General features: G+C 47.3%; 1 long non-coding RNA gene across 2 annotated transcripts; it reads left to right on the top strand.

Annotated features, from left to right (window-relative positions):
- Nucleotides 1-38,017: 38,017 nt before the first annotated feature.
- LOC137517587 (uncharacterized) lies at nucleotides 38,018-61,675 on the top strand. Of its 2 annotated transcripts, none has more exons than XR_011020581.1 (3): nucleotides 38,018-38,152; nucleotides 52,739-52,799; nucleotides 61,560-61,675. It is a non-coding gene; the product is annotated as an uncharacterized lncRNA (long non-coding RNA). The 2 variants fall into 2 exon arrangements; XR_011020580.1 differs by lacking the exon at nucleotides 38,018-38,152 and adding an exon at nucleotides 44,050-44,132.
- The last annotated feature ends 10,414 nt before the right edge of the window (nucleotides 61,676-72,089 follow it).

Raw genomic sequence — 72,089 nt, 5'->3', positions numbered from 1 at the left:
GTAGTCTTCCAGTGGGCCGCTTGCCGTTGTAGTCCCTGTTGGGCCTCTTGCCGTGTCAGTCCTCTGATGGGCCTCTTGCCGTTGTAGTCCCCCGATGGTCATCTTGCCGTTGTAGTCTGTCGATGAGCTTCTTGCCGATGTAGTCCCTGTTGGGCCTCTTGCCATTGTAGACCCTGTTGGGCCTCTTGCCGTGTCAGTCCTCTGATGGGCCTCTTGCCATTGTAGTCCCCAGATGGTCATCTTGCCATTGTAGTCCCCCGATGGTCATCTTGCCATTGTAGTCCCTCGATTGGGCCTCTTGCCATTGTAGTCCCCCGATGGTCATCTTGCCATTGTAGTCGCCGATGGTCATCTTACCGTTGCAGTCCCTCGATGGTCATCTTGCCGATGTAGTCCCACGATGGTCATCTTGCCGTTATAGGCTCCCGATGGTCCTCTTACCATTGTAGTCTTCCAGTGGACCCTGTTGCTGTTGTAGTCCCTGTTGGACCTCTTGCTATTGTAGTCCCTGTTTGGCATCTTTCTGTGTCAGTCCTCTAGTAATAGGCCTCTTGCCATTGTAGTCCCCCAATGGTCATCTTGCCGTTGTAGTCCCCCAGTGGTCATGTTGCCGTTGTGTAGTCCCCCAATGGGCCTCTTGTCATTGTAGTCTCTCGATGGGCCTCTTGCCGTTGAAGTCCCTCGATGGTCATCTTGCTGTTGTAGTCCTTCAATGGTAATTTTGCCGTTGTAGTCTCCCGATGGTTATCTTGCCATTGTAGTCCCTCGATGGGCCTCTTGCCATTGTAGTCCCTCGATGGGCCTCTTGCCATTGAAGTCCCCCGATGGTCATCTTCGTTGGGCCCTGTTGTAGTCCTGTTGTAGTCCCTCCATGGTCATCTTACCATTGTAATCCCCGATGGTCATCTTACAGTTATAGTCCCTCAATGGTCATTTTTCCGTTGTAGTCTCCCGATGGTTATCTTGCCGTTGAAGTCTCTCGATGGGCCTCTTGCCGTTGTAGTCCCTCGATGGGCCTCTTGCCGTTGTAGTCCCTCGATGGGCCTCTTGCCATTGTAGTCCCTCGATGGGCCTCTTGCCATTGTAGTCCCCCGATAGTCATCTTGCTATTGTAGTCCCCCAATGATCATCTTGCCGTTGTAGTCCCCCGACGGTCATCTTACCATTGTAGCCCCTCGATAGACCTCTTCCTGTTGTAGTCCCTTGATGGTCATCTTGGCATTATAGTCCCCATTGATCATCTTACGGTTGTAGTCCCCTGATGGTCATCTTGCCGCTGTAGTCCCTTGATGGTCATCTTGCCGTTTTAGACCCCCGATGGTCATCTTGGCATTGTAGTCCCTCGATGGTCATCTTGCCATTGTAGTCTCCCAATAAGCCTCTTGCCGTTGTAGTCCCTCGATGGTCATCTTGCCGTTGTAGCCCCCGATGGTCCTCTTACCATTGTAGTCTTCCAGTGGACCTCTTGCTGTTGTAGTCCCTGTTGGACCTCTTGCCATTGTAATCCCTGTTTGGCATCTTTCCGTGTCAGTCCTCTAATAGGCTTCTTGCCGTTGTAATCCCCCGATAATTATCTTGCCGTTGTAGTCCCCCAGTGGTTATGTTGCCGTTGTAGTCCCCCAATGGGCTTCTTGTCATTGTAGTCCCTCGATGGGCCTCTTGCCATTGTAGTCCCTCGATGGGCCTCTTGCCATTGTAGTCCCCCGATGGTCATCTTCGATGGGCCTCTTCCTGTTGTACTCCCTCGATGGTCATCTTGCCATTGTAATCCCCGATGGTCATCTTACAGTTGTAGTCCTCAATGGTCATCTTGCCATTGTAGTCCCTCGATGGGCCTCTTCCTGTTGTAGTCCCCGATGGTCATCTTACCATTGTAGTCCCCCGGTGGTCATCTTGCCGTTTTCCTCGATGGCCATCTTGCCGTTGTAGTCCCCCGATGGTCATCTTGCCATTGTAGTCTTTCGATGGGCCTCTTGCCGTTGTAGTCCTTCAATGGGCCTCTTGCCATTGTTGTCCCTCGATTGGCCTCTTGCCATTGTAGTCCCCCAATGGTCATCTTGCCGTTGTAGTCCCCCGATGGTCATCTTGCCATTGTAGTCCCTTGATAGGCCTCTTCCTGTTGTAGTCCCTCGATGCTCATCTTGGCATTAGAGTCCCCATTGATCATCTTACAGTTGTAGTCCCTCAAAGGTCATCTTTCCATTGTAGTCCCTTGATGGTCATCTTGCCGTTGTAGACCCCCGATGGTCATCTTGGCATTGTAGTCCCTCGATGGTCCTCTTACCATTGTAGTCTTCCAGTTGGCCTCTTGCTGTTGTAGTCCCTGTTGGGCCTCTTGCCGTGTCAGTCCTCTGATGGGCCTCTTTGCAGTTGTAGTCCCCGATGGTCATCTTACCATTGTAGTCCTCTGATGGCCATCTTGCCATTGTAGTCTCCCAATAAGCCTCTTGCCATTGTAGTCCCTCGATGGTATCTTGCCGTTGTAGTCTCCCGATGGTCATCTTACCATTGTAGTCTTCCAGTGGACCTCTTGCTGTTGTAGTCCCTGTTGGACCTCTTGCCATTGTAGTCCCTGTTTGGCATCTTTCCGTGTCAGTCCTCTAATAGGCTTCTTGCCGTTGTAATCCCCGATAATTATCTTGCCGTTGTAGTCCCCCAGTGGTCATGTTGCCTTTGTAGTCCCCCAATGGGCTTCTTGTCATTGTAGTCTCTCGATGGGCCTCTTGCCGTTGTAGTCCCTCAATGGTCATCTTGCTGTTGTAGTCCCCCGATGGTCTTCTTGGCATTGAAGTCCCCGATGGGCCTCTTGCCATTGTAGTCCCTCGATGGGCCTCTTGCCATTGTAGTCCCTCGATGGGCCTCTTGCCATTGTAGTCCCCCGATGGTCATCTTCGATGGGCCTCTTTCTGTTGTAGTCCCTCGATGGTCATCTTGCCATTGTATCCCCCGATGGTCATCTTACAGTTGTAGTCCCTCAATGGTCATCTTGCCGTTGTAGTCTCCCGATGGTTATCTTACCGTTGTAGTCCCCCGATGGTCATTTTGGCATTGTAGTCCCTCGATGATCATCTTGGCGTTGTAGTCCCTCGATGATCCTCTTGCTGCTGTAGTCAACCCACCCCATGCTAACTGAACAAGAGAAGAATCTTCCAATGTAAAACACAACCTTCTCTAAGGAACCTACCCCCCACCAGTTTTATTGCCTATAATAGTTGAAAGGTCTACTATGACAATACCCTAACTAGTTGAAAGGCATACAAACTCTAGGAAAAATCCACAGTCCTAAGGGAAACCTCCCACCCCACCAGTATGCGATAGATGTGGTCTCAAATTCACTTCTGACTTGGACCCACACAACGCCTTCTACTTCCCCTGACAAACATACCAAGAAGAGTACCACTTCTGGCTACAAATATATCGTGTGACAAATAAAAGGTGCAAGTATCTGCTTCTGTTAAGACCCCAGAAATAGCATAGATCCCTACCCTGCTGAATTGCCAGCTAAAACCCTGCTCCCCGGGAGCCATTTCATCCCACCAATCTAGTACATGTTGGCACAACCCACCCCATGCTAACTGAACAAGAGAAAAATCTTCCAATAAAAAAACCCAATCTTCTCTAAGGAACCTACCCCCACCCCTTTTATTGCCTATAATAGTTGAAAGATCTACAATCACAATACCCTAACTAGTTGGAGTACAAACTCCAGGAAACCACACACTCTTCCCGTCTTAGTCCCCAAATGGTCATCTTGCCATTGTAGTCCCTTGATGGTCCTCTTACCATTGTAGTCTTCCAGTGGGCCTCTTGCCGTTGTAGTCCCTGTTTGGCCTCTTGCCGTTGTAGTCCCCGATGCTCATCTTGCAATTCTACTCTCTCGATGGTCATCCTGACGTTGTAGTCCCCGTTGGTCATCTTACCGTTGTAGTTCCCCAGTAGTCATCTTGCCGTTTTAGTCCCCCGACGGTCATCTTGCCATTGTAGTCCCTCGATAGGCCTCTTCCTGTTGTAGTCCCTCGATGGTCATCTTGCCATTGTAGTCCCCATTGCTCATCTTACGGTTGTAGTCCCTCGATGGTCATCTTGCCGTTGTTGTCCCTTGATGGTCATCTTGCCGTTGTACACCCCCGATGGTCATCTTAAATAGTTACATAGTTATTATGGTTGAAAAAAGACATACGTCCATCGAGTTCAACCAGTACAAAGTACAACTCAGCCTGCTCCCTCACATATCCCTGTTGATCCAGAGGAAGGCGAAAAAACCCTTACAAGGCATGGTCCAATTAGCCCCAAAAGGGAAAAATTCCCTCCTGACTCCAGATGGCAATCAGATAAAAATCCCTGGATCAACATTATTAGGCATTACCTAGTAATTGTAGCCATGGATGTCTTTCAACGCAAGCAAAGCATCTAAGCCCCCTTTAAATGCAGGTATAGAGTTTGCCATAACGACTTCCTGTGGCAATGCATTCCACATCTTAATCACTCTTACTGTAAAAAACCCTTTCCTAAATAAATGGCTAAACTGTTTTTCCTCCATGCGCAGATCATGTCCTCTGATCCTTTGAGAAGGCCTAGGGACAAAAAGCTCATCCGCCAAGCTATTATATTGCCCTCTGATGTATTTATACATGTGTAACGATCGGTGTAGCACAGAGAGGATCTGATTACCGGTGATCTGCAGTATCACTGGAAATACAGATATATACCAGATTATAGATGATCTGCAGTATCACCGATAATCCGATATACAAGCTAACCTCTGGACACCTAAGCAGAGTGTTTGGTGCAAACAGTAGTAATGAGAGGACTGAGCCTCAGAGCAGTAAGGAGTACTGCCCAATTCCTTCTGGACTCTCCCGGCGGGAGGAGTCAGGCTGAGAGAAGGAACGACAGAACGAGAGTGACACTCAAGAGGGAGTGTCACTATCAGGACTGGGAACCGCCTCTAACAGTAAGGTCGGTTCTCGAGGTCAGACAAGCCAGGTCGTAAACACACGGACAGATAAAGTACAGATTCAGAAGGCAGAGGCGAAAGTCTGAAGTACAGGCAGGATTCGGCAACCGGGTATCAGAAATATCGAGGTACGAAATCAGAAGGCAGATGCAGAGTCTAAGGACGAGCCGGGGTTCGGCAACAGAGTATCAGAAAGACAAAGTACAGGATCAGAATTCAGGAGAATGGTCAGGCAGGCAGAAGGTCATAACAGATAATCACAATCAAACTAGTACTTTAAACTATCAACAAATCTAGCTAAGTGTAGGATTACAGCTCCAGCTGGTCCTGGCACACTTTAAGATCTGACTCAGGTCTGCATGCTACCACGTAATGATCGCAACGCCAGACAACCAGCAACTGAACAGCCAGCAGTATATATACACAGCCACTCTCCAGCCCCTCCCTAAGTGCTGGACCAATGAGAGGGCTCAGAATTGTCAGCTGACCTACTTCTGGCTACTATATAAGCTTTGCCTCAGTGCACGCGCGCGTGTCACTCTGAATCTTGGAGGACTATCAGTCCCAGCCACACCAGTACTGCCTTGCAATGTATCCAGTGAAGCGAGCGTGGGAGCCGACTCTAATGCGGATTCCGCCGCTTCCAATGCGGATTCCGCCGCTCTGCCTATGCGGCATGCGGCGGTTTTTCCGCGTTGTGACGTCATGCTGGACGCGGAAACAGCCGCCTCACCCAGAGAGACAGTGGCTTTTCCGCGTTTCCTCACAACATGTTAATTAGATCTCCTCTAAGGCGTTTTTTCTCTAGACTAAATAAACCCAGTTTATCTAGCCTTTCTTGGTAAGCGAGCCCTTCCATCCCACGTATCAATTTTGTTGCTCATCTCTGCACCTGCCCTAAAACTGCAATATCTTTTTTGTAATGTGGTGCCCAGAACTGAATTCCATATTCCAGATGTGGCCTTACTAGAGAGTTAAACAGGGGCAATATTTTGCTAGCATCTCGAGTTTTTATTTCCCTTTTAATGCATTACAAAATTTTGTTAGCTTTAGCTGCAGCGGCTTGGCATTAAATACGATTATTCAACTTGTTGTCGATGAGTACTCCTAAGTCCTTCTCCAAGTTTTATGTTCCCAAATATATCCCATTTATTTTGTATGGTGCTAGACCATTGGTACGACCAAAATGCATGACTTTACATTTTTCAACATTGAATTTCATCTGCCATTTATGTACACATATAATAGCCATCCTATCCAGATCCTGTTGCAATATGACACTATCTTCCTGAGAGTTGATGATTCTGCACAATTTTGTATCATCTGCAAAAATAGCAACATTGCTAACTACTGCATCTACTAGGTCATTAATAAATACATTGAAGAGCACTGGACCCAGTACAGACCCCTGTGGGATCCCACTGCTAACAGTCTCCCATTTTGAGTACAATCCATTGACCACAACTCTTTGTTTTCTGTCCATTAGCCAGTCCCCTATCCATGCACACAGACTCTTCCCCAGTCCTTGCATCCTCATCTTTTGCACCAGACTTTTGTGGGGAACAGTGTCGAAGGCCTTTGCAAAGTCCAAGTATATCACATCTACAGCATTCTCAATATCCATATTAGCATTCACTACCTCATAAAATCTGAGCATGTTAGTCAAACAGGACCTGTCTTTAGTAAACCCATGTTGATGCTGAGAAATAAGATTATTTTCTACTATGAAGTCATGTATAGTATCTCTTAGTAACCCCTCAAATAGTTTGCATACAACTGATGTTAAAGTGAACCTCCGGACTAAAAATCGACTCAGCAGCACTGAAAAGGCTTTGTGTTTCTTTAACAGTTTCACAGCATCAGAACTTTGTTTCTCTTATACAAGCCTCATTTTTAGCTGCACAGAAGAAAACTGCCCGGGCTTTTTTCCCCTGATGCTGTGCAAAGCATGATGGGATTTCTGATTTTTTTGTTCTCGTTCTGCTGTTTTTTTGTGCAATTTTTTTTTTTAACATTTTGAATTTGACATTTGAAGCCTAGTGTGTGCAGCTGGGAGGGGTTATCAGGACACAGGACAGTTGGAACTGTGTCTAGTGCTCCTTGTCACCTCCTTTCAACCAAAAAGATGGCTGCCCCCATGACAAAGATGGCAGCCCCCATGAATCACAAACATTTGCCTGTTCTTTTAAAACAGGGTGGGTAAGAGATTATATTACCTATCTATTCTAATTAACATAACTAATGTAACTTGATGACAGTATCTTTGTTTAGGCTGAAGTTCCCCTTTAAGCTTACAGGTCTATAATTTCCTGGATCTGATTTTTTGCCCTTCTTAAATAATGGGAAAAAGTGGGCTGTACGCCAATCCACTGGGACTCTGCCAGTTGCAAGAGAGTCCCAAAAGATAAGATAAAGGGGTTTATCTATAACTGAACTTAATTCCCTTAGGACTCGAGGATGCATGCCATCCAGGCCAGGTGCCTTGTCTATTTTTAATTTATTTAGTCTTGCCTTCACTTCTTCCTGCGTTAAGTATTTAATATTACAGTTAGAAGATTGAGACTTTTCTGCCTCTGTAATTTGCAACAGTGCTGTTTCCTTTGTGAAGACAGAAGCAAAGAAAGCATTTAATAACTCTGCCTTACCTTGGTCATCCACCATTGAGTTCCCACCCTCATCCTTTAGGAGTCCTATACAGTCAACCTTTCTTTTTTTAGAGTTGATGTACTTGTAAAAAAATTTTGGGTTAGATTTGATATCCCTAGCGATTTGATTTTCAGCTTCGATCTTTGCCAGCCTAATTTCTTTTTTACAATTATTGCACTCCTTATAATTGCTTAGTGCAGCCTCGGTCCCCTCCTGTTTTAGGACCTTATAGGCATTCTTTTTCCTCTTCATTTTATCCCTAACCTTTCTATTCATCCATAGAGGCCTTTTTTTTTATTCCTAGACATTTTGTTACCATATGGGATATACATACTACAATATTGATTGAGAATAAGTTTAAAAGCTTGCCATTTCCCTTCAGTTTATGTTGCAAGAGTTATCAAGCGCTCCACACCGATACAACTAACTGCCAGAGGTAAATTCCAATCCACAGTGGAACCATAAAAGCATGTAATCTGTAATCCTCAGCACTGGAACACCACCCTCTTCTGTTGTTACAGCCTGTAGTCACCCAGTGCTTGTTAGATACACAGTGTCCACCACCAAGGGACAAACAACAAGCCAGGCTCAGTAGTTTTCAACAACAGGGGGTTACAAACTTTATTCAAACAATCTTCATAAAATAAGGTACATTACTTACATTGTGGGTCCATGCAAACTGGACCCAAACTGCATAAAAAAGCATATAAGGTTTTTGCACTGACTGATGTTAAAGTGCACCTTATCACACCATTCAATGGTCGTTCTCTGAGATAGCCCGTCTCTCCTTCCCTACCAGGTTTTGGCGTTATGCCGTCATCAGGGATTTCCTTTCAGTGTCCTCCCCTTGTAGTACATTATCCCAGTTCACCAAACTTAGTGCCTGCCTAATTTGATTGAACTTTGCTTTTCTAAAATTCATAGTTTTAGTGGTCCCGCTGCCCCATGGCCTATCAGTCACCAGATCAAACGTTATCATGTTGTGATCACTATTTCCCAAATGTTCTAGAATCTGCACATTTGATACATTATCTGGTCTATTAAAAATCTTGGCATTGTAGTCCCTCGATGGTCCTCTTACCATTGTAGTCTTCCAGTGGGCCTCTTGCTGTTGTAGTCCCTGTTGGGCCTCTTGCCGTGTCAGTCCTTTGATGGGCCTCTTTGTAGTTGAAGTCCCCAATGGTCATCTTACCATTGTAGTCCTCTGATAGTCATCTTGCCATTGTAGTCTCCCAATAAGCATCTTGCTGTTGTAGTCCCTCGATGGTCATCTTGCCGTTGTAGTCCCCCGATAGTCATCTTACCATTAGAGTCTACCAGTGGTCATCTTGCCATTGTAGTCCCTCGATGGGCCTCTTCCTGTTGTAGTCCCTCGATGGTCATCTTGGCCATTGTATTCCCCGATGGTTATCTTACCGTTGTAGTCCCTCGATGGTCATCTTGCCGTTGTAGTCCCCCGATGGTCATCTTGCCGTTGTAGCCCCCGATGGTCCTCTTACCATTGTAGTCTTCCAGTGGACCTCTTGCTGTTGTAGTCCCTGTTGGGCCTCTTGCCATTGTAGTCCCTGTTGGGCATATTTCCATGTCAGTCCTCTAATAGGCCTCTTGCAATTGTAGTCCCCCGATGGCCATCTTGCCGTTGTAGTCCCCCAGTGGTCATGTTGCCATTGCAGTCCCCCAATGGGCCTCTTGTCATTGTAGTCTCTTGATGGGCCTCTTGTCATTGTAGTCTCTTGATGGGCCTCTTGCCGTTGTAGTCCCTTGATGGTCATCTTGCTGTTGTAGTCCCCCGATGGTCTTCTTGCCATTGTAGTCCCCGATGGGCCTCTTGCCATTGTAGTCCCTCAATGGGCCTCTTGCCATTGTAGTCCTTCGATGGGCCTCTTGCCATTGTAGTCCCCCGATGGTCATCTTCGATGGGCCTCTTCCTGTTGTACTCCCTCGATGGTCATCTTGCCATTGTAATCCCCGATGGTCATCTTACAGTTGTAGTCCCTCAATTGTCATCTTGCCGTTGTAGTCTCCCGATGGCTATCTTGCCGTTGTAGTCCCCCGATGGTCATTTTGGCATTATAGTCCCTCGATGATCACCTTGGCATTGTAGTCCCTCGATGGTCCTCTTGCCGCTGTAGTCAACCCACCCCATGCTAACTGAACAAGAGCAGAATTTTCCAATGTAAAACACAACCTTCTCCAAGGAACCTACCCCCCACCCTTTTTATTGCCTATAATAGTTGAAATGTCTACTATGACAATACCCTAACTAGTTGAAGGGCATACAAACTCTAGGAAAAATCCTCAGTCCTAAGGGAAACCTCCCACTCCACCAGTATGCTATAGATGTGATCTCAATTTCACTTCTGACTTGGACCCAGACAACGCCTTCTACTTCCCCTGACAAACATAACAAGAAGAGTACCACTTCTGGCTACAAATATATTGTGTATTGGTCAAGAGGTAGCGCTCAAAAGTGCGTATCATCTAAGTTAATATCACCAGAACAGTATATTCAGCTCTTGCTAAGGAAACAAGCACAGGCCTCAATAAAATTACAATTTGATACTTGAAAGTCCAGGCAAGCCCATTAATGTGATCTTAGCTAAAAGTCCATGTACACAGGCCTTATAACTATAACTTGGGCTAAACAACTTTTTTCTTCTCCACAAATACACACAGCACACTGTATTACGATTCTTCAAGTTGTGGACCCTCCACCAACACCCTTTGTGGTCCACTCACCGCTGTATTAGACCAACCAATGGTCTATATGCACATTGGGACCGTTCCCGGGTCGTCCCCCACCTCTCGATCAAATGCAGTGTATCCTTGTTCCAAACAGACCTCTTCATATATGATGCAGCCTTCTAGCTAAAGACTTAGTGAAGAAAACTCCACATAGCGTAATACTGCTAAAACTTATTTATTAAATAAAAACAATTGCACTCACATGTTTGTAGGTAAAATAGCGCATAGAGTGATTTATAGACGGGCTCTCCCCCGTTCAGGTGGCCAGGCTGGCAGGCTCCTCCGAGTGGGTTCCCCTCTATTTCCGCCGCGCGGTCGGATAGGTTGTGGACGCCACACGTGCCTCCTCGCCGCCGCTCACCCAGTTAGTGTGTTGCCTAGCTTCCGCATCAGACTCCGCCCTATCGATTTCGTCACGAAGTGACTCATCAGGGGCATGGAGTCTGATGCGTCCCAGGCCTTTTGAGCTAATGGAGCGCTTCCCGCGCATGCTCCCTACATGTGCTATGGACGCCTGCCAGTCTGCCGCCATCTAGTGGATAAAAATAGTACTACGCTAAAAGAACAACATAAGATCCAAAACAGGCCTCACAGATTACATTGTTGCATTTATATATATATAGTCACGTTCTTCGTTGTTATACAATTCCCCTCCTCCATCTCTTAGTTTGCATCCTTAACCCCTAAGCAAGTCATTCTCAATTTACTAAAATTAGCATATCACCACCCCGACCATAGATGTTTACATATTACACCTCTTGTGTGTTCATGCGTTCCTGCCCCCATCCCATACCCCATATCAATGAACCCCTTATCTTACTACATCCCACCACCCCCCCTTTTCCTTTTGTTGGCCACACTTCCATTACCCCCCATCATCCCCTCACATATGTTAGGGATCAGGTTCATGAACACATGCCCACACATTTACATGCCACAAGTATGAAATATATTGTGTGACAAATAAAAGGTGCAGTGTAAGTCTCTGCTTCTGTTAAGACCCCAGAAATAGCATAGATGCATGATCCCTACACTGCTGAATTGTCAGCTAAAACCCCTCTCCCCGGGAGCCATTTCATCCCACCAACGTAGTATATGTTGGCACAACCCACCCCATGCTAACTGAACAAGAGAAGAATCTTCCAATAAAAAAACCCAATCTTCTCTAAGGAACCTACCTTCACCCCTTTTATTGCCTATAATAGTTGAAAGATCTACAATCACAATACCCGATCTAGTTGAAGGGAGTGCAAACTCCAGGAAACCACACACTCTTGCCGTCTTAGTCCCCAAATGGTCATCTTGCCATTGTAGCCCCTTGATGGTCCTCTTACCATTGTAGTCTTCCAGTGGGCCGCTTGCCGTTGTAGTCCCTGTTGGGCCTCTTGCCGTGTCAGTCCTCTGATGGGCCTCTTGCCGTTGTAGTCCCCCGATGGTCATCTTGCCGTTGTAGTCTGTCGATGGGCTTCTTGCCGATGTAGTCCCTGTTGGGCCTCTTGCCATTGTAGACCCTGTTGGGCCTCTTGCCGTGTCAGTCCTCTGATGGGCCTCTTGCCATTGTAGTCCCCCGATGGTCATCTTGCCATTGTAGTCCCTCGATGGGCCTCTTGCCGTTGTAGTCCCTTGATGGGCCTCATGCCATTGTAGTCTCTCAATGGGCCTCTTTCCATTGCAGTCCCTCGATAGTCATCTTGCCATTGTAGTCTCCCGATGGTCATCTTGCCATTGTAGTCCCCGATGGTCATCTTGCCATTGTAGTCGCCGATGGTCATCTTACCGTTGCAGTCCCTCGATGGTCATCTTGCCGATGTAGTCCCACGATGGTCATCTTGCCGTTATAGGCTCCCGATGGTCCTCTTACCATTGTAGTCTTCCAGTGGACCTCTTGCTGTTGTAGTCCCTGTTGGACCTCTTGCTATTGTAGTCCCTGTTTTGCATTTGCATTTTTCTGTGTCAGTCCTCTAGTAATAGGCCTCTTGCCATTGTAGTCCCCCAATGGTCATCTTGCCGTTGCAGTCCCCCAGTGGTCATGTTGCCGTTGTGTAGTCCCCCAATGGGCCTCTTGTCATTGTAGTCTCTCGATGGGCCTCTTGCCGTTGTAGTCCCTCGATGGTCATCTTGCTGTTGTAGTCCTTCAATGGTAATTTTGCCGTTGTAGTCTCCCGATGGTTATCTTGCCATTGTAGTCCCTCGATGGGCCTCTTGCCATTGTAGTCCCTCGATGCGCCTTTGCCATTGAAGTCCCCCGATGGTCATCTTCGTTGGGCCCTGTTGTAGTCCTGTTGTAGTCCCTCCATGGTCATCTTACCATTGTAATCCCCGATGGTCATCTTACAGTTATAGTCCCTCAATGGTCATTTTTCCGTTGTAGTCTCCCGATGGTTATCTTGCCGTTGAAGTCTCTCGATGGGCCTCTTGCCGTTGTAGTCCCTCGATGGGCCTCTTGCCGTTGTAGTCCCTCGATGGGCCTCTTGCCATTGTAGTCCCTCGATGGGCCTCTTGCCATTGTAGTCCCCCGATAGTCATCTTGCTATTGTAGTCCCCCAATGATCATCTTGCCGTTGTAGTCCCCCGACGGTCATCTTGCCATTGTAGCCCCTCGATAGACCTCTTCCTGTTGTAGTCCCTTGATGGTCATCTTGGCATTATAGTCCCCATTGATCATCTTACGGTTGTAGTCCCTTGATGGTCATCTTGCCGTTGTAGTCCCTTGATGGTCATTTTGCCGTTTTAGACCCCCGATGGTCATCTTGGCATTATAGTCCCTCGATGGTCATCTTGCCATTGTAGTCTCCCAATAAGCCTCTTGCCGTTGTAGTCCCTCGATGGTCATCTTGCCGTTGTAGCCCCCGATGGTCCTCTTACCATTGTAGTCTTCCAGTGGACCTCTTGCTGTTGTAGTCCCTGTTGGACCTCTTGCCATTGTAGTCCCTGTTTGGCATCTTTCCGTGTCAGTCCTCTAATAGGCTTCTTGCCGTTGTAATCCCCCGACAATTATCTTGCCGTTGTAGTCCCCCAGTGGTCATGTTGCCGTTGTAGTCCCCCAATGGGCTTCTTGTCATTGTAGTCCCTCGATGGGCCTCTTGCCATTGTAGTCCCTCGATGGGCCTCTTGCCATTGTAGTCCCCCGATGGTAATCTACGTTGGGCCTCTTCCTGTTGTAGTCCCTCCATGGTCATCTTACCATTGTAACTACCGATGGTCATCTTACAGTTGTAGTCCCTCAATGGTTATTTTGCCGTTGTAGTCTCCCGATGGTTATCTTGCCGTTGAAGTCTCTCGATGGGCCTCTTGCCGTTGTAGTCCCTCGATGGGCCTCTTGCCATTGTACTCCCTCGATGGGCCTCTTGCCATTGTAGTCCCCCAATAGTCATCTTGCCATTGTAGTCCCCCAATGGTCATCTTGCCGTTGTAGTCCCCGACGGTCATCTTGGCATTATAGTCCCCATTGATCATATTACGGTTGTAGTCCCTCGATGGTCATCTTGCCGTTGTAGTCCCTTGATGGTCATCTTGCCGTTGTAGTCCCTTGATGGTCATCTTGCCGTTGTAGACCCCCGATGGTCATCTTGGCATTGTAGTCCCTCGATGGTCATTTTGCCATTGTAGTCTCCCAATAAGCCTCTTGCCGTTGTAGTCCCCCGATGGTCATCTTACCATTGCAGTCCCCCGATGGTCATCTTGCCGTTGTAGTCCCCCAGTGGTCATGTTGCCATTGTAGTCCCCCAATGGGCTTCTTGTTATTGTAGTCTCTCGATGGGCCTCTTGCCGTTGTAGTCCCTCGATGGGCCTCTTGCCATTGTAGTCCCTCGATGGGCCTCTTGCCATTGTAGTCCTCCGATGGTCATCTTCGATGGGCCTCTTCCTGTTGTACTCCCTCGATGGTCATCTTGCCATTGTAATCCCCGATGGTCATCTTACAGTTGTAGTCCTCAATGGTCATCTTGCCATTGTAGTCCCTCGATGGGCCTCTTCCTGTTGTAGTCCCCGATGGTCATCTTACCATTGTAGTCCCCCGGTGGTCATCTTGCCGTTTTCCTCGATGGCCATCTTGCCGTTGTAGTCCCCCGATGGTCATCTTGCCATTGTAGTCTTTCGATGGGCCTCTTGCCGTTGTAGTCCTTCAATGGGCCTCTTGCCATTGTTGTCCCTCGATTGGCCTCTTGCCATTGTAGTCCCCCAATGGTCATCTTGCCGTTGTAGTCCCCCGATGGTCATCTTGCCATTGTAGTCCCTTGATAGGCCTCTTCCTGTTGTAGTCCCTCGATGCTCATCTTGGCATTAGAGTCCCCATTGATCATCTTACAGTTGTAGTCCCTCAAAGGTCATCTTTCCATTGTAGTCCCTTGATGGTCATCTTGCCGTTGTAGACCCCCGATGGTCATCTTGGCATTGTAGTCCCTCGATGGTCCTCTTACCATTGTAGTCTTCCAGTGGGCCTCTTGCTGTTGTAGTCCCTGTTGGGCCTCTTGCCGTGTCAGTCCTCTGATGGGCCTCTTTGCAGTTGTAGTCCCCGATGGTGGTCATCTTACCATTGTAGTCCTCTGATGGCCATCTTGCCATTGTAGTCTCCCAATAAGCCTCTTGCCATTGTAGTCCCTCGATGGTATCTTGCCGTTGTAGTCCCCCGATGGTCATCTTACCATTGTAGTCTTCCAGTGGACCTCTTGCTGTTGTAGTCCCTGTTGGACCTCTTGCCGTGTCAGTCCTCTGATGGGCCTCTTGCCGTTGTAGTCCCCCGATGGTCATCTTGCCATTGTAGTTCCCCGATGGTCATCTTGCCATTGTAGTCTCTCGATGTGCCTCTTGCCGTTGTAGTCCCTTGATGGGCCTCTTGCCATTGTAGTCTCTTGATGGGCCTCTTTCCATTGTAGTCCAACGATAGTCATCTTGCTATTGTAGTCTCTCAATGGCCATCTTGCCAATTTAGTCCCGATGGTCATCTTGGCATTGTAGTCCCTTGATGGGCCTCTTCCTGTTGTAGTCCCTCAATGGTCATCTTGCCATTGTAGTCCCTCGATGGTCATCTTGCCGTTGTAGTCCCCCGATGGTCCTCTTACGATTGTAGTCTTCCAGTGGACCTCTTACTGTTCTAGTCCCTGTTGGGCCTCTTGCCATTGTAGTCCCTGTTGGGCATCTTTCCGTGTCAGTCCTCTAATAGGCCTCTTGCCGGTGTAGTCCCCCGATGGTCATCTTGCCGTTGTAGTCACCCAGTGGTCATGTTGCCGTTGTAGTCCCCCAATGGGCCTCTTGTCATGTAGTCTCTCGATGGGCCTCTTGCCGTTGTAGTCCCTCAATGGTCATCTTGCTGTTGTAGTCCCCCGATGGTCTTCTTGGCATTGAAGTCCCCGATGGGCCTCTTGCCATTGTAGTCCCTCGATGGGCCTCTTGCCATTGTAGTCCCTCGATGGGCCTCTTGCCATTGTAGTCCCCCGATGGTCATCTTCGATGGGCCTCTTTCTGTTGTAGTCCCTCGATGGTCATCTTGCCATTGTATCCCCCGATGGTCATCTTACAGTTGTAGTCCCTCAATGGTCATCTTGCCGTTGTAGTCTCCCGATGGTTATCTTACCGTTGTAGTCCCCCGATGGTCATTTTGGCATTGTAGTCCCTCGATGATCATCTTGGCGTTGTAGTCCCTCGATGATCCTCTTGCCGCTGTAGTCAACCCACCCCATGCTAACTGAACAAGAGAAGAATCTTCCAATGTAAAACACAACCTTCTCTAAGGAACCTACCCCCCACCAGTTTTATTGCCTATAATAGTTGAAAGGTCTACTATGAAAATACCCTAACTAGTTAAAAGGCATACAAACTCTAGGAAAAATCCACAGTCCTAAGGGAAACCTCCCACCCCACCAGTATGCGATAGATGTGGTCTCAAATTCACTTCTGACTTGGACCCACACAACGCCTTCTACTTCCCCTGACAAACATACCAAGAAGAGTACCACTTCTGGCTACAGATATATTGTAATTGTTTTGTGTGACAAATGAAAGGTGCAGTATAAGTATCTGCTTCTGTTAAGACCCCAGAAATAGCATAGATCCCTACCCTGCTGAATTGCCAGCTAAAACCCCGCTCCCCGGGAGCCATTTCATCCCACCAACCTAGTACATGTTGGCACAACCCACCCCATGCTAACTGAACAAGAGAAAAATCTTCCAATAAAAAAAACCCAATCTTCTCTAAGGAACCTACCCCCACCCCTTTTATTGCCTATAATAGTTGAAAGATCTACAATCACAATACCCTAACTAGTTGGAGTACAAACTCCAGGAAACCACACACTCTTCCCGTCTTAGTCCCCAAATGGTCATCTTGCCATTGTAGTCCCTTGATGGTCCTCTTACCATTGTAGTCTTCCAGTGGGCCTCTTGCCGTTGTAGTCCCTGTTTGGCCTCTTGCCGTTGTAGTCCCCGATGCTCATCTTGCAATTCTACTCTCTCGATGGTCATCCTGACGTTGTAGTCCCCGTTGGTCATCTTACCGTTGTAGTTCCCCAGTAGTCATCTTGCCGTTTTAGTCCCCCGATGGTCATCTTGCCATTGTAGTCCCTCGATAGGCCTGTTGTAGTCCCTCGATGGTCATCTTGCCATTGTAGTCCCCATTGCTCATCTTACGGTTGTAGTCCCTCGATGGTCATCTTGCCGTTGTTGTCCCTTGATGGTCATCTTGCCGTTGTACACCCCCGATGGTCATCTTACATAGTTACATAGTTATTATGGTTGAAAAAAGACATACGTCCATCGAGTTCAACCAGTACAAAGTACAACTCAGCCTGCTCCCTCACATATCCCTGTTGATCCAGAGGAAGGTGAAAAAACCCTTACAAGGCATGGTCCAATTAGCCCCAAAAGGGAAAAATTCCCTCCTGACTCCAGATGGCAATCAGATAAAAATCCCTGGATCAACTTTATTAGGCATTACCTAGTAATTGTAGCCATGGATGTCTTTCAACGCAAGCAAAGCATCTAAGCCCCCTTTAAATGCAGGTATAGAGTTTGCCATAACGACTTCCTGTGGCAATGCATTCCACATCTTAATCACTCTTACTGTAGAAAACCCTTTCCTAAATAAATGGCTAAACCGTTTTTCCTCCATGCGCAGATCATGTCCTCTGATCCTTTGAGAAGGCCTAGGGACAAAAAGCTCATCCGCCAAGCTATTATATTGCCCTCTGATGTATTTATACATGTGTAACGATCGGTGTAGCACAGAGAGGATCTGATTACCGGTGATCTGCAGTATCACTGGAAATACAGATATATACCAGATTATAGATGATCTGCAGTATCACCGATAATCCGATATACAAGCTAACCTCTGGACACCTAAGCAGAGTGTTTGGTGCAAACAGTAGTAATGAGAGGACTGAGCCTCAGAGCAGTAAGGAGTACTGCCCAATTCCTTCTGGACTCGCGCGTGTCACTCTGAATCTTGGAGGACTATCAGTCCCAGCCACACCAGTACTGCCTTGCAATGTATCCAGTGAAGCGAGCGTGGGAGCCGACTCTAATGCGGATTCCGCCGCTTCCAATGCGGATTCCGCCGCTCTGCCTACGCGGCATGCGGCGGTTTTTCCGCGTTGTGACGTCATGCTGGGCGCGGAAACAGCCGCCTCACCCAGAGAGACGGTGGCTTTTCCGCGTTTCCTCACAACATGTTAATTAGATCTCCTCTAAGGCGTCTTTTCTCTAGACTAAATAAACCCAGTTTATCTAACCTTTCTTGGTAAGCGAGCCCTTCCATCCCACGTATCAATTTTGTTGCTCATCTCTGCACCTGCTCTAAAACTGCAATATCTTTTTTGTAATGTGGTGCCCAGAACTGAATTCCATATTCCAGATGTGGCCTTACTAAAGAGTTAAACAGGGGCAATATTTTGCTAGCATCTCGAGTTTTTATTTCCCTTTTAATGCATTACAAAATTTTGTTAGCTTTAGCTGCAGCGGCTTGGCATTAAATACGATTATTCAACTTGTTGTCGATGAGTACTCCTAAGTCCTTCTCCAAGTTTTATGTCCCCAAATATATCCCATTTATTTTGTATGGTGCTAGACCATTGGTACGACCAAAATGCATGACTTTACATTTTTCAACATTGAATTTCATCTGCCATTTATGTACACATATAATAGCCATCCTATCCAGATCCTGTTGCAATATGACACTATCTTCCTGAGAGTTGATGATTCTGCACAATTTTGTATCATCTGCAAAAAATAGCAACATTGCTCACTACTGCATCTACTAGGTCATTAATAAATACATTGAAGAGCACTGGACCCAGTACAGACCCCTGTGGGACCCCACTGCTAACAGTCTCCCATTTTGAGTACAATCCATTGACCACAACTCTTTGTTTTCTGTCCATTAGCCAGTCCCCTATCCATGCACACAGACTCTTCCCCAGTCCTTGCATCCTCATCTTTTGCACCAGACTTTTGTGGGGAACAGTGTCGAAGGCCTTTGCAAAGTCCAAGTATATCACATCTACAGCATTCTCAATATCCATATTAGCATTCACTACCTCATAAAATCTGAGCATGTTAGTCAAACAGGACCTGTCTTTAGTAAACCCATGTTGATGCTGAGAAATAAGATTATTTTCTACTATGAAGTCATGTATAGTATCTCTTAGTAACCTCTCAAATAGTTTGCATACAACTGATGTTAAAGTGAACCTCCGGACTAAAAATCGACTCAGCAGCACTGAAAAGGCTTTGTGTTTCTTTAACAGTTTCACAGCATCAGAACTTTGTTTCTCTTATACAAGCCTCATTTTTAGCTGCACAGAAGAAAACTGCCCGGGCTTTTTTCCCCTGATGCTGTGCAAAGCATGATGGGATTTCTGATTTTTTTGTTCTTGTTCTGCTGTTTTTGTGCAAATTTTTTTTTAACATTTTGAATTTGACATTTGAAGCCTAGTGTGTGCAGCTGGGAGGGGTTATCAGGACACAGGACAGTTGGAACTGTGTCTAGTGCTCCTTGTCACCTCCTTTCAACCAAAAAGATGGCTGCCCCCATGACAAAGATGGCAGCCCCCATGAATCACAAACATTTGCCTGTTCTTTTAAAACAGGGTGGGTAAGAGATTATATTACCTATCTATTCTAATTAACATAACTAATGTAACTTGATGACAGTATCTTTGTTTAGGCTGAAGTTCCCCTTTAAGCTTACAGGTCTATAATTTCCTGGATCTGATTTTTTGCCCTTCTTAAATAATGGGAAAAAGTGGGCTGTACGCCAATCCACTGGGACTCTGCCAGTTGCAAGAGAGTCCCAAAAGATAAGATAAAGGGGTTTATCTATAACTGAACTTAATTCCCTTAGGACTCGAGGATGCATGCCATCCAGGCCAGGTGCCTTGTCTATTTTTAATTTATTTAGTCTTGCCTTCACTTCTTCCTGCGTTAAGTATTTAATATTACAGTTAGAAGATTGAGACTTTTCTGCCTCTGTAATTTGCAACAGTGCTGTTTCCTTTGTGAAGACAGAAGCAAAGAAAGCATTTAATAACTCTGCCTTACCTTGGTCATCCACCATTGAGTTCCCACCCTCATCCTTTAGGAGTCCTATACAGTCAACCTTTCTTTTTTTAGAGTTGATGTACTTGTAAAAAAATTTTGGGTTAGATTTGATATCCCTAGCGATTTGATTTTCAGCTTCGATCTTTGCCAGCCTAATTTCTTTTTTACAATTATTGCACTCCTTATAATTGCTTAGTGCAGCCTCGGTCCCCTCCTGTTTTAGGACCTTATAGGCATTCTTTTTCCTCTTCATTTTATCCCTAACCTTTCTATTCATCCATAGAGGCCTTTTTTTTTATTCCTAGACATTTTGTTACCATATGGGATATACATACTACAATATTGATTGAGAATAAGTTTAAAAGCTTGCCATTTCCCTTCAGTTTATGTTGCAAGAGTTATCAAGCGCTCCACACCGATACAACTAACTGCCAGAGGTAAATTCCAATCCACAGTGGAACCATAAAAGCATGTAATCTGTAATCCTCAGCACTGGAACACCACCCTCTTCTGTTGTTACAGCCTGTAGTCACCCAGTGCTTGTTAGATACACAGTGTCCACCACCAAGGGACAAACAACAAGCCAGGCTCAGTAGTTTTCAACAACAGGGGGTTACAAACTTTATTCAAACAATCTTCATAAAATAAGGTACATTACTTACATTGTGGGTCCATGCAAACTGGACCCAAACTGCATAAAAAAGCATATAAGGTTTTTGCACTGACTGATGTTAAAGTGCACCTTATCACACCATTCAATGGTCGTTCTCTGAGATAGCCCGTCTCTCCTTCCCTACCAGGTTTTGGCGTTATGCCGTCATCAGGGATTTCCTTTCAGTGTCCTCCCCTTGTAGTACATTATCCCAGTTCACCAAACTTAGTGCCTGCCTAATTTGATTGAACTTTGCTTTTCTAAAATTCATAGTTTTAGTGGTCCCGCTGCCCCATGGCCTATCAGTCACCAGATCAAACGTTATCATGTTGTGATCACTATTTCCCAAATGTTCTAGAATCTGCACATTTGATACATTATCTGGTCTATTAAAAATCTTGGCATTGTAGTCCCTCGATGGTCCTCTTACCATTGTAGTCTTCCAGTGGGCCTCTTGCTGTTGTAGTCCCTGTTGGGCCTCTTGCCGTGTCAGTCCTTTGATGGGCCTCTTTGCAGTTGAAGTCCTCAATGGTCATCTTACCATTGTAGTCCTCTGATAGTCATCTTGCCATTGTAGTCTCCCAATAAGCATCTTGCTGTTGTAGTCCCTCGATGGTCATCTTGCCGTTGTAGTCCCCCGATAGTCATCTTACCATTAGAGTCTACCAGTGGTCATCTTGCCATTGTAGTCCCTCGATGGGCCTCTTCCTGTTGTAGTCCCTCGATGGTCATCTTGGCCATTGTATTCCCCGATGGTTATCTTACCGTTGTAGTCCCTCGATGGTCATCTTGCCGTTGTAGTCCCCCGATGGTCATCTTGCCGTTGTAGCCCCCGATGGTCCTCTTACCATTGTAGTCTTCCAGTTTACCTCTTGCTGTTGTAGTCCCTGTTGGGCCTCTTGCCATTGTAGTCCCTGTTGGGCATATTTCCATGTCAGTCCTCTAATAGGCCTCTTGCAATTGTAGTCCCCCGATGGCCATCTTGCCGTTGTAGTCCCCCAGTGGTCATGTTGCCATTGCAGTCCCCCAATGGGCCTCTTGTCATTGTAGTCTCTTGATGGGCCTCTTGTCATTGTAGTCTCTTGATGGGCCTCTTGCCGTTGTAGTCCCTTGATGGTCATCTTGCTGTTGTAGTCCCCCGATGGTCTTCTTGCCATTGTAGTCCCCGATGGGCCTCTTGCCATTGTAGTCCCTCAATGGGCCTCTTGCCATTGTAGTCCTTCGATGGGCCTCTTGCCATTGTAGTCCCCCGATGGTCATCTTCGATGGGCCTCTTCCTGTTGTACTCCCTCGATGGTCATCTTGCCATTGTAATCCCCGATGGTCATCTTACAGTTGTAGTCCCTCAATTGTCATCTTGCCGTTGTAGTCTCCCGATGGCTATCTTGCCGTTGTAGTCCCCCGATGGTCATTTTGGCATTATAGTCCCTCGATGATCACCTTGGCATTGTAGTCCCTCGATGGTCCTCTTGCCGCTGTAGTCAACCCACCCCATGCTAACTGAACAAGAGCAGAATTTTCCAATGTAAAACACAACCTTCTCCAAGGAACCTACCCCCCACCCTTTTTATTGCCTATAATAGTTGAAATGTCTACTATGACAATACCCTAACTAGTTGAAGGGCATACAAACTCTAGGAAAAATCCTCAGTCCTAAGGGAAACCTCCCACCCCACCAGTATGCTATAGATGTGATCTCAATTTCACTTCTGACTTGGACCCAGACAACGCCTTCTACTTCCCCTGACAAACATAACAAGAAGAGTACCACTTCTGGCTACAAATATATTGTGTGACAAATAAAAGGTGCAGTGTAAGTCTCTGCTTCTGTTAAGACCCCAGAAATAGCATAGATGCATGATCCCTACACTGCTGAATTGTCAGCTAAAACCCCTCTCCCCGGGAGCCATTTCATCCCACCAACGTAGTATATGTTGGCACAACCCACCCCATGCTAACTGAACAAGAGAAGAATCTTCCAATAAAAAAACCCAATATTCTCTAAGGAACCTACCCTCACCCCTTTTATTGCCTATAATAGTTGAAAGATCTACAATCACAATACCCGATCTAGTTGAAGGGAGTGCAAACTCCAGGAAACCACACACTCTTGCCGTCTTAGTCCCCAAATGGTCATCTTGCCATTGTAGCCCCTTGATGGTCCTCTTACCATTGTAGTCTTCCAGTGGGCCGCTTGCCGTTGTAGTCCCTGTTGGGCCTCTTGCCGTGTCAGTCCTCTGATGGGCCTCTTGCCGTTGTAGTCCCCCGATGGTCATCTTGCCGTTGTAGTCTGTCGATGAGCTTCTTGCCGATGTAGTCCCTGTTGGGCCTCTTGCCATTGTAGACCCTGTTGGGCCTCTTGCCGTGTCAGTCCTCTGATGGGCCTCTTGCCATTGTAGTCCCCAGATGGTCATCTTGCCATTGTAGTCCCCCGATGGTCATCTTGCCATTGTAGTCCCTCGATTGGGCCTCTTGCCATTGTAGTCCCCCGATGGTCATCTTGCCATTGTAGTCGCCGATGGTCATCTTACCGTTGCAGTCCCTCGATGGTCATCTTGCCGATGTAGTCCCACGATGGTCATCTTGCCGTTATAGGCTCCCGATGGTCCTCTTACCATTGTAGTCTTCCAGTGGACCCTGTTGCTGTTGTAGTCCCTGTTGGACCTCTTGCTATTGTAGTCCCTGTTTGGCATCTTTCTGTGTCAGTCCTCTAGTAATAGGCCTCTTGCCATTGTAGTCCCCCAATGGTCATCTTGCCGTTGTAGTCCCCCAGTGGTCATGTTGCCGTTGTGTAGTCCCCCAATGGGCCTCTTGTCATTGTAGTCTCTCGATGGGCCTCTTGCCGTTGAAGTCCCTCGATGGTCATCTTGCTGTTGTAGTCCTTCAATGGTAATTTTGCCGTTGTAGTCTCCCGATGGTTATCTTGCCATTGTAGTCCCTCGATGGGCCTCTTGCCATTGTAGTCCCTCGATGGGCCTCTTGCCATTGAAGTCCCCCGATGGTCATCTTCGTTGGGCCCTGTTGTAGTCCTGTTGTAGTCCCTCCATGGTCATCTTACCATTGTAATCCCCGATGGTCATCTTACAGTTATAGTCCCTCAATGGTCATTTTTCCGTTGTAGTCTCCCGATGGTTATCTTGCCGTTGAAGTCTCTCGATGGGCCTCTTGCCGTTGTAGTCCCTCGATGGGCCTCTTGCCGTTGTAGTCCCTCGATGGGCCTCTTGCCATTGTAGTCCCTCGATGGGCCTCTTGCCATTGTAGTCCCCCGATAGTCATCTTGCTATTGTAGTCCCCCAATGATCATCTTGCCGTTGTAGTCCCCCGACGGTCATCTTACCATTGTAGCCCCTCGATAGACCTCTTCCTGTTGTAGTCCCTTGATGGTCATCTTGGCATTATAGTCCCCATTGATCATCTTACGGTTGTAGTCCCCTGATGGTCATCTTGCCGCTGTAGTCCCTTGATGGTCATCTTGCCGTTTTAGACCCCCGATGGTCATCTTGGCATTGTAGTCCCTCGATGGTCATCTTGCCATTGTAGTCTCCCAATAAGCCTCTTGCCGTTGTAGTCCCTCGATGGTCATCTTGCCGTTGTAGCCCCCGATGGTCCTCTTACCATTGTAGTCTTCCAGTGGACCTCTTGCTGTTGTAGTCCCTGTTGGACCTCTTGCCATTGTAATCCCTGTTTGGCATCTTTCCGTGTCAGTCCTCTAATAGGCTTCTTGCCGTTGTAATCCCCCGATAATTATCTTGCCGTTGTAGTCCCCCAGTGGTTATGTTGCCGTTGTAGTCCCCCAATGGGCTTCTTGTCATTGTAGTCCCTCGATGGGCCTCTTGCCATTGTAGTCCCTCGATGGGCCTCTTGCCATTGTAGTCCCCCGATGGTCATCTTCGATGGGCCTCTTCCTGTTGTACTCCCTCGATGGTCATCTTGCCATTGTAATCCCCGATGGTCATCTTACAGTTGTAGTCCTCAATGGTCATCTTGCCATTGTAGTCCCTCGATGGGCCTCTTCCTGTTGTAGTCCCCGATGGTCATCTTACCATTGTAGTCCCCCGGTGGTCATCTTGCCGTTTTCCTCGATGGCCATCTTGCCGTTGTAGTCCCCCGATGGTCATCTTGCCATTGTAGTCTTTCGATGGGCCTCTTGCCGTTGTAGTCCTTCAATGGGCCTCTTGCCATTGTTGTCCCTTGATTGGCCTCTTGCCATTGTAGTCCCCCAATGGTCATCTTGCCGTTGTAGTCCCCCGATGGTCATCTTGCCATTGTAGTCCCTTGATAGGCCTCTTCCTGTTGTAGTCCCTCGATGCTCATCTTGGCATTAGAGTCCCCATTGATCATCTTACAGTTGTAGTCCCTCAAAGGTCATCTTTCCATTGTAGTCCCTTGATGGTCATCTTGCCGTTGTAGACCCCCGATGGTCATCTTGGCATTGTAGTCCCTCGATGGTCCTCTTACCATTGTAGTCTTCCAGTGGGCCTCTTGCTGTTGTAGTCCCTGTTGGGCCTCTTGCCGTGTCAGTCCTCTGATGGGCCTCTTTGCAGTTGTAGTCCCCGATGGTCATCTTACCATTGTAGTCCTCTGATGGCCATCTTGCCATTGTAGTCTCCCAATAAGCCTCTTGCCATTGTAGTCCCTCGATGGTATCTTGCCGTTGTAGTCTCCCGATGGTCATCTTACCATTGTAGTCTTCCAGTGGACCTCTTGCTGTTGTAGTCCCTGTTGGACCTCTTGCCATTGTAGTCCCTGTTTGGCATCTTTCCGTGTCAGTCCTCTAATAGGCTTCTTGCCGTTGTAATCCCCGATAATTATCTTGCCGTTGTAGTCCCCCAGTGGTCATGTTGCCTTTGTAGTCCCCCAATGGGCTTCTTGTCATTGTAGTCTCTCGATGGGCCTCTTGCCATTGTAGTCCCTCGATGGGCCTCTTGCCATTGTAGTCCCCCGATGGTCATCTTCGTTGGGCCTCTTCCTGTTGTAGTCCCTCCATGGTCATCTTACCATTGTAATCCCCGATGGTCATCTTACAGTTGTAGTCCCTCAATGGTTATTTTGCCGTTGTAGTCTCCCGATGGTTATATTGCCGTTGAAGTCTCTCGATGGGCCTCTTGCCGTTGTAGTCCCTCGATGGGCCTCTTGCCATTGTACTCCCTCGATGGGCCTCTTGCCATTGTAGTCCCCCAATAGTCATCTTGCCATTGTAGTCCCCCAATGGTCATCTTGCCGTTGTAGTCCCCGACGGTCATCTTGGCATTATAGTCCCCATTGATCATATTACGGTTGTAGTCCCTCGATGGTCATCTTGCCGTTGTAGTCCCTTGATGGTCATCTTGCCGTTGTAGACCTCCGATGGTCATTTTGCCATTGTAGTCTCCCAATAAGCCTCTTGCCGTTGTAGTCCCCCGATGGTCATCTTACCATTGCAGTCCCCCGATGGTCATCTTGCCGTTGTAGTCCCCCAGTGGTCATGTTGCCATTGTAGTCCCCCAATGGGCTTCTTGTTATTGTAGTCTCTCGATGGGCCTCTTGCCGTTGTAGTCCCTCGATGGGCCTCTTGCCATTGTAGTCCCTCGATGGGCCTCTTGCCATTGTAGTCCCCCGATGGTCATCTTCGATGGGCCTCTTCCTGTTGTACTCCCTCGATGGTCATCTTGCCATTGTAATCCCCGATGGTCATCTTACAGTTGTAGTCCTCAATGGTCATCTTGCCATTGTAGTCCCTCGATGGGCCTCTTCCTGTTGTAGTCCCTCAATGGTCATCTTGCCGTTGTAGTCCCCGATGGTCATCTTACCATTGTAGTCACCCGGTGGTCATCTTGCTGTTTTCCTCGATGGCCATCTTGCCGTTGTAGTCCCCCGATGGTCATCTTGCCATTATAGTCTTTCGATGGGCCTCTTGCCGTTGTAGTCCTTCAATGGGCCTCTTGCCATTGTTGTCCCTCGATTGGCCTCTTGCCATTGTAGTCCCCCAATGGTCATCTTGCCGTTGTAGTCCCCCGATGGTCATCTTGCCATTGTAGTCCCTTGATAGGCCTCTTCCTGTTGTCGTCCCTCGATGCTCATCTTGGCATTAGAGTCCCCATTGATCATCTTACAGTTGTAGTCCCTCAAAGGTCATCTTTCCATTGTAGTCCCTTGATGGTCATCTTGCCGTTGTAGACCCCCGATGGTCATCTTGGCATTGTAGTCCCTCGATGGTCCTCTTACCATTGTAGTCTTCCAGTGGGCCTCTTGCTGTTGTAGTCCCTGTTGGGCCTCTTGCCGTGTCAGTCCTCTGATGGGCCTCTTTGCAGTTGTAGTCCCCGATGGTCATCTTACCATTGTACTCCTCTGATGGCCATCTTGCCATTGTAGTCTCCCAATAAGCCTCTTGCCATTGTAGTCCCTCGATGGTATCTTGCCGTTGTAGTCCCCCGATGGTCATCTTACCATTGTAGTCTACCAGTGGTCATCTGGCCATTGTAGTCCCTCGATGGGCCTCTTCCTGTTTGTAGTCCCTCGATGGTCATCTTGTCATTGTAGTCCCCGATGGTCATCTTACCATTGTAGTCCCTCGATGGTCATCTTGCCGTTGTAGTCCCCCGATGGTCATTTTGCCGTTGTAGTCCCCCGATGGTAATCTTGCCATTGTAGTCTTCAGGTGGACCTCTTGCTGTTGTAGTCACTGTTGGGCCTCTTGCCATTGTAGTCCCTGTTGGGCATCTTGCCATTGTAGTCAGTCTTCTAATAGGCCTCTTGCCGTTGTAGTCCCCCAGTGGTCATGTTGACGTTGTAGTCCCCCAATGGGCCTCTTGTCATTGTAGTCTCTCGATGGGCCTCTTGCCGTTGTAGTCCCTCGATGGTCATCTTGCTGTTGTAGTCCCCCGATGGTCTTCTTGCCATTGTAGTCCCCGATGGGCCTGTTGCCATTGTAGTCCCTCGATGGGCCTCTTGCCATTGTAGTCCCTCGATGGGCCTCTTGCCATTGTAGTCCCCCGATGGTCATCTTCGATGGGCCTCTTCCTGTTGTAGTCCCTCAATGGTCATCTTGCCCTTGTAATCCCCGATGGTCATCTTACAGTTGTAGTCCCTCAATGGTCATCTTGCCGTTGTAGTCTCCCGATGGTTATTTTGCCGTTGTAGTTTCCCGATGGTCATTTTGGCATTGTAGTCCCTCGATGGTCCTCTTGCCGCTGTAGTCAACCCACCCTATGCTAACTGAACAAGAGAAGAATCTTCCAATGTAAAACACAACCTTCTCTAACCACTTAAGGACTGCAGTCATAAAACCCCATAAGGACCAGAGCCTTTTTTTCCATTCAGACCACTGCAGCTTTAACGGTTTATTGCTCGGTCATACAACCTACCACCTAAATGAATTTTACCTCCTTTTCTTGTCACTAATACAGTTTTCTTTTGGTGCTATTTGATTGGTGCTGCGAGTTTTACTTTTTATTATATTCATCAAAAAAGACATGAATTTTGTCAAAAAAAGACTTTTTTTACTTTCTGTGCTGACATTTTTCAAATAAAGTAAAATTTCCTATACATTTGAGCGCAAAAGTTATTCTGCTACATGTCTTTGATAAAAAAAAAAACATTCAGTGTATATTTATTGGTTTGGGTAAAAGTTATAGCGTTTACAAACTATGGTGCAAAAAGTGAATTTTCCCATTTTGAAGCATCTCCGACTTTTTTGAGCACCTGTCATGTTTCATGAGGTGCTAAAATTCCAGGATAGTATAAATACCCCCCAAATGACCCCATTTTGGAAAGAAGACATCCCAAAGTATTCACTGAGAGGCATGGTGAGTTCATAGAAGATTTTATTTTTTGTCACAAAAAAAAGGAAAAAAAAGGTTTCCATTTCTTCTAACTTGCGACAAAAAAAATGAAATCTGCCACTGACTCACTATGCTCCCCTCTGAATACCTTGATGTGTCTACTTTCCAAAATGGGGTCATTTGTGGGGTGTGTTTACTGTCCTGGCATTTTGGGGGGTGCTAAATTGTAAGCACCCCTGTAAAGCCTAAAGGTGCTCATTGGACTTAGGGCCCCTTAGCGCAGTTAGGCTGCAAAAAAGTGCCACACATGTGGTATTGCCGTACTCAGGAGAAGTAGTATAATGTGTTTTGGGGTGTATTTTTACACATACCCATGCTGGGTGTGAGAAATATCTCTGGGTATGTGTAAAAATACACCCCAAAACACATTATACTACTTCTCCTGAGTACGGTGATACCACATGTGTGGCACTTTTTTGCACCCTAACTGCGCTAAGGGGCCCAAAGTCCAATGAGTACCTTTAGGATTTCACAGGTCATTTTGCGACATTTGGTTTCAAGACTACTCCTCACGGTTTAGGGCCCCTAAAATGCCAGGGCAGTATAGGAACTCCACAAATGACCCCATTTTAGAAAGAAGACACCCCAAGGTATTCCGTTAGGAGTATAGTGAGTTCATAGAAGATTTTTTTTGTCACAAGTAAGCGGAAATTGATTTTAATTGTTTTTTTTTCACAAAGTGTCATTTTCCGCTAACTTGTGACAAAAAATAAAATCTTCTATGAACTCACCATACTCCTAACGGAATACCTTGGCGTGTCTTCTTTCTAAAATGGGGGCATTTACGGGGTTCCTATACTGCCCTGGCATTTTAGGGGCCCTAAACCGTGAGGAGTAGTCTTGAAACCAAATGTCGCAAAATGACCTGTGAAATCCTAAAGGTACTCATTGGACTTTGGGCCCCTTAGCACAGTTAGGGTGCAAAAAAGTGCCACACATGTGGTATCGCCGTACTCAGAAGTAGTATAATGTGTTTTGGGGTGTATTTTTACACATACCCATGCTGGGTGGGAGAAATATCTCTGTAAATGGACAATTGTGTGTAAAAAAAAAATCAAAAAATTGTCATTTACAGAGATATTTCTCCCACCCAGCATGGGTATGTGTAAAAATACACCCCAAAACACATTATACTACTTCTCCTGAGTAGGGCAATACCACATGTGTGGCACTTTTTTGCAACCTAGGTGCGCTAAGGGGCCTAACGTCCTATTCACAGGTCATTTTGAGGCATTTGGATTCTAGACTACTCCTCACGGTTTAGGGCCCCTAAAATGCCAGGGCAGTATAGGAACCCCACAAGTGACCCCATTTTAGAAAGAAGACACCCCAAGGTATTCTGTTAGGAGTATGGTGAGTTCATAGAAGATTTTTCTTGTCACAAGTTAGTGGAAATTGACACTTTGTGAAAAAAAAACCAATACAAATCAATTTCCGCTAACTTGTGACAAAAAATAAAATCTTCTATGAACTCGTCATACACCTAACAGAATACCATGGGGTGTCTTCTTTCTAAAATGAGGTCACTTGTGGGGTTCCTATACTGCCCTGGAATTGTAGGGGCTCTAAACCATGAGGAGTAGTCTTGAACCCAAATGTCGTAAAATGACCTGTGAAATCCTAAAGGTACTCATTGGACTTTGGGCCCTTTAGCGCAGTTAGGCTGCAAAAAAGTGCCCCACATGTGGTACTGCCGTGCTCAGAAGAAGTAGTATAATGTGTTTTGTGGTATATTTTTACATATACCCATGCTGGGTGGGAGAAATATCTCTGTAAATGACATACATTAGATTTTTTTTTACACACAATTGTCCATATACAGAGAGATTTCTCCCACCCAGCATGGGTATGTGTAAAAATACACCCCAAAACACATTATACTACTTCTCCTGAGTACGGCAATATGATATGTGTGACACTTTTTTGCAGCCTAGGTGCGCTAAGGGGCCCAACGTCCTATTCACAGGTCATTTTGAGGCATTTGTTTTCTAGACTACTCCTCACGGTTTAGGGACCCTAAAATGCCAGGGCAGTATAAGAACGCCACAAGTGACCCCATTTTAGAAAGAAGACACCCCAAGGTATTCCGTTAGGTGTATGGTGAGTTCATAGAAGAGCTTATTTTTTGTCACAAGTTAGTGAAAAATGAAACTTTGTGAAAAAACAATAAAAATCAATTTCCGCTAACTTTTGACAAAAAATAAAATCTTCTATGAACGCTTCATACACCTAACAGAATACCTTGTGGTGTCTTTTTTCTAAAAAGGGGTCACTTGTGGAGTTCCTATACTGCCCTGGCATTTTACGGGCCCAAAACCGTGAGTAGTCTGGAAACCAAATGTCTCAAAATGACTGTTCAGGGGTATAAGCATCTGCAAATTTTTGGCAGGTGGTGTATGAGGGGGCGAATTTTGTGGAACCGGTCATAAGCAGGGTGGCCTCTTACATGACAGGTTGTATTGGGCCTGATCTGATGGATAGGAGTGCTAGGGGGGTAACAGGAGGTGATTGATGGGTGTCTCAGGGGGTGGTTAGAGGGGAAAATAGATGCAATCAATGCACTGGAGAGGTGATCGGAAGGGGGTCTGAGGGGGATCTGAGGGTTTGGCCGAGTGATCAGGAGCCCACACGGGGCAAATTAGGGCCTGAATTGATGGGAAGGTGTGTTAGGGGGTGACAGGAGGTGATTGATGGGTGTCTCAAGGTGTGATTAGTGGGGGGAATAGATGCAAGCAATGCACTGGCGAGGTGATCAGGGCTGGGGTCTGAGGGCAGTCTGAGGGTGTGGGTGGGTGATTGGGTGCCCTAGGGGCAGATAAGGGTCTAATCTGATGGGTAGCAGTGACAGGGGCTGATTGATGGGTGATCAGTGGGTGATTAGATGGCAGAACATATGTAAACAATGCACTTTGGAGGTGATCTGAGGGTAGGTCTGGGGCAATCTGATGGTGTGGGTGGGTGATCAGATTGCCCGCAAGGGGCAGGTTAGGGGCTGATTGATGGGTGGCAGTGACAGGTAGTGATTGATGGGTGGCAGTGACAGGGGGTGATTGATGGGTGATTGATAGGTGATTGACAGGTGATCAGTGGGTTATTCACTCACTCTCTGGTCTTTCCTATCTCCAGCCTGACTCCACCCCTTGGAGAGTATCAGGCTGCTGGAAGGTTCCTGTGCCCTCAAGAGCAGTATTCCTTTACTGCCTATGATCACCTGCTCAGCAGGTGAATTACTCAAAGTACTACTGTTACACTAGGTAACTAGGTTAGCAATATATCTGTATTATCGGTGATTCTGCAGATCATCAATAATCAGGTATATATCTGCATTCTTGGTGATACTGCAGATCACCAATAATCAGATTCTCTCTGCGTGCTGACACCAATCGTTACAAGTAACAGACAATTACTTAATTACTCAATAAACAAATTTGTGAGCTTTGCAGTCTTTGGCATCAATAATTTGCATTGAAATGAAACAAATCTGATGGGCTGTTTGTGTCTCCACCCCTTTTCTGAATTTGAACCCCAGTCACCCAATAAATAACTGTACCCAGTTTGGGGCTTGTGCAATTAACAGTGCAAGAATGGCAGTAATTAAATATTTCCCTTGAAAATCAATAGATGAATTTTGATTGGCTTTTGTATGCTCCATCCACTTTTATGAATAATAGCTGATGAATCGGCGTTGCCCGGGTATGTATTTGGCTGGTGTTAGCTCTGGCCACTTTTTGTAACCCTAACACACAAATACTCAGTGACCAAGTTTGTGAGCTTTGGGGTCTTTGTCATCAATAATTTGTATATTCCCATAGAAATTAAACAAATCAGATTGGCTGTTTGTGGCTCTGCCCCTCTCCGGCATTTGAACCCCAGTCACCCAATGACCAACTGTAGCAGGTTTGAGGCATCTGTTATTAACAGAGCAAAAATGGAAGCAATTTCAATATTCCCCTTGAAAATCAACAGGTGAATTTTGATTGGCTATTATAGGCTGCACCCACTTCCCATAATATTAATCTCAGTCACCCAGTGACCATCTGGGCAAAGTTTGAGAACCCTTGCCATTAACAGTGTAGGAATGGCTGCAGTTTATATTTTCCTAGTGAAATTTGTTTTTGGCTCCGCCCACTTTTTGTAACTTTGACACACAGTCACTCAATGACCAAGTTTGTGACCTCTGGGCTCCTTGGCATCAATAATTTGTAATTTACCAGTGAGATGAAACAAATTTGATTGGCTGTTTGTTGCTCCACCCCTTTTCTGAATTTGAACCCCAGTGACCCAATGACCAACTGTACCAGGTTTGAGGCTTGTGCCATTAACAGTGCAAGAATGGCAGCAATTTAAATATTTCCCTTGAAAATCAACAGGTGAATTTTGATTTTCTTGTTAGGCTCCACCCATTTTTTTGAATATTAATCTCAGTCACCCAGTGACCAAATTTTAAGCTTTTGGGCTTCTGCCATCAAAATTGTGTGAATGGAAGCAGTTTATCCAGTAAAGTAATCGTATTGGCTGTTTGTGGCTCCACCACTTTAGTGGATTTGAACCCCAGCCACTTCATGACCGACTGTAGCTTTTTTGAGGCTTCTGCCATTATTAGTGTAAGAGTGGCAGCAGTTTCAATATTTCCCTTAAATATCAATAGGTGAATTTTGATTGGCTGTTGTAGATTCCACCCACTTTCCTGAATATTAATCCCAGTCATCTATTGACCAACTGTGTCACGTTTGAGAACCCTGCCAATAACAGAATGGCTGAAATCAATATAACAAATCTGATTAGCTGTTTGTGGCTCCACCCCTTTAGTGAATTTGGACCCCAGTCACCTATCAGGTAAGAGCAGCTGAAGGTGAGGGCCAAGGTGTGCAATTTTACAGTTTATTTAACAACCACTGTGTGCTGGTCAGAACTTAATGCCACAAGCAGGGAGAAGGCACTGGTCTATGAGGTTTTCTGCTGGGTTTACTCAACTAGAACCTAAAAATCTACACAGGCAACCTGTACTCAATGAAAAAGACTCTACTTAGAATGCAAAGTATCTTTACTCACATTGAAAGCATACAGCAAACACATCTGTAAGAAAAGCTCTCAGAGCTTTAAAAGTAACCTAAACTGAGAAGGATATGGATTTTTCCTTTTAAAATAATACCAGATACCTGACTCTCCTACTGATCCTGTGTCTGTAATACTTTTAGCCACAGCCCCTCAACAAGCATGCAAATCAGGTGCTCTGACTTAAAGAGACTCTGTAACAAAAATTGCATCCTGTTTTTTTATCATCCTACAAGTTCCAAAAGCTATTCTAATGTGTTCTTGCTTACTGCAGCACTTTCTGCTATCACAGTCTCTGTAATAAATCAATGTATCTTTCCCCTGTCAGACTTGTCGGCCTGTGTCTGGAAGGCTGCCAAGTTCTTCAGTGTTGTGGTTCTGCTATGAACTCCCCCTTCCAGGCCCCTCTATGCACACTGCCTGTGTATTATTTAGATTAGGGCAGCTTCTCTCTTCTCTCTTACAAGCTGGATAAATCGTCCTCTGAGCTGGCTGGGCTTTCACATACTGAGGAATTACAGACAAAGGCAAAGCTGTTTGCAGGAAGAAAAGAGCAGCCTGAAACGTCAGTGCATAAGAGATGCAGGGGGAAAGAAACACACAATGATCTCTTGAGATTCAAAAGGAAGGCTGTATACAGCCTGCTTGTGTATGGATGTATTTTCTATGTGTGGACATACTGTACATCAACCTACTTCCTGTTTTGGTGGCCATTTTGTTTGTTTATAAACAAACTTTTTAAACCTGTTTTTAACCACTTTTAATGCGGCGAGGAGCGGCGAAATTGTGACAGAGGGTAATAGGAGATGTCCCCTAACGCACTGGTATGTTTACTTTTGTGCGATTTTAACAATACAGATTCTCTTTAAGTCAGACTGGATTAGCTTCATGCAATTGTGGTAGGGGTAATTCAGCACCCTGTAGAAAAAGGCACAGGAGACAAAAAGCGGGAGCCCAGTAGTGCAATACGTCAGTAATCACAATGGGATTAAATTAATTAAAAGCACTACTTACAAAGGGAGGTTGCTGGGGGCAACCAACCACAGGAAGCAGGTGGAGACAACAAACCCGACTCCACTTGGGGTAGTCCTAGCCAGAACCAGAAGGTGGTTCGCTCTCTTAGTAGAAAATAGGGGACAGAGTCCACTGTGGGGACTCCACTAGTGGTCTGTCACCACCCTCGGACAGGGTATGTTCGGGGGTATACATAGCACAACGGGATAATGAGGCACCCTGGTATAATAAAAGCACCTAAAATCAGCTTAAAAACGATAGGTATTATGAGGTACCTTACCTCAATGACGAAATCTCTAATTTATACAAAAGATTTATTAGCAAAAATCTTTTGTATAAATTACAGAGATTTCGTCATTGAGGTAAGCTACCTCATATTACCTATCGTTTTAAAGCTGATTTTAGGTGCTTTTATTATACCAGGGCGCCTCTTTCACCTGTTGTGGATTAGCTGCATGCTTGCATCAGGTAGGTGATTCAGTCACTACTGCAGCCAAAGAGATCAGCAGGACAGCCAGGCAACTGGTGTTTAAAAGGAAACATCCATATCCCTCTCAGTTTTGGTTCCCTTTAAAATGAAATGTATACTGCACACATGCAGGCACTGCTTGCAGCAACAGTCCATTTTCAAGTGACCCTGAATACAAAAAAATTAATGGAATCCGGACTTACCTGGGACTGTAAGCAGCACCTGCATGTGTGTAATATACATTTCATGTTCTGAGAGCGTTTCTTAGACATGTTTGCTGTATGCTTACTTGGGGCTGAATGAAGCCCCAGGTATGTCCAGATTCCTTTTATTTTTTGTGTTCAGTGACCCTTTAAATACTCATTTCTGCGTATTCTTTTCTCCTTGGAACAGCTCTTTCTACAGAGCATAGGTCCACCCCCACCTTTGCTGTGTCGGCTAGTCCTGAGTCCCAATGAGAGTGCATTACTAATATTTTAGCTTAGTACACAGTACCTCTGCACATTAGAAGCCACAATCGGCTCCACTGAAATAAATAGAAAACGGGCAAAAGCGTGTGTGACACATGCACATTCTGCCATACCTCATCATGTATTGCACTGCTTCAGCTGCATAATACCCATCTCATTTATATAAAAAAAATGCTATTCTGTGTGATCCCTGACAATCACTTTTTTCAAAAATACATGTGCAAGTTTGTAAGTGAACTTGCGTAGTCTGTTAACACGGGGTCTTAGTAAAGGGTTAGTGGTCATGTAGGACAGATGCAATAACAACCCACATGACTTCCAGTTATGGTGGGGAACCTTGCTAGAGGGGAAGGGGTGGGGATCAAAGCTTCCCATCACAGTACTCATGAGGGCCAAGGAACGCTACAACACCTCCACCTCTATGAAAAAGGAGATGGGGTCAACTCGATAAAACTATTTGTCCAGACAAAAATACCCTGTGGAAACATTTGGCAAGTGGCAGATAGCGGTAATGTGATGCTACAAAGCGTTTCTCACGCACTCTGCGTGCCAAAGGAGCCTAATGCGGGATAAGGAAATAGTGGAGAGTAGTGTGGATATGGAAGACCAGGTTACGAGAAACTGCCATCCACATAGTGACCGTCAATCCAAGAGACCATGTTGGGTGAAGTCCTTCCTATACTCCAAAGATCTACTTACCCAGGGCTTCCTCCAGCCCATGGAAGCCGACATGTCCCTCACCACAGCTCGGGTGTCCCGGGATCTCTTCCGTTTCAGATGGTGACTTCGCTAGGTCGGCCTCTACTGCACCTGCTCCGCTGTCAATCAAGCTCACTTGGTCTGGAGCGTTGTGCGCAGGCACAGAACTACCGTGCAGAACGCTCCAGACCACGTGAGCAACGCTCGTGCAGTACAGGCCAAACCTGCCGAAGTCACCATCTGAGACGGAGGAGATCCTGGGACACCGGAGCTGCGACAAGGGACATTTAAGCTGTCAGAGGCTGGAGGAAGACCCGGTTAAGTAGATCTCATTTTTTGTGACCTCGGATGCTTCTTTTAAAAAGAGATTGTAAGTGCAATTCTGAATTAAACTTTGTTTTCAATCCACATATTGCACAATGAGCTTATGCATAATGAGTAGTAACGATTAGCCTAGTGTATGAGATATGACAGCTAAAGGGTAATGAGAAGGATGAGAAGTGACAGTATATAATGAAATAGACAGTACAGGATGTGACATTTAAGCCCCCTCTACACCATTAGATTTTCTGTACGATTTGACTTCCGATGGCATGATCTTCTTCGATGGTATGATGGAAGACTCGATCAAACAAATTCCTCCACGCTTTGCGGGTTTTTTCCATCAATTTTGATCGGTTTATCGACTTTATCGGTTAATTTGCAGCTGCCGTATTCGATAAGCAGATAAAATCTAACCTGTCCGATTCCCTCTTGCATGAGAGTTCGGTCAAATCGGCCAAATCAACAAAGAAACATTAAATTCTGCAGTTTACCATATTCTATTGCATTTTTTCGATTTCAATGGATTTATCGATCACAAGCAGGACCGAACACTCATATTGCATGGTGTAGAGGGGCCTTTAGCCAATGACGAGCCTGACTGCTGACCAGCAAAGAGTAATGAAAGCAGTAGGGTTGATCAGTAAAATGTAAATATTTCCAAGTTCATGCAGGATTATCTACATTTGTATGAAAATGTATGCAGCTTGAAAAACGACCAATCAGTTTAAACCGTAGTGAAAGTAGATTTTCGATTTTCAAGCTGCATAAATTTGCATACAAATTTACAAAATCCTGCAAAAACGTGGAAATATTTGCATCTCATTGATCATCCCTAGACAGCAGATGATAAGAGTGAAAGATAGAGGGTGATGAGAAAGGAAAGCAGATGATGAGAGTGACAGATGTAAGGAGCAGAGGATGAGGACATACACATCTAGCACGTGACAAGTTGTGACTACTAGCATAAGATAAGCAGGCTTACATCATCCCTGTAGGCAGTGAATGGACCATCAGGAACTCCCTCCTGGTCAGTGGCATAGCAGCTCAGTCGGATTCTCCTCCCTCCTATCACCGACGCTCATAATGAGGGCAGGACTCCGACAGTGGCAGCATCTGCGGTTCCTTCCGTCACTCGGATCCGCTCTCTCTTCACTAGCGCCAGACGTGGCTCCTCCCTCACCAGCTGTCTGCAAGCCTTGTCCTATAGCGTGTAGATAGGCCTAGTGATGCTGCCAAGCGATGCGGGGCTCCTATCTGCTCTTCACTAGCGACATCAGCGCCTCCTCACTCTTCAAATGTCTGCCGCTGTTTCATGCCGCAGCCTCGTCCCACGTGTGTAAATAGGCCTGTGTTGCCACGCGATGTGCGGCTCCGCCCCCTCTTCCTGTCGCCCGCTGCATAGCATGTGAATTGCCTCGTGTATTTTAGGAGGGGTGATAGCAGAGATACAGTTGTTTCCTCGCTGGTCGGTGAAATGGTCGGCGGAGCCACGAGACGAGGGCGGAGTTACCGGAAGAGGGGCGGAGCTTCAGTCATAGTCTGTAGTCACGTGAAGCGAAGCGCGGATCTTAGCTCTCCTGGCTTCACGAGGGGGATGTCTTAGTGATTTCAGCACTGGGTGGGTGTTTCTTATTTTTACTACACGGCTCCTCCCTCTCCAGCTTTCTCCCATTGCAGCCTCCTCCTATGCGTGTCCTCCTCACTAATGCCACACTCGGATCCTCCCTCTCTTCTCTGGCGCCAGAGCGGCTCCTCCCTCTCCAGGTGTGTGCCGCTGCAGCCTTGCTTGGCTCTAGCATGTAGATAGGCTTCTGCTGCCAAGCAATGCACGACTCCGCCTTCTCTTCTCCTCAGCTCCTCCCTCTTCAAATGTCCGCCGATGTCTGATGCCGCAGCCTCGCCCCCTGTGTTTATATAGGCTTGTGTTGCCACGCGATGCACGGCTCCGCCTTCTCTTCTACTCAGCTCCTCCCTCTTCAAATGTCCAAGGCTGTCTGATGCCACAGCCTCGCCCCCTGTGTTTATATAGGCTTGTTTTGCCACGCGATGCGCGACTCCGCCTTCTCTTCTCAGCTCCTCCCTCTTCAAATGTCCACCGCTGTCTGATGCCACAGCCTCGCCCCCTGTGTTTATATAGGCTTGTTTTGCCACGCGATGCGCGACTCCGCCTTCTCTTCTCAGCTCCTCCCTCTTCAAATGTCCACCGCTGTCTGATGCCACAGCCTCGCCCCCTGTGTTTATATAGGCTTGTGTTGCCACGCGATGCACGGCTCCGCCCCCTCTTCCTGTGTCACCCGCTGCATAGCGCGTCATTTGGGACTTGTGTATTGCGGGGCCTCTGTTGTCACGGATCTCAGTGCTCCTTCCTCACACTGGCTGCACAAGGGGGGCGCTGGGTGTTTCAGCAGGTGATAGCAGGGACAGAGGGTTTTTTTTTACCGCTGGTCGCCGAAAAGGGGCGGAGCATTGCGTGTCGTAAGGGGCTTCCTCCGTCTGCGAGAAGCCCCGCCTCCTGTCCGCTTAAGCTCCGCCTCCCATCAGTAGGCGGCGCTGACGCTAGATAGGATACTTAGTGGAGGGACTGTCCTGACAGGGAAACCAGGCAGAAGTTCCAGAGAAGCTCAAGTGTTAGGAAGAATGGGTGGTTAGCTGTGTGAGAGCAGGTAAGATCCCTTGCATGTGTCCCTGACAGCAGACCCCAGTGTCCTCTCCCACCGACTAACAGGTACTTCCCGCTCTGATAAAAGGGAGATCTATTACTGTCACATATTGTAGAGTTGTTCTACAGTATAGATATCACATTGAATTCTATAAAAAATCTATAAAACTGCAGTACCGACTAGCATGCGTGGTCCCAGACAGGATGCCAATACGCTGCCTGGTGCCCAGTGAAAACCTGGAGGGGGGGTCTGTCAATCGGCCTCTAATCTACTGCTGTGCACTCAGTCCTCCCCCTTCCTAGCAAGATCTGTCTGTCTGAAACAATCTATGTTTGATCGATTTGGTCTGGAAATCAACCGAAATTACGATTGAGCGGTCATCTTGGGGCGTCAATCTGAAAGTGATCAAATCTGGGGAAAATCAATTTATTTTTGGCAGATTCAATCGATCTTCTGGGAATATACTCCGTGACAATGTTCCATCAATTGATACTTTCACAAGTTGGTCATAATTGAACGAAAGTCGAACAATCAGACAGGGTGGAACATCCATGTCAATTTGGGGCAGGGCAGGAGCGGTGGTAGATCAGCAGACTTAACTGAAAAGCGATGTGCAGTGTGTGGTAGGAATTAATTCAACTGTTCCAGAGAGGAATCTATCGTTTTTGCCACAGTGAGTGGCAATCTATAAGTGTATGGCCAGCTTAACTCTCCCAATGCCCCCGATGCCCTACATCAGCCTCTGCTCTCCTTTCCTAACCCTCGGTAAGCCCCATTCACCACACCCACTCTCCAGCACTCACAGTAATGGGGAGTAGCTCTTCTGTGAAAACCTGTGTTATGCTACGTACACACATGCGACAACGATCGTTTGTTGTCAACGACGAACGAACTTTTAATTGACGAAAGAATGACCTAAGTAAAGTTAGTTGTAAAAGGTGTGTAACGATCACATCGTTAGAACGAGCGTTACACAACGTAAAAGCACCTATTGCGCCTGCGCATAAAAATGAAAAGTTCCATGTAGAAATAGTGAAATGCGCATGTCAAGCCTAGTACGAACGATCTTTTCCAACGATGTACTACTTTTGCAAACGATCGTCGTTGGGAAAAATCCGCCAAGCTAGATCGTTCGTTTTGAACGATCTAGCTCGTCCGTCGTTCGACTTCATGGTCGTTGGCTGCTTTTTTTTCAAACGATCGTCGTTTGAAATGATCGGGGAACGATCGTTTCAAACGACTATAGTCGCATGTGTGCACGCACCTTTAGGCCTGAAACCCTATCGCTAATTGCAATGGCTAGCGTTTTTAAAGGGAACCTAAACTGAGAGGGATATGGATGTTTCCTTTTAAACAATACCAGTTGCTTGTCAGTCCTGCTGATCTCTTTAGCTGCAGTAGTGACTGAATCACACACCTGAAACAAGCATGCAGCTAATCCAGTGTGACTTCAGTCAGAGCACCTGATCTGTATGCTTGTTGAGGGGCTGTGGCTAAAAGTATTAGAGGCACAGGATCAGCAGGAGAGTCAGGAAACTGGTATTATTTTAAAAGGAAAAATCCATATCCTTCTCAGTTTAGGCCCCGTTTATACTTAATCATTTTGTACGTATTTTTTTTTCTCCACAGCAGTGCATTGTGAAAAAGATTTCAGTTAAAGGGGCACTATGGCGAAAAATTGTAAAATTTAAAATATGTGCAAACATAGACAAATAAGTAAGTTTTTTTCCAGAGTAAAATGAGCTATAAATTACTTTTCTCCTATGTTGCTGTCACTTACAGTAGGTAGTAGAGATCTGACAGGTTTTGGACTAGTCCATCGCTTCATAGGGGATTCTCAGCAAGGCTTTTATTCTTTATAAAGATATTCCCAGGATTTAAACAGTGATTCTGACCAGCTTCCCTGCTCGCTACACAGTTTTTGGCTGTTGGACCGAGCAACTGCCATTCACTAAGTGCCTTTGAAAATAAATAAATCTTTGAGAATCCCTCATGAAGAGATGGACTAGTCCAAAACCTGTCGCTTTTGTCAGAGTTCTACTACCTGCTGTAAGTGACAGCAACATAGGAGAAAAGTAATTTTTGGCTCATTTTACTCTGGAAAAAACGTACTTCTTACATAATTTTTCACCATAGCAGCCCTTTAAATAGACTCTGAAGTCTCATAAAATTCACCTTTTTATTTTAAAAATATTTTACATCACTGCCCTAACTAAAACGCTGCATCAACGCGGCTGAACACTAACTAAATCTCCCCAAACTCCCCGGGGTACATTGCGGGGAGCGCTTCCATGAGAGGCAGGGCTCTTGGCTGTAGCTCTGCCTCTCCATGCGTCTATCAGCGCGGATCGCCGCCTCCGCCCGCCCCTCTCAGTCTTTTTTCACTGGGAGTGGGAGAGGTGGAGATACGCACGGATTGTACGAGCATGGAGGCAGACCTGCGGCTGAAAGCAACAAACGTCCTTGCGCTCCTCTCTGGAGGCTGCAGTCACACATACACAGATGGAAGTCTTCTTAGCTGTTTAGGCTGGTACACTATGCTGCTCCAGACAGTAGGGCAAGACAGGTATCTATAGAACAAAATGGAGCGCACTATAGTGCATTACCTATGAAGTTTTTATTCGAAATACAAATATTATACTCACAAGAGTTGAATATCAAAGCGCTTCTCAGCGGTAAAGCCAACAGCTTATACTCTCAGGCAGGGCGGCAGCAGCACGCTGTGGCCAGCAGCGCGAGTTCTGGTGGATGGGAAAAGCCGTCTCACTGGGAGTAGGCGTGGCTGAGGTTCAATAGGCGTGCAGCGTCATCACGCGTTTCAGCGCTCTGCGCCTTCGTCAGATGACGCATGCACGCATTACAGTGAGTTTATAGGCGGATCACCGCTTGTTGTCATGGCAATCATGGCAAGTTTGTGTGTTCAGCCGCAGGGATGTGGCGTTTTAGTTAGGGCGGGGATGTAAAAGAGATGTTAAAATAAAAAGGGGAATTTTATGAGACTTCAGAGTCTCTTTAAAGGACCACTACCGGGAAACACTTAGTTTTTAATCACCCCCATAGTAGTTACATCAATGATACAGAAGCTTCAGTGTGTAATTATTTTCATGATCTTCCATGTACCTTTAAATATCCTCATATCACTATGTCCTGTAGCGTCAGCCCAGGCACTAAACGCTGACAGACTTCTGCAAGTAGAAATACAGCATAGGGGAAGCCTAGGCAGGTAAACTAACCGTCGGTTTAATCCCCCCCCCATCAGCGTTTAGACATCACTCCTCCCCATATACGCAAATGAGCAGCGGTGATTACACTGAGAGGGAGAGCGACTCATTGCCCAGCCATCACAGCAGAAGCAGGACAGCGGCGGTCGCATTCTGCACAGCCGTATATGGGGGAGCGCTGTCTCCTCAAATGCCGGCAGGGCAGAGAGTGCGGGGGGTCCTTTTGAAGTAACCGTGCTGGATGGACAGAGGTGACAGCGCAAGTTTTCACAGGGTTGGTTTGTGGAGAGCAGGGCGAACGCAAGGAAGGAGGGTTTGGGATTAAACCGACAGTTTACCTGCCTAGGCTTCCCCTATGCTGTATATCTACTTGCAGAAGTCCGTCAGCGTTTAGTGCCTGAGCTGACGCTACAGGACATAGTGATATGAGGGTATTTAAAGGTACATGCAAGATAATGAAAATAATTACACACTGAAGCTTCTGTCTCATTGATGTAACTACTATGGGGGTGATTAAAAACTAAGTGTTTCGTGGTAGTGGTCCTTTAAAATGCATATAGTGGGAACTGTGCCATAGGAAAACATGGACATTACTTTGAAAATCAGTTATCCTTTCAGCTATAACTGAAAACAACTGATTTAGGCCCAGTTCACATTAGCGTTTTTTTCCGGAACGTAAACTGTGCAAACGGAACGGATGTGAATGAATCCAATGTTAACCTATGGATCCATTCACATGCGTCCGTTGGTACGAATACGTTCCAGTCCCTGGACCTAAAAATTGCTGCAGGCCCGTTCTGTTTAGCGGAATAGATCCGGACAAAAATGCAGCAGCATTGGGGGCAATGGGAAATGGAACGTTTCTTCACACTAGTGAAGAAACGGACTGTTCCACGGGGGATGGGGGCATAGGCCACCGCAAATCTAGCGACGGAAGGGTGAGGGGAGGGTGCAGCAGCCGGCGAGTGGGCTCAGGAGGATTTATACATACCTTATCTTCATAGGCAGCCGGCGGTAGAGGCTTCTGTCTTCTTCCGCGTCATGTGACTAGTCACATGACGTACGGTGTAGTCACAGCGGAAGAAGAGGAAGCCGGCTGCCTATTAAGATAAAGTATGTATTGGCGAGTGAAAATGGATCTGATCAATCATTGATCAGATCCATTTTCACTAATGTAAACAGGGCCATGGACGAGCCATCCACTCACCGGATCCATTAGGCTCAAAAACACAATGTGAACCGGGCCTAAGGCCTCATTTCTACGGACTGTTCATAGGCAGTGAAATGCCTCTCAAACTCTCACAACTTTTCACTGCTGCCTGGTAACTGCTCAATGCTGCCTGGTAACTGCTTGCTGGGCATACAGCTCAACAGTCTGTGGGAAAGAGGCCTAAGTGTAAACGGGGCCTCAGGTTCCCTTTAATGCTGCAGAATTGGGATGAGGTCTCAGGGTTAATTACTTATCTGATCCACTGTAATTCGGACACAGGTGACACTCCACCCCCTCCTCAGAATGCTGTCGTGGTCTTGTTTCCAAAGTCTGCTAAAGATCTTCAAATACCTCCACCTGCTTTACTGCGACCCACCTCCAGCTCAGCAGCCACCAACAAGGCCACGGCTGCTGAGCTGGAGGCAGGCCGTGGCAACATATATGGGGTGGCCAGAAGAACATCAGAAGAAATTTGGAAACAAACTGCCAGGACCGCATTTCTGAGAGATGCAGTTGATAGGCAGTGAAATGCCTCTCAAACTCTCACAGTTGCTTGCTGCTGCCTGGTCACTGCTTGCTGAGCCCACAGTTCAACTGCTTGTTTAAAAGAGGCCTAAGGGAGGGACCCATAGGAATGAATTTTGGAGCAACAGGTAAGTAATTAAACCTGAGAAACACCCCCATAAATAAACTACAATTGCCCTGAGTTGATGCCAGGTTATCAAATATTGCTCAGCTGGGAATCAATTAGTACATTTTCAAGCTGCATAAATTAGCATGCACATTCCTGCATCAACTTGGAACCATTTGCATCTTATTACAATCAATAATATTACGTTGGGGGGGGGGGGGGGGGCTGGAATTCTCACTAGCAAAGTACCCTTCTCCAAGGAGCTCATCACACTTCTGGCCCCAAGGAGTAGTGTTGGGCGAACATCTAGATGTTCGGGTTCAGGCCGAACAGGCCGAACATGGCCGCGATGTTCGGGTGTTCGACCCGAACTCCGAACATAATGGAAGTCAATGGGGACCCGAACTTTTGTGCTTTGTAAAGCCTCCTTACATGCTACATACCCAAAATTTACAGGGTATGTGCACCTTGGGAGTGGGTACAAGAGGAACATTTTTTTTAGCAAAAAGAGCTTATAGTTTTTGAGAAAATCGATTTTAAAGTTTCAAAGGGAAAACTGTCTTTTAAATGCGGGAAATGTCTGTTTTCTTTGCACAGGTAACATGCTTTTTGTCGGCATGCAGTCATAAATGTAATACATATAAGAGGTTCCAGGAAAAGGGACCGGTAACGCTAACCCAGCAGCAGCACACGTGATGGAACAGGAGGAGGGTGGCGCAGGAGGAGAAGGCCACGCTTTGAGACACAACAACCCAGGCCTTGCATGAGGACAAGAAGCGTGCGGATAGCAATTTGCATCTTGTCGCCATGCAGTCATAAATGTAATACAGATGAGAGGTTCAATAAACAGGGACCGGAAACGCTAACCCATCACAGATGTTCATTGTTCATGTTACTTGGTTGGGGTCCGGGAGTGTTGCGTAGTCGTTTCCAATCCAGGATTGATTCATTTTAATTTGAGTCAGACGGTCTGCATTTTCTGTGGAGAGGCGGATACGCCGCCGATCTGTGACGATGCCTCCGGCAGCACTGAAACAGCGTTCCGACATAACGCTGGCTGCCGGGCAAGCCAGCACCTCTATTGCGTACATTGCCAGTTTGTGCCAGGCGTCTAGCTTCGATACCCAATAGTTGAAGGGTGCAGATGGATTGTTCAACACAGCTACGCCATCTGACATGTAGTCCTTGACCATCTTCTCCAGGCGATCGGTGTTGGAGGTGGATCCGCACGCTTGCTGTTCTGTGTGCTGCTGCATGGGTGTCAGAAAATTTTTCCACTCCAAGGACACTGCCGATACCATTCCCTTTTGGGCACTAGCTGCGGCTTGTGTTGTTTGCTGCCCTCCTGGTCGTCCTGGGTTTGCGGAAGTCAGTCTGTCGGCGTACAACTGGCTAGAGGAGGGGGAGGATGTCAATCTCCTCTCTAAAGTCTCCACAAGGGCCTGCTGGTATTCTTCCATTTTGACCTGTCTGGCTCTTTCTTCAAGCAGTTTTGGAACATTGTGTTTGTACCGTGGATCCAGAAGGGTATAAACCCAGTAATTGGTGTTGTCCAGAATGCGCACAATGCGTGGGTCGCGTTCAATGCAGTCCTAGGCCGAAGAGGTCATAGCCTAGGGTCACAAAACCTGTTTATTTGGGCAATTTCAATGGTGGCGAGTCTGACGTACAAAAATCGCAGCAATGGCCGTTAGCAACGTCTGAATCTCACGAAATGTCTCATGCAGGTAGAAGACATATTGTTAGACTTGGGCTCCAAAGATGGGTTCCCTACATCTCTGCAAATTAGAGTTACAGGGCTCCAAATTTGGTAAAATCACCCATAGGCTTTCATTGGGCCTCCTATTTACAGTTCCAAAATCTCACATCTTTTCAAAGGGCAATTACTCAGCAGTGGCAAATTTTCTAGCATTGTAGGGACCCTTAGGGGGAACATGACTGGTGAGTTTCGGGCCCCTAGGCCAAAGAGGTCATAGCCTAGGGTCACAAAAACCTGTTTATTTGGGCTATTTCAATGGTAGTGATGGTGACGTACATAAATCGCAGCAATGGCCGTTAGCAAAGTCTGAATCTCACGAAATGTCTCATGCAGGTAGAAGACATATTGTTAGACTTGGATTCCAAAGATGGGGTCCCTACATCTCTGCAAACCAGAGTTACAGGGGTCCAAAATTGGTAAAATCCCCCATAGGATTTCATTGCCTCCCTATTTCACTTTCCAAAATCTCACATCTTTTCAAAGGGCAATGGCTCAGCAGTACCAAATTTTCTAGCATTGTAGGGACCCTTAGGGGGAACATGACTGGTGAGTTTCGGGCCCCTAGGCCGAAGAGGTCATAGCCTAGGGTCACAAAAACCTGTTTATTTGGGCTATTTCAATGGTAGTGATGGTGGCGTACATAAATCGCAGCAATGGCCGTTAGCAACGTCTGAATCTCACGAAATGTCTCATGCAGGTAGAAGACATATTGTTAGACTTGGATTCCAAAGATGGGGTCCCTACATCTCTGCAAACCAGAGTTACAGGGGTCCAAAATTGGTAAAATCCCCCATAGGCTTTCATTGGGCCTCCTATTTACCGTTCCAAAATCTCACACCATTTCAAAGGGCAATGGCTCAGCAGTGGCAAAACTCACCAGTCATGATCCCCCTAAGGGTCCCTACAATGCTAGAAAATTTGGTACTGCTGAGCCATTGCCCTTTGAAAAGATGTGAGATTTTGGAAAGTGAAATAGGGAGGCAATGAAATCCTATGGGGGATTTTACCTATTTTGGACCCCTGTAACTCTGGTTTGCAGAGATGTAGGGACCCCATCTTTGGAATCCAAGACTAACAATATGTCTTCTACCTGCATGAGACATTTCGTGAGATTCAGACTTTGCTAACGGCCATTGCTGCGATTTATGTACGTCACCATCACTACCATTGAAATAGCCCAAATAAACAGGTTTTTGTGACCCTAGGCTATGACCTCTTTGGCCTAGGGGCCCGAAACTCACCAGTCATGTTCCCCCTAAGGGTCCCTACAATGCTAGAAAATTTGCCACTGCTGAGTAATTGCCCTTTGAAAAGATGTGAGATTTTGGAACTGTAAATAGGAGGCCCAATGAAATCCTATGGGTGATTTTACCAAATTTGGAGCCCTGTAACTCTGGTTTGCAGAGATGTAGGGAACCCATCTTTGGAGCCCAAGTCTAACAATATGTCTTCTACCTGCATGAGACATTTCGTGAGATTCAGACGTTGCTAACGGCCATTGCTGCGATTTATGTACGTCAGACTCGCCACCATTGAAATTGCCCAAATAAACAGGTTTTGTGACCCTAGGCTATGACCTCTTCGGCCTAGGACTGCATTGAACGCGACCCACGCATTGTGCGCATTCTGGACAACACCAATTACTGGGTTTATACCCTTCTGGATCCACGGTACAAACACAATGTTCCAAAACTGCTTGAAGAAAGAGCCAGACAGGTCAAAATGGAAGAATACCAGCAGGCCCTTGTGGAGACTTTAGAGAGGAGATTGACATCCTCCCCCTCCTCTAGCCAGTTGTACGCCGACAGACTGACTTCCGCAGACCCAGGACGACCAGGAGGGCAGCAAACAACACAAGCCACAGCTAGTGCCCAAAAGGGAATGGTATCGGCAGTGTCCTTGGAGTGGGAAAATTTTCTGACACCCATGCAGCAGCACACAAAACAGCAAGCGTGCAGATCCACCTCCAACACCGATCGCCTGGAGAAGATGGTCAAGGACTACATGTCAGATGGCGTAGCTGTGTTGAACAATCCATCTGCACCCTTCAACTATTGGGTATCAAAGCTAGACACCTGGCACAAACTGGCAATGTACGCAATAGAGGTGCTGGCTTGCCCGGCAGCCAGCGTTATGTCGGAACGCTGTTTCAGTGCTGCCGGAGGCATCGTCACAGATCGGCGGCGTATCCGCCTCTCCACAGAAAATGCAGACCGTCTGACTCAAATTAAAATGAATCAATCCTGGATTGGAAACGACTACGCAACACTCCCGGACCCCAACCAAGTAACATGAACAATGAACATCTGTGATGGGTTAGCGTTTCCGGTCCCTGTTTATTGAACCTCTCATCTGTATTACATTTATGACTGCATGGCGACAAAATGCAAATTGCTATCCGCACGCTTCTTGTCCTCATGCAAGGCCTGGGTTGTTGTGTCTCAAAGCGTGGCCTTCTCCTCCTGCGCCACCCTCCTCCTGTTCCATCACGTGTGCTGCTGCTGGGTTAGCGTTACCGGTCCCTTTTCCTGGAACCTCTTATATGTATTACATTTATGACTGCATGCCGACAAAAAGCATGTTACCTGTGCAAAGAAAACAGACATTTCCCGCATTTAAAAGACAGTTTTCCCTTTGAAACTTTAAAATCGATTTTCTCAAAAACTATAAGCTCTTTTTGCTAAATTTTTTTTCCTCTTGTACCCACTCCCAAGGTGCACATACCCTGTAAATTTGGGGTATGTAGCATATAAGGAGGCTTTACAAAGCACGAAAGTTCGGGTCCCCATTGACTTCCATTATGTTCGGAGTTCGGCCATGTTCGGCCCGAACCCGAACATCTAGATGTTCGCCCAACACTACACGTGACCCGTTCGGCCAATCACAGCGCTAGCCGAACGTTCGGGTAACGTTCGGCCATGCGCTCTTAGTTCGGCCATATAGCCGAACAGTTTGGCCGAACACCATCAGGTGTTCGGCCGAACCCGAACATCACCCGAACAGGGTGATGTTCTGCAGAACCCGAACAGTGGCGAACACTGTTCGCCCAACACTACCAAGGAGGAGGTAGAGTAATAATATGGTGGAATGTGGAAGCTGCACATCTAGGGCTCAACATTAATCTATTGGCTGAAGCAATGGGAAGTCTCAACAAAAAAGTCCTGTTTATTTTCAGAGCCAGGATAGCAGTACCACTATCTAGTTCCAGCAGTCTTAGCACTCAAAAGAGCAAATTCAGGGGCTGAAAAGGTCATCTTTTTTTTTTTTTTTCAGTCACAATAATGTATTAGAAAGGGAATTTCTCAGACTCCTGTTTTTTGTTTCAAACATTATTAGTCCAATATAGCATATTATTTATTTTCACAGGCAAGGGTATTAAATCACTGCACCGCATAATGGAATGAAACACCCATTGAATAGCAGAGCACAATAGGGTTGACTCATTACTATGTGCAGCGCAAGCTTAATCATACACCACCGCGAGCTAAATACAGAGCGGCACGCTATGCATAACAGTGCTGCGTGCAGTGCGATCCTAAAATATGCACGCTCGCTTTAATGTACAGAATGGCCGCTCCTAGCGCAAGATCTGAGGTTGCTTTAAAGGACAACTGTAATGAGATAAAGGCTGCCATATTATTTCCTTTTAAATAATACCTGTTGCCTGGCAGCCCTGCTGGTCTGTTTGCCTGCAGTAGTGTCTGAATCACACCAGAAACAAGCATGCAGCTAATCTTGTCAGATCTGACAATAATATCAGAAACACATGATATGCTTGTTCCAGGTCTATGGCTAAAAAGTATTTAACACACCTTGATTGGACCAAAACGCAGCCTGTCACGCAGCTCATACAACTTAGCAGCTTTCTGTAAGCCTGCCTGATCTGCCTAAGGCTTCTTTTTTTTACGGACTGCTGAGCTGTGTGCTCAGCAAGCTGTTACCAGGCAGCAGTGAGCGGTTACCAGGCAGCAACAAGCAGTTACCAGGCAGCAGCAGGCAGTTGTGAGAGTTTGAGGGCTCGTTTCCACTATCACGAATCCGCATGCGTCCAACGCATGCGGATTCGCACATGGTATGCAAGTGAATGGGCCTGTTTCCACTGTTGCGTTAGTCATGTGCTTTTTTTTGAGCGGTGAAAAAACGCACAAAAGAGCCAACGAATTCGCCTGAGAGTGGAATGCATGCGAATCGCATGCAATGTATTTAATAGGGAAATCACATGCGTTTTCCCCATGCGTTTTTTGCCGCGAATTCGCATAGGTATCGATGTAAATTCACACAGGCAGTGACATGGTTAAAATCGCATATAGCCTCAGCTATGAGAATTCGCATGCGAATTCGCGGCAAAAACCGCATGGGGAATCGCATCCGCATGCGATTTCATCAGCGGTGGAATCCAGGCGATTCCGCACCGCAATAGTGAAAACGAGCCCTGAGAGGCATCCTGGGCCTCCATAACACCTGAGCAGTGCCACAGGCTGATTGCCTCCATGCCATGCCGCATTGAAGCAGTCATTTCTGCAAAAGGATTCCCGACCAAGTATTGAGTGCATAACTGAACATAATTATTTGAAGGTTGACTTTTTTTGTTTTAAAAACACTTTTCTTTTATTGGTTGGATGAAATGTGCTAATTTTTTGAGATAGGAAATTTGGGTTTTCATGAGCTGCATGCTAAAATCATCAATATTAAAACAATAAAAGGCTTGAACTACTTCAGTTGTGTGTATTTGAATCTAAAATATATGAAAGTCTAATGTTTATCAGTACATTACAGAAAATAATGAACTTTATCACAATATGCAAATTTTTTGAGAAGATCCTGTACATGGGAAGTTCAAGACACTATACAGTCATGACATCCAGCAATACAAGTAAAAATACATACATACTGTATATACTCGTGTATAAACTGACCTGTGTATAAGCCGAGGTACCCACCGTTCTTTCAAAAACCAGGAAAAAGTTATTGACTCACCTATAAGCCCCCTTCCCACTATAGCCCCTCCATTATATAAATAGCAAGGTGTGCATTTAGTAGGAAGCATCACCCCTACTCAGTATAAATAGCCAGATGTGCCCCCTGTATTGGCCCCCATAGCCAGATGTGCCCCCTATAACTAGAATCCCCCTCCTTTAGCCAGCTCTGCCCCCTGTATTAGGCATCTCCATCATAGCCAAATGTGCCCCGTATAATAGGAATCCCCGTCCTTAGTCAGCTCTGCCCCCTGTATTAGGCATCTCCACCATAGTCATATGTGCTCACTATATTAGGCACCCCCCTCCTTAGCCAGATGTGCCCCCTGTATTAGACAGCCAGGTGCAGTAGATGTCCCCCCCCCCCCATGCTTGCAGAGTGGAGTTAAGCAAGTAGCATTGGCTGCCTGCATGGAGTAGTCTGTGCTCACCTGTTTTGTGCCCCCGTGTGAGCAGCCTGAGTGCAGGAACGGCACCCGCAGAATCAGATATGGCACACTTCTGAAGATGATCGGGCTGGCGGGTCCATCTTTCCCTGCACGTGGGTGGCCAGGGTGCATCAGGCATTGTATCAGAGGAGCGTAGAGGAGAGAGCACAGGACGAGTGCTCCACCATTCAAATAAGCGCGCCATTCGTCACCGCCATTAATGACCGTGCGTGCAGGAATGCCCCCAGCCACTTGAACAGGATTCGCAGCGTTGACGTCAGCGCTGGAGTTTCCCAATCAGCCTATGTGATGCTCACGCTGTCTAATCTATATGACGCCCACTAGTGGCATCTTGGAACACAGCGTGAGCCTCACACAGGCTAAATAGAAAACCCTGGCCCTGATGTCACTGCTGCAATTCTGTTCAAGTGGCCAGGGATATTCCTGCACGCACAGACATTAATGGCAGTGACGAATATGCACTGATTTGAATGGTGGAGCGCTCGTCCTGTGCTCTCTCCTCTACACTCCTCCAATACGATGCCTGATGCACCCTGGCCATCCACGTGCAGGAAAAGAGTAACATGCACTGTACAGTATATTACTTCATTGTTATTTTATGTTGCTGTCACTTAAATTAAGGTAGCACCTCGCAACACCATGCTGAGCCAGGAGCTTGGAGAATCACTTCCTAACTCCTCCATAGTCAGCTCCACCCCCGACCATTATGTCAATTTATTTTTATGTTTATTATTCATTTAATAGTTTAACAGCTTCCAGACCACGCTAGTTGAAATCTATTGCCTGTTTGGGAGCTCTTATCCCTGCCAGGGCATACATTTCAACTTCCCCACTGCACGCTACCACCAATCATACTGCTCTCCCGCCACTACAGCTCACTCATCCTGCTGTTGGTATGGCAGTAGAGCTTCATGAGTCGGTCAGGAGCAGATTTCATTCGCTCCTGACCCCGTGATCACTGTGAGCTCACATTGATCAAAGGCAGTGATCACAGAGTTAGGAGCCAATGAAATCAGCTCCTGACCAGCTCACAGAGCCCTGCCGTCATAGTGACAGCAGAGTAAGTGAGTATCAGTGATGGGAGAGTGTGAGTCTTTAAGGGGCTAGAGACCACTGGTACCGAAGTGGTTAATGACCCATATAAGTATTTGTTTATTCTTTGTGCACACCACACATTGTTGTCAGTCTAGCACACACCACACATTGGTGTGTGCTTCCTCTGGACATAGTGGCGTGTACACGCATATTATATTGGCCTCACACTTTGTGTCTTCTTGCGATCAAGTTTATTGATTTTATGCATACCACGATTGAAAAATATTTTTTACCATGAGCCTGTTTGTGAATCTTTCTGTTTAGACACTGTTACTTAACCAGATGTAGTATGCAAAGACCCCTGAAATGCGATGTTTCTAAGTTTTCTATTAAAAACTTGTTTCTACAGTGACTACAGCGATTTTGCCCCCACCCACTTACCTCATACAAGTCGTATGTCCTTTTTTGAGGTAAGAGAATTCCTTTAACTCTAAAGCCCCGTTCACACTTGCGTTTTGGCAAGTAAACGGACCGGATCCTGATCGGATCAGGACCTGATCCTGATCAGAACCGCACGGTTCCGATCCGGATCCGGTCCGTTTGTATCAGGCATGCATCAGGCTGCCATCCGGATCCGTGGGCAAAAAATAGTGAAATTTAAATAAAAAAATGTTGGGGTCAGGAGAAGGTGCACCTAGTGCACCTGTAGAATCAGGTTCCTCCGCTGTAGGCTTCACCTCCACCTCCGACATACTGCCAAACAGCTCCAGCACGTCTGTCACTGCTGCTCCACTCCAGACATGCTTGGCCCATGTGTCCCCATCCGAAATGGCCGCTTGGATACGCATAGGAAGTGGGGTAGAACGTCAGGTTTTTGTAGGCAGTGTGTTCTGTGCCTTCCGTTTCCCATTGGTTTCTGTGTTCCGGATGGTGCTGTCAGGCTCAGGTCCGGCTCCGGTCCGGGTGCGTGGGCGGAGATCCGGACCCAAAAAAATAGAGCATGTTGGAAAAGTGTCCGGAGTCCGGATCCGGTCCGGCTCCGTACTGTATGGAACGGACACGTGTGAACGTCCGCATAGCCTTTGCATTGCTATGCGGAACGTACGTTCCGTTTGTACAGTATACGATCCGGATCCGGCCCGGCGAATCCGGACAGGGAACGCTAATGTGAACCGGGCCTAATATAGCAGATTTTAAATGCTTTTGTTTTTTTATTTTCATTTTCCATTACTTGATAAATGACCCCCACCGCCACCCCACAAAATTGTTTTTAAAAAAGTCCCTGATTTAAGAACGCCTGACATACGAACGACCCGCCGTTATGAACGGCCCAATCCCGTCGCAATTACGTCATTTCCCCGTGAGGAAGTTTGAAGAAACGGCTTCAAACTTCCCCAGAATGCCTGCGCATGTCCCCGCAACAGTGTTGGACTCACCTTGGAACCGAGTCCAAAACTGTCTGTCCTCGGCTCTCCGCCTCTTGCTCCCTATAGCCGCGTACAGCACCGCTAGATGCAGCATCCATTTGCTTCCTGTATGTCATGTGACATACAGGTTTCTGTATGTCACATGACATACAGGAAGCAATGAGATGCTGCATCTAGCAGTGGTGTACACGGCTTAAGTGAGCAGGAGGCGGAGAGCGGAGGATAGACAGCGTTGGACTTGGGCTTGAAGGTGAGTCTATAGGGGACAGAGGCGCGGGGAGGGGAAAAAGCAGGGCACAGGGGGGAAAAAACAGAGGCAGAGAGCAGGTAAAGAGGCACAAGGGGGTACAACTTTAGGCACAAGGGGTACAAACAGAAGGGGTACAGAGGCACAAGGGGTACAAACAGAGGCACAAAGAGGTACAGAGGCACAAAAAGGCACATGGGTGTACAAACAGGGATACAGAGGCACAGAAGGGGTACAAAGGCTTAGGTGGTACAATCAGAGGCACAGAAGGGGTACAAACAGAGGCACAGAGGGGGTACAAACAGAGGAGGGGACATAGAGAGACACAGAGGGGGGTCAAACGAGCACATAGGGAGGACAAAGACACTGAAGGGGACAAATAGGCACAGAGGGAGACAGAGAGGCACAAAGGAGGACAATGGAGGCAAAGGGGACAGAGATAGCACAGCGTTCTGACTTGAGAACGGATTCAGGTTAAGAACGTACCTACAGTCCCTATCTTGTTCGTTAATCGAGGACTACCTGTACTGTGTTAAAAGGTACATTGCAAGAGTTTATAGTATTTAAAATTTATTGTAGCCCAGAAACACAAGATTATATCATATTCGCCCAGGTTTTATTGGAGTTTAAAGAGAACCCGAGGTGGGTTTGAAGAATATTATCTGCATACAGAGGCTGGATCTGCCTATACAGCCCAGCCTCTGTTGCTATCCCAAACCCCCCTAAGGTCCCCCTGCACTCTGCAATCCTTTATAAATCACAGCCACGCTGCTGACAAACAGCTTGTCAGAGCTGGCTGTGTTTATCTCTATAGTGTCAGTCTGCTGCTCTCCCGCCTCCTGCAGAACTCCAGTCCCCGCCTGCACCCCTTCCCTCCCTGCTGATTGGAGGGAAGGGACGGGGGCAGGGACCGGAGCTATGCAGGAGGCGGAGGAGCAGCTGAGACTGACACTACAGATGTAAACACAGCCTCACAGCATGGCTGTGATTTATGAGGGATTGCAGAGTGTGGGGGGACCTTAGTGGGGTTTGGGATAGCAACAGAGGCTGGGCTGAATAGGCAGATCCAGCCTCTGTATGCAGATAACATTCTTTAAACACACCTCGGGTTCTCTTTAAGAGTTTATTTGGCCTGACCTCTCTGAAATTTTGGTTTGATTGTAGCACTGTTCTACACGTAATACTCTTTCCAGCTTAACACCACTCAATTAGTTTGACTGATATGACAACTACAAATTCCTTTCCTAAAACCTTTTGAGATGGCACATTTATTCCCAGCTTCTGTTTTCAAAAAGAGGATTACCCTTGCAAAAAAGGCTAACACAAAACTAGAGATAAAACAGCAAATATTTTAGGAATGCATTAAAGTTTGTGCAATTGCTGAAAAATAAAATGGAGTGTACTCAGTTATTTAAATCCATGACTAGACTATTACTTACCTAAATCTGGAAAGAAAGACCGAAGAAGGTGAGTATGGGTTAAAGGACAACTGAAGAGAGAGGTATATGAAGGCTGTCATGTTTATTTCCTTTTAAGCAATACTAGTTGCCTGGCTGTCCTGCTGTTCATCTGCCTCCAATACTTTCAGCCATAGACCCTGAACAAGCATGCAGCAGATCAGGTGTTTCTGACATTATTGTCAGATCTGGCAGATTGGCTGCATGCTTGTTTCTGGTGTTATTCAGACACTTCTGTAGCCAAACAGACCATCAGGACTGCCAGGTAGAGATGTCGCAAACCTCAGATTTTCGGTTCGTGACTCTTCACGGAAGGTTCGGTTCGCGGAAAAGTTTGCGAACCGCAATAGACTTCAATGGGGATGCGAACTTTGAAAATAGAAAAAATTATGCTGGCCACAAAAGTGATGGAAAAGATGTTTCAAGGGGTCTAACACCTGGAGGGGGGCATGGCGGAGTGGGATATATGCCCAAAGTCCCGGGGAAAAATCTGGATTTGACGCAAAGCAGCGTTTTAAGGGCAGAAATCACATTGAATGCACATTGAATTAAATTGCAGGCCTAAAGTGCTTTCAAACATCTTGCATGGGTATACATCAATCAGGGAGTGTAATTAGAGTTCTGCTTCACACTGACACACCAAACTCACTGTGTAACGCACCGCAAACAGCTGTTTACGTAGTGACGGCCGTGCTGGACTGGTGCGTACAGTGGCCAGAGTGTAGGCCGTGGCGTTTTTCAAGCCCATATGGTCGCCGGGATGTGGTAGCTCAATGATAGAACAACAGTGACTGTCCAGCTGATCAAATTTGGTCTGACCACAATAAAGCAACAACCTTATCTTTTGTGTGCCACCCCCACCCGAGACACTCAAATAGCCGGCGGTCATTTCTTCATTGTTATACGCAAGCCCCTTCACCGCGGCAAGGTAATGATCACGAAGGGGGATGGGCACATGTACATGCCTTTTGTTTATTTGTTGCAGCCACCCGCAGTGCAGCCAGAAAAATTAGGCAGGCATGTACACGCACCAGAAAAATTAGTGTAGCGGCCGCTGCTAGCAGAGGCCTTAAAAGTTCAGGAATCCGCCTAGAGTCCTGGACCCTGTTGGTGGTGGCGGAGAAGGCAAGCGGCCTGCAGGCAGAGATGCTGTGTGTGGGGACTGACTTAGTCTTCGGTCGTGCAGTAGCCCTCTGTGATCCATTCCTCATTCATTTTGATAAAGGTCAGGTACTGAACACTGTCGTGGCTTAGGCGACTTCTCTTCTCAGTCACTATGCCTCCAGCTGCACTGAAGGTCCTTTCTGACAGGACGCTTGCAGCAGGGCAAGAGAGAAGTTGTATGGCAAATTGGGACAGCTCTGGCCACAGGTCAAGCCTGTGCAACCAGTAGTCCAAGGGTTCATCGTCGCTTTTCGCAGTGTCTACATCCACACTCAAGGCCAGGTAGTCGGCTACCTGCCGGTCCAGGCGTTGGTGGAGGGTGGATCCAGAAGGACTATGGCGAGGAGTTGGACTAAAGAATGTCCGCATGTCCAACATCACCCTGAGATCGCTGGAGCGTCCTGTCCTTGCCTGCGTGGACTTGGGAGGAGGAGGGTTACTGCCAGTGGTACCTTGATTGCGTTGTGCAGCCACATCACCCTTAAACGCATTGTAAAGCATCATCGACAGCTTGTTCTGCAACTGCTGCATCCTCTCCGCCTTCTGTTGAGTTGGTAACAGGTCCGCCACTTTGTGCCTGTACCGAGGGTCTAGTAGCGTGGCCACCCAGTACAGGTCATTCATCTTGAGTTTTTTGATACGGGGGTCCCTCAACAGGCTAGACAACATGAAAGAGGACACTGCACAAAGCTGGATGCAGACGTACTCTCCATCTCCTCTTGCTCTTCCTCAGTGACGGGACGCAACTCCTCTTCCTCCCCCCAGCCACAAACAATATCACGGGAACGTGGAGCAGCAGAAGCCCCCTGTGACGGCTGCCGCGGTTGTTCTTCTTCCGCCGCCTCTTCCTCCTCCACAGAAACACCTTCCTCATCACCATCATCAGAGTCTGACTCCTCTCCTTCCCCACACGACTCCTCTTCTTCCTCCTCCTTCTCCCCCCTCTGTGCTGCCACAGGTGTTGTGGAAACATCGGGTTCGGATGTAAATCGCTCCCACGACTCCTGCTGCCGTAACTGTTCTCGTTCACGCTCCTCCACAGCGGTATCCACAACTCTACGCACTTCACGGTCCAGGAAGTAGGCGTAGGGGATCAAGTCGCTGATGGTGCCCTCAGCGCGACTCACCAGTTTGGTCACCTCCTCAAAAGGCTCCATGACCCTGCATGCATTTCGCATCAGTGTCCAGTTGTTGGGCCACAACATCCCCATCCTCCCAGATTGTGTCCTTGTACTGTAATTATACAGGTACTGGGTGACGGCTTTCTCCTGGTCTAGCAGGCGAGAGAACATCAGCAGGGTGGAATTCCAGCGAGTCGGGCTATCGCAAATCAGGCGTCTCACCGGCAAGTTGTTTCTACGCTGAATGTCCGCAAAGTGTGCCATGACCTTGTAAGATCGCCTGAAATGCCCACACAACTTCCTGGCCTGCTTCAGGACGTCCTCTAAGCCTGGGTACTTGGACACAAATCTTTGCATGACCAGATTCAGCACATGTGCCATGCAGGATATGTGTCAGCTTTCCCAAATTCAACACAGAAATGAGATTGCTGCCGTTGTCACACACCACGTTGCCAATCTCAAGCTTGTGCGGGGTCAGCCATTGCTCCACCTGTTTGTTAAGAGCAGCCAGGAGAGCTGCTCTAGTGTGACTCTCCACTTTCAGGCAAGACATGTCTAACACTGCGTGACACCGTCGTACCTGGCATGCAGCATAGGCCCTGGGTTGCTGGGTCTGTGTAGCTGGAGAGGAGATCGCGGCACCAGCCAAGGAGGAGGAGGAGGATGACGACAGGGAAGAGGTGGTAGCAGGTGGAGAGGAGGTGGCTGGAGGCCTGCCTGCAAGCCGTGGAGGTGTGACAAGTCGGTCCGCTGCGCAGCCACGTACTCCCTGCTTGCTGCCATCGGTCACCAGGTTGACCCAATGGGCTGTGTATGTAATGTAGTGGCCCTGCCCGTGCTTGGCAGACCAGGCATCCGTGGTCAGGTGGACCCTTGACCCAACGCTCTTCGCAATAGATGACACCACTTGCCTCTCAACTGCACGGTACAGTTTGGGTATGACCTTTTGTGAAAAATTATAGCGGCCTAATATCTGCCTCTGCGGTGTACCAATGGCCACAAACTTACGGAAAGCCTCCGACTCCACCAGCTTGTATGGTAATAGCTGGCGAGCTAATAGTTCCGCCACGCCAGCTGTCAGACGCCGGGCAAGAGGGTGACTGGCAGACATTTGCTTCTTACGCTCAAATACTTCCTTCACGGACAGCTGGGTACTGCTGTGGGCAGAGGAGATAGAACCGCTGAAGGGAAGAGGCGGTGTGGAGGAGGGTGGCTGTGAAGGTGCAAGGGAGAAAGTGGATGAAGACGATGCACCTGAAATAGGAAGAGGAGAAGGAGGGTGGCTTGTCTTTTATGTGCTGCTTTTCCTCAGGTGTTCTTGCCATAGCTGTTTGTGCCTTCTCTCCAGGTGCCTTCGTAAGGCACTTGTCCCTTCGTGAGAGTTGGCCTTTCCACGGCTCAATTTTTGCTGGCAGAGAGAACATATGGCTTTGCTCTGATCTGACACACATGTTAAAAAATTTCTAAACCGCTGAGCCCCCCTGGGGTGATGGCGCTACGGTGGCATCAGCAGCTGACGTTGAAGGGCATGTTGGCTGGCTGTCCATAGCTGGCGATACATGGCGCCGGACACTGCCCCCAGCTGTTTCTGAGGACGAGCTCACTCTGCTTCTATCATGGAGTCGTCTCTTCCTACTCCTCTCTCACTCCCCCTCTGAACTGTCCCCCTGGTCATCTCCTTTACCGGGAACATACGTGGCATTCGTCATCATAATCCTCCTGCCCAGCTTCGCTTTCCTCAGACACCTCCTCAACTGCTCCTACTTCAGGTGGTTCATCATCCCCCTCCTCACACGTTACGTCCATACTATCGCCACCTAACTCAGACTATGAGGTGGTGTACCTGCGCCTTCTTCTTGTTGTTGCAGTAGTGGCTGGGAATCAGTGATTTCACCACCACCACCAAATAACTCCTGCGAAGTGTCAAATGCGTTAAATAGTCAAGCACGTCCTGATCTTGGGAAGTGATGGCACGTGCCTTCTTCTGAGCACTGTATTTTGGGCCAGGTCCGCACGAAATCACAGCAACACCACCTCGCACAGACCTGCCAGTGCCTGGTGGCCTTCCTCTGGGTCTGCCTCTACCTCTTCCTCTACCTGGTTTGTCCATTTTGTCCATCTTGGGGGGATGCTAGGTATATTCAGTGAGCTGGGTTCACTCAACACAACAGGTAGTTAGATGCAGTGAGCTGGGTTCACTGAACAGTAAAGGTAGTTAGATGCAGTGAGCTGGGTTCACTGAACAGTAAAGGTACTTAGATGCAGTGAGCTGGGTTCACTCAACACAACAGGTAGTTATATGCAGTGAGCTGGGTTCACTCAACACAACAGGTAATTATATGCAGTGAGGTTAGTTCACTGAATAGTAAAGGTACTTAGATGCAGTGAGGTGGGTTCACTGAACAGTAAAGGTACTTAGATGCAGTGAGGTGGGTTCACTCAACACAACAGGTAGTTAGATGCAGTGAGCTTGGTTCACTGAACAGTAAAGGTACTTAGATGCAGTGAGCTGGGTTCACTCAACACAACAGGTAATTATATGCAGTGAGGTGGGTTCACTGAATAGTAAAGGTACTTAGATGCAGTGAGGTGGGTTCACTGAACAGTAAAGGTACTTAGATGCAGTGAGGTGGGTTCACTCAACACAACAGGTAGTTAGATGCAGTGAGCTTGGTTCACTGAACAGTAAAGGTACTTAGATGCAGTGAGCTGGGTTCACTCAACACAACAGGTAGTTAGATGCAGTGAGGTGGGTTCACTCAACACAACAGCTATGTATATGCAGTGATGAGGTGGGTTAAGTAAACACAACAGGTACTGGGTATATGCAGTACTGGGTAGTACAATGTGCAGCTCCCTGTCACACACACAGGTAGTCACTGAATATGCTGGGCTGCTGGCAGTGGCACACACACTATCAATTAGCAAGGCTGTGCATGCAACAAAAGTGTCAGTTTGACACAGAAAAAAAAAATACAGGATGAGCTCTGAAAAGAGCTGTGGAGGGGTGCTATAAAAGCAATAATAATCAGCCAGGAGCAAGCTAAGCAGCCAAGAACCTAACTAATCTGTCCCTAGAAGAACAAGTCTGCAGCAGCTGTCCCTAGTCTGTCTCTAGCAGGCACACGAGTGAGGCTAATGGCCGCTGCAGCCTGCCTTATATAAGGGGGGGTGGGGCTCCAGGGCTTAGTGTAGCCTGAATGGCTACAATGTGTGTGCTGACTGTGATGCAGAGGGTCAAAGTTGACCCTCATAGTGCATTATGGGGCGAATCGAACTTCCGCAAAAGTTTGCTTGGTCCAGGCGAACGCGAACCCCCAAAGTTCGCCTGGAACCGTTCGCCGGCGAACCATTCGCTACATCTCTACTGCCAGGCAACTGTTATTGCTTAAAAGAAAATAAACATGGCAGCCTCCATTTACATCTCTCTTCAGTTGTCCTTTAAGGTTAGGGGTGGGTACTGTTTTAGGAAGGTTAGTGAACAGGGTTGGAGAAGGTGAATTTTCTTACTTTTGGTTCAACAGCAGTTTGCCCAAATTGGTTTAATTTTCAGGTTCGTTCAGGAGCCAAATTTGAATCCAATTGAAGTCATTGGGGAAATTGGCATAGGAAGATCCCCATGTATGCACAGATCACTGTGCAATAAATATAGGGATTAAAATCTTTATATGCACTTTACATTTTAGGTGACTTCGAGGACAACATGTCAATCTTTAAATTTACATCTTAACGTAGTCTCATAATCCCTCTAATACTATATTTTGACAGATTGAATCAAAATGAAGAATCATGGGCTTATCTCTCTCTTTGACAGAATATCTTGTCCTCTGGCATTGGAACTGATGTTGGGAGAAAGCCTGCTCTTCCTCCTCCTCCTGCATTACTATCTCCCTGTTGGTGCGTTCCAGCAGGAAAACAGTTGGTAGCATTGATGACTTATCTGTATAACCTCCACAATGTACTGCCAAAAAAGTTAGTATTGTTAATTTAGCCAGTGTTCATTGTTTTAAAATATTTGCTAAACTTTCTAATCCTATATGTGTCTTTGTATGGTTAACACACTAGTAGTTGTAAGTGTATATGATGGTACAACTGCAGAAGTGACTACAGCGATGTTGCCCCCACACACTTACATGGCAATACACCAGTCTTAGCCCTCCAGAAGATGCTGAAATGTTTGTTAGAAGGGTACGTGACCGTGTTCTACAACACGGCTCCACTGCGATATGCCCATCTGATTCCCTGAGGCTGGTTTGGGGTCACATGGGTTGATAGAAGTGTGGGACTGCTAGCTGTGGTCTTGTCTCCTGTCCACAATATGATTATAAGTCAGCATCTGCTACAGAGCAGATGCAGCTCAAGTGCAGATGAAGGTGTAGTGTATAGTCAGCTGTTTAGGCTGGAGGAGGGAGGTTATTGTCATGGTCAAGTACAGACATCAGAAATGGAGCAGTGTTTAGGGACCAGGAACATCAAAATAGGCATTAAAAGGACTTCCGGTTCTGATGGCTGCAAGGGGAGAGGAGAGCTAGGCTAAACAAGCTGCCGGCCGGCCACGTAAAGCAGATAACGCCCACGCCAATAGCCTACAGTCGTCACAGACACTGAGGGGCACACCGCACACACAACAGTGAATGGAGCAATATCTCTCAAGCTCCATGACACAGCAGCTGCACGGACCCAGGAATCCAAGATGGTGGGCGGCAAATAAGCTGCAGAGGCGGCCTTAGAGTACGCGATGCCTGGAGTGAGCATCATATGCGGGGCCTAGAGACACAGATATGCTGTGGATACACACACATGCCTATTGGTTAGCACTCTCATCTTGCAGCGCTGGGTCCCTGATTTGAATCCCAACCAGGTCAACATCTGCAAGGAGTTTGTATGTTCTACGGTCTACCAATGTCTGCGTGGGTTTCCTCCAGCACTCTGATTTACTCCCACATCCCAGCATGTGGTCACCCTTCAGACAATACAATACTTGCAGGCCACAGCATATCAGCTGAGCAGCACTTCTTTTAAATACTGTCCCTCCCTTGGCCATTGGATGGCCAGAGCAGCATCAGCATTGACTAATGGGAAGCTGGTGCTGCTGCTATTGGCCAGTCTCCTCGTGCTTGCTGCTCCGTGACAAAAAACTGTCACTGAGAAATCCAAAGGCCCCTGCAGAGGTTGTGGGGTCCCCTTTAGGTGCGGGGCCTGGGGCAATTGCCTCCCCCCTCCCCCCAAGGCTGCCTCTGTCAGCTGGGAAGCAAGATGGACAGCAGAAGGCTGGAGACAACAGGCACAAGCAAACCCCAATGACTTCTCACTATGACAGTGACAATCCTGAACTCTATATTTTACAGAGAGAAACAGAACACATATCAGGCCAAGGAAAAGAAGACAAAAGCCATTTTCAAAGTATGGAGACCCTTTATCCAAAGGCATCTGATAGAACAGGAAAGACAGGCCTTGATGGCCAATTTCAAACTTACAGCATGGGATTGCATTCTGTAATTAAGTGTAATGCTTGGCAACCTGTAAGTAAAAACAAGACGAACGGGCCAAGTTGCTGCAGCCCCCTGATTAATAAACTGTAGGGGTTGTGGCTGAGTAAAGAGCAGGTATTAAAATGTCATAGTGGCAATGCTTATTACAGGAAGTATTGGCAGACCTTCCCAATACAGAGAGACAATAGGGGGTGGGCTGAATGGAAGGGTCTTGGGGTTGTTAAGTTGTTTTAATATCTGCCATGATGAGTCAACTGTAACAGAAAAGGTCTGTTATGTGATTGAGAAGATTACCTGTTTGCATAGAAATATTGACCTGTAAGGTGTTGATACTTTTTGGAGATTAATATAAAGAGTTGAAAAAAGGGGGAATATGTGCCCATTGGCCTAAGCTCTGCAAGCACAGAGATAAAGATGCCAGCAGGTTCTGCAGAGGTTATGGCGCCTATCTCAGTGCTCGCATTTAAATGAGGGTTAACATACTGTAGTCTAAGTGAGATCAGATACTTGCTTAAAGAGCTTACTTTTAACATTGCATTTAAAGATCTTGGTGATTGCAGAATAGATTGTGTAAGGAGAGAAATTCATTCTTTCTGTTTTTATGGGTGACCAGTTGTATCCTCTTGGAGAACAACTGTAACTGGATACCAACGGACTGTTATCACATGCAGTCCTTCACAGAAGCCATGTTTACTAAATAGCAAAATACATTTTATGCTATAACTACAAAGGGGTAAATACAGCATATGTAAATAACTCACTACTTCATATAATAAACACACAGTTAGTAGTGCAGTACTGTATATGGCTGTAAATATTATAGCAAAGCATTTCTATTCAGTATTCACAGTGAAAAAAAAAATAGTAATAATAATAGGCTAAGTGCCTCAACCTTCAAGCAAGAAGAAGAAGTAGCGCCCTGCCCCCAGGGCCGGTCCAAGCAAGAAGAAGGGCCCGGTCCAAGCAAGAAGAAGAAGTAGCGCCCTGCCCCCAGGGGCGGTCCTACACTTGCTGCCGAGCTGGAGGGGGAAGCGGGCAGGAAGGGGGTATTGGCACAGCGGCGGGGAGGGAGGTTGGACCCCCCTTCCCTCACCTGGGTCCCCCATCTGCGCTCCCCCTCTAGCTTAAGTTCAGCAGCAGCCGCCGCTATTAGTGAGAGGCAGTGGGTGGGGATGACTCACCTCTTCCGCGTTCCAGCGTGCGTTCCACTGTCATCACTTCCTGCAATGCCGTCCACTTGCAATACAGTGAGCGGCATTGCAGGAAGTGACAACAGTGGAACGCGGAAGTGGTGAGTCATCCCCGCCCCCTGCCTCTTACTAATAGCGGCGGCAGCTGCAGCTGAGCTTAAGCTGGAGGGGGAGCGCAGATGGGGGACTCAAGTGTGTATATGTGTGTATATATATGTATGTATGTATATGTGTATATATATACCTGATACACACACATCACAGCACCGTGATGCTTATGCAATGTAGTATAATAAATAATAATACTGTGACAAAACATGAATGCAGTTTGGTCATACATGGCTACACGTGAACAAAAAAGGAATCGTATTTTGTGAAGATATGCCCCACTGCCTACATAAGCAGCCATGCTGTGCTTTTATGCTTTCAATACAGTGGTTTTTATATAAAGCTACGAAGTTTAAAGCGGAATCGTCACCATAAAAATTTAATTTAAACAGCAACTGGTCTGAGTGTATTAAGTGATAAAGATACTAATCCTACATTCAATACTTTTTCTGCTGTTATGGTTTGCAGTTATCACATACCTTAGGAGCACTGGCCCTTTAATTTCCACTGCCATTGGCTGGCAAAACAGTTGCATGCTGGGGGGGGGGTCTTTTTTATCTATAATATATTCCTCCTCTTCCCTTTATTTCCCCCTCCTTCTAATGGCATTAGACAATGCACTTCCTAGTATAGACCTCAGTGGGAGTGTCTGAAGACTCTGGGAGGAGCATGTGTAACGAATACACAATTAGCAAGAGGAGAAAAAAGAGTGAGGGAGGAAATGTCAGGATTAGCTTCATTCAAAGGTAACCAAGGTGGAAACTGTCTAGAATAAGATTCTCTTCTTTTCCTTTATAAAATTATCAGAAATCATAACATGGACTGTGCAATACATCTGTTATGTAAGTAGAACTATTATTTATCTACTTATATTTATGTTTTTTATTTCTAGGTTAGCATGGGTGTCACTTGTTCTTTTCTTCTAACACCCGTTACGCGTAAAAATGTACTTGTTGATGTCTGCAATAGCTTCCTGCACTAGCAGGAATGCGTAAAAACGTACGCATGGCAGCCGGCCGACTCCCAGTCAGCAAAAACGAAACTAGCTGGCAGCGGGGGACCAGAGGAGCCATGAGTGACTGTGAGGGCACAGGGTGCCTGCAGGGGGCTGGTAAATACCCCAGGTAAGTAAAACTTTTTTTTACAGTTAAGGTTCCCTTTAAGGCCTGTTTGAATGAGCTGAAGGTGGAGGCGAGCTTGATGGGGAGAGGGAGTTCCATACAGTAGGGCTGCTCTGGAGAAGTCCTGGAGCAAGTAATGCATGGGTTTGACATCCGTAGAGTTTTGGAGTAGCAGAAAAAGCGGGTTAGGATGTATCTCTGGACGAGACCTGAAATACATGAAGGGGAAATAAGATGCATAGATTTACACATAACGTGAGTTATGCAAACTAATTAACATGCGCATTTGAATAATTCCTTGGGAATGTATATGCACTGTTTGCACATGTAAATGTAAACATTTCGTGAATACAAACGTCATGCTACAAAATGTTATTTTATAGGTACTAATAATTATGTCCATGCCATTTTCATTTGTAGTAGTGTTTGCAAGTCCTATGTGAAAAGCATGGAACTTACATGGAACTTTAGCATTCTGTTGGGTAACAATACACTTACTGTAAACACACCTATAGAAAGATCTGTAATACAAGGGAAGAGTGAGAGTTCAGAAGTACTATTGCGATTCTTGTAGTTTACACTTAATCTGACCAATGCTTAGATATTGGTTTCAGGGGTGACATGCAGGCACTAGGCAGAGCCAACCAATTAGGGGTGAAACCTAACTGCACCCACCTGTCAGGCCACCAGTCTGCACACCATTTCCCCGCAAAGTAGGCACCAAAACCACTTGATCCCGCCGCGGCGGTGAAGAGTTCCAAATCGTGGTTCCCCACATTCTCTTCCATCCACATCGAACGACCGTTGAAGTCGGCCAGAAACCTAAGCCACATGCGAAGGTCTTCCTTGTGCTCAGCCACCAATCGTATCCGATGATGTGGCAACCTTGCCCCCGCCGTGGCCGCCGCCAAACGCCTGCAGAAAATACGCCCCATAGGCATAATTCTGCAAGCAAAATTCAGCTTTCCAAGGAGTGATTGTAACTCCCTGAGCGTCACCTTGTTTTTGGCCAAAACCGTCTCTATCTGGGACCGTACATCGACCACCTTCTCTTGTGGCAACCTGCATTCCATAGCCTCGGAATCTATTATGATTCCCAAAAATTTCATGACGGACTGAGGTCCCTCAGTCTTTTCTTCCGCTAACGGAATGCCAAAGCTATCGCACACCTGCCTCATGGTTGTAAGTAAATAAGCGCAATCCCCTGAACCCTTTTCACTGATGAACAAAAAATCATCCAGGTAATGGATGACCGTCACCACGCCAGAAACCTCCTTAACCACCCATTCAATGAAAGAGCTAAAACGTTCAAAATAAGCGCACGAAATGGAGCACCCCATTGGCAAGCAGCAATCGACATAGTATTGCCCCTCCCAGAAACATCCTAACAAACGAAAACTAACCGGGTGAACCGGCAACAACCTGAAGGCAGCCTCGATGTCTGTCTTGGCCATCAGCGCCCCCTGGCCCGCCCGCTTCACCATTTTTACCGCCGAATCAAACGAGGCGTAAAGGACTGTGGCTGCGTCCGGGTCTATGCCGTCATTCACCGAAGCTCCCTTTGGGTGTGAAAGATGGTGAATGAGCCTGAAAGAGTTTGGTTCCTTCTTAGGCACTAGCCCCAATGGTGAAACCACTAAATCGCCCACTGGAGGTCGACGAAACGGACCCGCCATGCGCCCCAAACTTACCTCCTTGCCCAATTTTGCCGAGACCACCTCGGGGTGGCACAAAACTGACTTCAAATTACGGTGTGGAGGGTTAGTACCCCCTACCCCAAAACTAGGAATAACAAAACCTTCATAAAAACCTTGCCTAAGGAAATCCGCTGCTGTAACGTCCGGATACTTACTTAGGAAACGTTCCATCCTTTCCACTCTCACCGGGCTCCTCCCTTTTACTAGCAGCATCCGCGGAACGAGACTTCCCTTGTCGGTAGCATTTATTGCTTGTATGGCTTCCCCCGCAGGAAGAACACTCGTGTTTGAAGCGGCAGGAACTTCCATACTTACATGCTCCCTCGTTGTACTTCCAACACACTCCCGGGTTTCTGTTGGCCGACTGTCCCGAAGCTCCTGAACCGCCGGCCCCCCCTTGAAAGGACTGATTGGATCGTGAACTCTGAATCATCAGACTCATCCATAGGTTGATGTCTTTGTGATTCCACTGTATCGCTGGGTGAAAAGCTTTCGCCTGCCTGAAATGTTCATCATATCGCAGCCACGCATTTCCCCCATACATCCTGTGGGCCTCACCTATCGTCTCCAGGTAACAGAATAATGCTGAGCAACACTCCGGCTGTTTTTCACCCAGTACGCTTGCAAATATAGAAAAAGCCTGCCTCCAATTTTCAAAATTCCTTGGTATCAACCTATACCTTCTGCGTTCCTCTTCTTCCTTCTTACTCTCATCCCCTTTTCCGCGATCTAGATTAAACTTACTTAGGCAGAGGAGTGAAAAAATTTCAACATACTCCCCCTTCCAAATTTTTTCGCGCACCTCAGGTTTCAAATGTGAACCCAGCGGTCCCCCGACACACAAGTATGCCTCCCCTTTTGCTGTATCCGCTAAGCGGACTAACTCAGTTTCCTTTCCTCTTGCCTCCGCTAGAACCGGCGTGTGCCCCACAGCCCCCGTGGCTGCTGTTGCATTACCACTGCTAGCACTCGACTGCGTTTCCACGGCTGTAGCCGCTTGTGACGCCACGGGACCGACCCAAGCTTGTGCCGGTGATTCCGCCTGAACAGTGTTCTGGCTAGGCGCCCGCAATGCATCCCTGATACTCTGCACCAATGATGTCATGAGGGCTACCATACTAGGATCATTGACCGCTGTAGGCTGGGGGGCCCCCGACTGGTTAACACCCGCTAGTGTCCCCGACCCACCAGCACCCAACACCCTGCTTCCTGAACAGCTACCCCTACAAGATTGAACATTGGACCCACTAACAGAAAGCGCCTCACCTGGCTGCACCGGATGCTGATCCCGATCAGCCGCTACGACTGGCCTAGGTGTCCCGTCTCGACCTCCATCCTCATCGGACCCGCCGGGAGCAGTATTCACAGGGGAGACGGATCGGCTGGCATTCCTGTGGTTAGGACTCCCCTGACTCCTTGACTGGTCACTCCTGCTGGGTCGAGCATCACTGGCCGGCCTGCCATGCTGGTGCTCTCTGCTCCGAACCTCAGGGTCATTTCTCCGGCTGCGTGGGGGTGATGGGGAAAGTTGCCTGCCAGGCCTGGCAGCCGACACCCTGTGACCCTGCTCTGTGCTGCGCTTCTCTTTGGCTGGGGCATTCTTCCCTTTTTCCTGTGTGGTCTTCTTTTTGGCAGCCTGCTGTCTGCCCTTTGAAGTCTGCCTAGCAGCAGCCGGTGGATTAGCTCCTGACGGGCCTGCCTCTTCTGCCGCCTGGGGCCCCGTGCCGGGGGTACTACTGGCAGCTGAGGCTGCCGCATGCTGCTGTCCGCGTGCGGAAGTGTGTCCTCCCGACTTCTGAGTGGCGCCGCTGGTGCCTGCAGCCGCCGCCCTGTCCCCGCTCTTCTTGCCGCTCACTCCCTTCCCACCCTGCGCTTTACCTTTTTTTGGAGGGGGCGCAGGTGGGGTCCGCGGCGAACTGTCGCTCCTCATCCTCCGGTGGGGAGACGCTGCGGGGCTTAGCCGATCGGGCGGCCTGGACACACGGGCGCTGGTGCGGCCTGCCGGATCGCTGGCGCCGCCTCCCGCCATTCTTGCCAGCTGCTCCGCAACCCACTGCGGACCTTGTGCAGTTGCCTCACTCCTGACGAGGCTCAGAAGGCTTTTCCACATCCTCCATGCCGGCGGTAAGGGAATCTGCTCTCCGGACTGTAAACGTTCTCCTTCCTCCTAACTCCCTGTACAGCCACTACACTGACTTCCTATCCGGAATCCGCCCTTCCTGTCCTGGCCTGGCAACTCCCCTAACCAACTCCTCCCCTCAAGCTTCTGACCAGGGGATAATCCATCCCCCAGTCAAATTAACCCCTGGACTTCCTGACAACTGTCTAGCCCTATCATGGGTGGCCTTTCCCTAGCTGCGCTCCCCAGGCCTTGCTTTATGCTGCGCCATAGCATATTAAAAAACTGAGTGCTCCATTTTATATAATTAATTTTTAGTGTTTTCTATAAAAATAAATGTTATAATAAATGCTAGATGTGACCGATGATGTCACTTCCTGCATTTGAATTCACTGCGCGGTTGGTATGCGCCGGTCTGTCTGTCTCCTATCTCCTGCTCGCCGCGATCTGAGGTGTGTGGTTTAGCAGCTGCAGCATGGGGAGAAGGAGGGGGGCTGCAGATATGAACATTTAAGCAGCCACAGCACGGGAGACAGCTTCAGACGGGGGTTTAATACAAAAAAATGTACCATCAGCTCTGGGCCCCCTGTGGCGAATAATGGGGGCTTTGGGGGAGGGGGGGGGCATTACTGACATGGCGAAGAAGGTGGGGGACATCAGTGGCATGGTGGAGGAGAGGGGCATTAGTTTCATGGGAGGTAAAAAAAAATCACTACAGTGGCATGGGGTGAAGGAGGGTGTCATTTTAGTGGCATGGGGGAGAAGGGGGTTACCTGTATGGAGGAGGGGCATTTACTGCATGGGGGAGATGGAGGGGGCCATTTCAGTGGCTTGGGGAGAAGTATGTAACAGGGATGTGGAGTTAGTACAAAATCACCCGACTCCAGTTTATAAAACTACAGACTCTGACTCCATCTCCAACTCCAGGTACCCAAAATGGCTCCGACTCAGACTCCTTGGTCTAATACTTACCATGGCTGTGGATTTGGTATAAAAATAACCGGACTCCTCAGTTTATGAAACCTCCGATTCCAGGTACCCAAAATTGCTTTGACTTCACAGGCCTGGTATGTACAGTATAAGCTGTGACTCTGTGCCTTTACTGATAGTAAACCAGCTGCGGTGTGTGCTGATATCTGCTACCTCCAATATGTATAGTATAAGATGTGACTCTGTGCCTGTACTGATAGTAAACCAGCTGCAGTGTGTGCTGATATCTGCTACCTCCAATATGTGCAGTATAAGCTGTGACTCTGTGCCTGTACTGATAGTAAACCAGCTGCAGTGTGTGCTGATATCTGCTACCTCCAATATGTGCAGTATAAGCTGTGACTCTGTGCCTGTACTGATAGTAAACCAGCTGCAGTGTGTGCTGATATCTGCTACCTCCAATATGTATAGTAAAAGATGTGACTCTGTGCCTGTACTGATAGTAAACCAGCTGCAGTGTGTGCTGATATCTGCTACCTCCAATATGAGCTGTATAAGCTGTAACTCTGTGCCTGTATTGATAGTAAACCAGATGCAATGTGTGCTGATATCTGCTACCTCCAATATGTACAGTAAAAGCTGTGACTCTGTGCCTGTATTATTAGTAAACCAGCTGCAGTGTGTGCTGATATCTGCTACCTCCAATATGTACAGTATAAGCTGTGACTCTATGCCTGTACTGATAGTAAACCAGCTGCAGTGTGTGCTGATATCTGCTACCTCCAATATGTACAGTAAAAGCTGTGACTCTGTGCCTGTACTGATAGTAAACCAGCTGCTGTGTGTGCTGATCTATGCTACCTCCAGTATGTACAGTATAAGCAGGGACTCTGTCCCTGTACTAATAGTAAACTAGCTGCAGTGTTTGCTGATCTCTGCTACCTCCAGTATGTAAAGTATAAGCTGTTACTCTGTGCCTGTACTGATAGTAACCTAGCTGCAGCGTGTGCTGGTCTCTGCTACCTCCAGTATGTACAGTATAAGCTGTGACTCTGCCTCTACTGATGGTAAACTAGATGCAGTGTGCACCGATCTTTGCTACCTCCAGTATGTACAGTATAAGTGGTTTGCCATGTTATCTGTATTTTGCAGGAACCTCTGCCAAATGACGTGTATTTCTGATGAAATGCTGTCAGATTACATGCATTTTGAGGGGGTAACACTGAGGCAGAGCTCCAACTTCCCTGGCAAACCTTTTACACCACTAAGGGCAGTGGCGGACATACGGCCGTGCAGGCCGTGCCGCCGCACAAGGGCCCCTGAAGTTCTGCTGCTTCAGGGGCCCATTAAGTATTGCAGGGTTTTTTGTTTTTTTTTTTATGTTTTTTTTTTTTAACCTGGGGGGCCCAACTCCTGTCCTCCCCCCTCACCTCGCCCCCCCCCCCCCTCATGCGGCGGGAGAGCGGAAAATACAAGAAGTCTCCGGCCGGGGCGGCAGCTGCTGCTTGGTCTCCAACTTTGGAGACATATCGGAAACTAAGCAGCAGCTGCCTCTAGCGTCTGCTGCAGCCCCGGCCGGAGACTTCCTGTATTTTCTGCTCTCCCGCCGGCTGCAGCGCATACCGGGAGGGGGGCCCCGAGGTGAGTGAGGGAGGATAGGAGTCGGGCCCCCCACCCGGATAGCTAC

Source organism: Hyperolius riggenbachi, chromosome 5, assembly GCF_040937935.1.
Source record: "Hyperolius riggenbachi isolate aHypRig1 chromosome 5, aHypRig1.pri, whole genome shotgun sequence".
Taxonomy (NCBI): Eukaryota; Metazoa; Chordata; class Amphibia; order Anura; family Hyperoliidae; genus Hyperolius; species Hyperolius riggenbachi.
The sequence above is the reverse complement of the archived record's forward strand: the minus strand, read 5'-3'. Positions and strand labels throughout refer to the sequence as shown.